The 68,555-nt window shown below is 38.9% G+C and overlaps 1 protein-coding gene across 1 annotated transcript; it reads left to right on the top strand.

Moving 5' to 3' along the window:
* Positions 1–37,196: 37,196 nt before the first annotated feature.
* Positions 37,197–67,648, top strand: LOC120539514. Its single transcript, XM_039769645.1, has 3 exons — positions 37,197–37,275; positions 43,558–43,629; positions 63,863–67,648. Exon 3 carries the CDS (start codon positions 63,905–63,907, stop codon positions 65,090–65,092), a length of 1,188 nt encoding a protein of 395 aa, XP_039625579.1. The 5' UTR covers positions 37,197–37,275; positions 43,558–43,629; positions 63,863–63,904; the 3' UTR covers positions 65,093–67,648.
* Positions 67,649–68,555: the final 907 nt, after the last annotated feature.

Raw genomic sequence — 68,555 nt, 5'->3', positions numbered from 1 at the left:
TTGGAGGATTTCTGCATTTACCTGACTTGGCAATTAACATGTTTGACAATATTGGTTGCTAAACAGCAGATCTTTACTCATTAATGGTTGGTAACAATACATTTTGTTAACTCGTGTTTTTATTATTTGTTAAACCCAGGAAATTTAGCTGTGCCACTTGTTTAATCTGGTTGTCCAGAACTGATAATTGCAGGGACTGAAGGAGATTTAAGCTCTGGCCAGGAGAAGGCAAGAGGAGGGGACGGTCCACTGAGAACGCTGCCAAGACACCGGACAGAGCAAAGGGGCTCGCAGGCTGACAAGTGCGTGGCTGGCAAGACGTGAGGCACAAGGGCGGCAATACTCCCAGGGAGGAAGAGACAGCTCTACAAGGAGGCGCGGTTGTGGGTCCAGCGAGAGGAAGCGCATGAAAGGACCGAGCAAAGCTGGCAGACAAGAAATAAGGCGTGCCTTAGGTCACAGCAACACAAGGAGCCCAGCGAGGAAAAAAGGAACAGCAAAGAGACGCCAACAGGGATTCCACGATTCTCTTGGAAACGAGTGTCCGGTGAACAGAGTGCATCTGTGGACAGTTGAGCAATTAAGTGTTGGGGTAACACTGAGAACAAACAGGACTTTGCACCACTACAGGTTGTATCATCCAATTCATGTTTTTAATGGACTTTTAGAGTGTGGACTATGGGCTTTCCTTTCTAAGATAAGAAATTTTCTTCATGATACTGTTAGATTTGGTTTATGTTCATTTACCTTTTTCATGCACTTATTATTGTTTAGTGTAATAGAAGTTACTGTTACTTCCTGAAATTGCAGTTGTGTCTTTCATTGTGTGTTTACTCACCGCCCAATTTAAAGAAACCTGTGTGCTATAATTGGTAAATTTCAGGAGTTCCCAGTCTCTTAATAAAACTGGGTGGCGTAGTCGGATATTTAGATGGTGTCTAGTTAGATTACCTGAAAGTGTGACCAGACACCTGTTACATAATTTTGGCAGTAGTCGGCAGGATTGGGCTTGTGAGTAACACACTTGGAAGTACTAGGCATTTTTTTAAAATAATTTTTATTTAGTTATTGATTTTGTGGGGTAGTTTTACTGTATTTTTATTATCATCATGATGATGCCTATTTTTGCCGGTGCACCTTGGATTGCCAAGTTTAGTGGGGAAAAAGGTGATTTGAAATATGATGAGTGGAAAGAACAGATGCAGGGGTTATTAGAAGCAGCTGAATATGGGGAGTCTCAAAAGGTCAGTATTGTGATGGGAGCATTGACTGGGGATGCCAAACGAGAACTCAGTGTTTTGAGTGTGGAAGAAAGAGATAGGGTTACAAAGATTTTTCTTTTTCTAGATGGATTATATGGTGACCAAGTCCGTTAGCTACTCTGATGTCCCAATTTTACATTTGTACACAAAGAACTAACGAACCTTTCAGGGCTTTTGTGCTTAGATTGAGGGAACTTCATTGCAGGTTACAACGGCGTAGCCCAGCCCAAGCCCCTCCGATATACAGCTGCGAGATCAGCTGTTGTTGGGCCTCCACGACACGGACTGCGACAAGCACTACGGACATTTGTGCGCCATAATCCAGATAAAACTTTTGGGGAAGTGCATCAAGAGGCCCTGCTGCTGGAAGGGAATGTAATTATGTGGGACACAGGGAAGCAATTTGCGGAGCTATTGGTGAGTTCTCTGCAACTAACTCTCATTCACAGGCAGACTGGAGACTAGCATTCAAGGAAGAGATTCTAGGTGACCTGAAAACACAGATGATGGAATGGACTCAGGAGCTGCTGAAGGAACTGAGGCCAGCAGTTCCACAGGTTGATGCTGCCCAGCCACTAATACACTCTCAGCCAGATAGGAGGCCTGCACTAACAGCCGTTATGCCTGGGATTCACAAGGTAGGCCCATTTGTAATCAGTGCCAACAAGCAGGTCATTTGGCGGAACTGTCCATCCTCTAGTGGGCGCCCTACTTTTGAACTTGTGAACCCTGCAGCTGTGGGCCAGATAGCAGGGTTGAACAGTGAAACACGAAAGGCCATATCCCCTCTTATTGGTGAGTGTCCGTGGTACACGTCACCATCGAAGGCAAAACATTAAATGGACTGTTAGACACTGGATCCCAGGTAACACTGATGAAAGAGAGTATTTTCAAGCAGCATTTTACAGATACGATTGAAGTTGGGCAGGCACCGTTTCTTCTAAACCTGAAAGCTGCCAATGGGTTGGATATCCCCTATACAGGCTACGCCACAATGGATTTTGAGGTGGCTACAGTGAAGTTACCTGCTAGAGGGGTTGTGATTGTACCAGATGAAGTCCAAACGAGCCCATTGCTGATTGGAATGAATGTGATCTCTGCTTGTTGGCATGCTGTTTTTCAGGCTTCAGATTCACCAGTTGTACTGTGTCAGGCAGCCCCCAGTATGCAGGAAGCAGGGTCTAACAGCTCTGCTGTGTGTCGCGTGCTGAGCCACACCGGAAAATGATGGATTCAGCCGATATGTACAACCAGCCTTCTGCCATAGTGTGAAGGTCCCTGCCAGAGGGGGTACCAGGGAAGAATGGGTGAAGGGACATCAGCAGAAGCTATCAAATACAGGTCAAACTGCTAAGGGGAGGATGGATAAGGCAGCACGACATAATAAAGCTCAGCATAAGGAAGCTCAGGCTATTCCATTGCTTCCTGGAGAAAGGGTATGGCTGAGAAATAGAGGTAGACAAGGACAAGGGAAGCAGACAGGTTGGTGGAACCAAGAACCCTATGTGGTGCTGGGCCAGGTAGGGATTCTGGGGTGGTGTATAAGGTGAGGCCAGAAGGGGGAGGTAGAGAGAAAAATGTGCACCGTAATGCTTTAAAGCCTTGTTGTTTGTCTCCACAAAGTGCTTCAGCTACCCCAACAGCCGAACCATCTCCACCTGGACTTCCCATATATGGGTTTTGGACAATGAGAGACCCAGCCTCTCGAGAAAATGGTGATGTCTCAGAGGGGGGAGCTGTGGAGTTGCGCCGATCGAGGAGGGAAAATTTGGGGAGACCCCCAGCCCGTTTTAGAGAATAAGAATATTAAGCTGATTGTCCGGGACTGACAATGGTTAAGTCTGGGGGGATGTCAGAAGGGGACCTTGTTTTTTTTCAATTTCCTGGATAATCCAGTTACTCATTGTGACATGGCTGTCTGCAGGATGTAAGTATTTGCTGTCTTGCAAAGGAGTTGCTATTTTGAAGTTTATGGCTGGTTGAGATTTACAAACAATACCACATGTGATAACAGAACTGTCTCCTTCCTTGGAGGATTTCTGCATTTACCTGACTTGGCAATTAACATGTTTGACAATATTGGTTGCTAAACAGCAGATCTTTACTCATTAATGGTTGGTAACAATACATTTTGTTAACTCGTGTTTTTATTATTTGTTAAACCCAGGAAATTTAGCTGTGCCACTTGTTTAATCTGGTTGTCCAGAACTGATAATTGCAGGGACTGAAGGAGATTTAAGCTCTGGCCAGGAGAAGGCAAGAGGAGGGGACGGTCCACTGAGAACGCTGCCAAGACACCCGGACAGAGCAAAGGGGCTCGCAGGCTGACAAGGGTACGTGGCTGGCAAGACGTGAGGCACAAGGACGGCAATACTCCCAGGGAGGAAGAGACAGCTCTACAAGGAGACGCCGGTTGTGGGTCCAGCGAGAGAGGGAAGCCGCATGAAAGGACCGAGCAAAGCTGGCAGACAAGAAATAAGGCGTGCCTTAGGTCACAGCAACACAAGGAGCCCAGCGAGGAAAAAAGGAACAGCAAAGAGACGCCAACAGGGATTCCACGATTCTCTTGGAAACGAGTGTCCGGTGAACAGAGTGCATCTGTGGACAGTTGAGCAATTAAGTGTTGGGGTAACACTGAGAACAAACAGGACTTTGCACCACTACAGGTTGTATCATCCAATTCATGTTTTTAATGGACTTTTAGAGTGTGGACTATGGGCTTTCCTTTCTAAGATAAGAAATTTTCTTCATGATACTGTTAGATTTGGTTTATGTTCATTTACCTTTTTCATGCACTTATTATTGTTTAGTGTAATAGAAGTTACTGTTACTTCCTGAAATTGCAGTTGTGTCTTTCATTGTGTGTTTACTCACCGCCCAATTTAAAGAAACCTGTGTGCTATCATTGGTAAATTTCAGGAGTTCCCAGTCTCTTAATAAAACTGGGTGGCGTAGTCGGATATTTGGATGGTGTCTAGTTAGATTACCTGAAAGTGTGACCAGACACCTGTTACACTGGTATTTGTATAAAAAACTAACTAAAGATAAATAAAGAAAGCACATAGCTTTGAGGAAGAATAAGAGACAGTCAATCAGAATAAAAATACAAACATGCAAAAACTACAAAAAAATACCCTGAACACATAACATAATTTATGATATAAACACAAATCATTCTGAGCATCTGGACAAAGAGGATAAACTGAAAGAAGGGTCAGAAAGTCAGGGTAAGTTAAACGCCTTCCTGAACAAATGAGTTTTAAGTTGTTTTTTAAAAGAATGAATTGAGTCATTTGGTCTCATTAATTCAGGGAGGCCATTGCAAGGTATTGTGCTATAGAGCTGAAGGCCCTGACACAGAAAAACACAAATTAGTCTGAGGCAGAACAAGTTTGGCAGAATCATTGGACCTTAGTGGGAGGACAGGAACAGAGTGATGGAGTCTAGTGCAAGTTTTATAGGTCAGTAATAGAATATTTTATTAAATCCTGTAAGACACAGGGAGCCAATAAAGGAAAGCAGGATGGGTGTTACTGTCTCGCTGTCATGGGTTTGTTTAAGAACTCATGCAGAAGAAACCAACTGGATCTGTGATAACAGATTAGAAGGTGAACCTGCCAAGTAGGACGTTACAGTGCTCGATGCTGGATGTAATAAATGCGCTGACAAGTTTCTCAGTGTCAGAAAAGGCAAAGAATGAGAGAACATGGGATATATTATTCAGAATTAAAAAAAAGAAAGCTTCTTAATGTGGCTTATGGAGGTAGAATAAAAAAGGAAGGAATCATAAAGGGCAACAATATTTCTAGCAAAAGTAGAAGGTGTGATGATATCATCTCCAAAAGTGACTGAAAAGGAGCTAATTTTCTTAAACTGAGCTGTAGTGCTGATTAGAATGACTTTGGTTTGGTTGCAGTTTGATTTTAAAGAGTTTTATTCCATCTTGGTTTTAATTTCACTGAGGCAAGTTGTGAGCTGAGAAAATGCTGATGAACTTTCACTTTTAACACGGAAATAGGTCTGAGTATCATCTGCATAAGAATTATACCCAAGTCCAAAGTTACACATAATATGGCCATTTTAACATGGATGGTTTTAAAAATTAGCCAATGCTTGTCAGATGGGAGTTTTTCAAATTTCAAACGTTTGTACAACATACTCTACCTGGGAGATTTCACCAGAAGTGAACCAATTTCTTGAAAAAATAATTGTAGCAAACATTTCAACAAACTTACAGTGGTCCATTGGGAGCCAAGATGCTTCATCTTGACAGACACAAAACAATAATACTGTACATCCTTTCATCTTTTTTGCACAGTGCGTATCTTTGTAGTTTAACAGAACAAGATGCAGAGGACAGAAAGTGATGGAAAAACATGATCAGCTGTGGCCACCCCTAATGGGAGCAGCCGAAAGAAGAAGAAGAAGAAGAAGGGTATCTTTGTAGTCAGTAGTATCTCCAGTTAGTGTAGAATTCCAAGCCAGCAGAGAATGTGGATACAGTATAGCAGGCATTGAGTGAACTGCAGTGCCTTTACTGAAACGTCAAGTGACAAACTCAGCTTAAACTAAGTGACTGTAACATGTGTGTTATATTTAAATCCAGGGAAAAAAAAGCGCTGCTCCAGGGCAAAAAAGAAAACCTTTCCAAAAGACACAGTGATTCATATTCTGCTCCCTCTTCTGACTTGACTAATAGAGGTGATTTTGTTTACACTGCTAATATATATATATATATATATATATATATATATATATATATATATATATATATATATATATATAACCGAGGTGTGGCAGAAAAGTAATGAGACTGATTTTTTATTTACCAAAGTTTTTCTTTTTTTCAAACATCAATGTTATCCCCTTCAAAGTAGTTCCCTTGGGCAGCTACACACTGATGGAGATGTTGTTCCCACTGTTGGTAGCAGCGCTGGAAGTCTTCAACCGGTATGGTCTTCAGCATGTCCGTTACACTCTTTTGGGTGTTTTCTAAAGTCCCGAAATGACGTCCTTTGAGGACATTTTTCAGTTTAGCAAAAAGGAAAAAGTCACACGGACTGAGGTCAGGTGAATAAGGGGGCTGGGGAACCACAGGAATGCCTTTTGAGGTCAAAAAAAATTCTGTTATGGAGAGGGCAGTTTTTCGGCACCATTTTGGCACAGACCTTTCGCATGTGCAAATGTTCAGTAAAAATTTGATGAACGGTAAATCTGTTCAAATTTAATTGTTCACTCAACATTCTTAATGTTAAACGACGGTCTGATCTCACAAGAGTGTTCACACGTTCGATGTTTTCATTGGTTTTCGAAACTGAAGTCCTCCCTGAATGGTGTTCATCTTCAACGTGTTTTCTGCCTTCCAAAAATGATTTGTGCCAGCGAAAAACTTGAGCTCGGGATAAACAATGTTCCCCATGGGCCTGTTTTAACTTTTCAAACGTCACACTTGCCGTTTAATGGCACAACGTTGCTCCAAATTCCGCTGTTCCATTTTGTGTGACGCACAACCAAAAATACAACTTCGCTAACAGCAGTCACAAAAATCACGTAGTTAACGGAAAGAGTTGAAACTCGCACTGAGCTATGGGAGGGTACTGATACACGTGCTCTATCAAGGACAACAGCGCAGCGTTGCCAGATCGCTTGCAGTGTTGCCAGTCTCATTACTTTTCTGCCACACTCCTACTATATTCCCTTGCAATGTACTTGCATCATACAGCTTGTGAATTTACCTAACATTGCTTTATTCAGCTTTTTACTTAGCATGTAGCTCCCATACATATTTCCCTTAAAAAATATGCAAGCTTATTGTTGTTATTTAGTGTCTTTATGCAAGATACATTCTCGTAACACTGAGACACTAGTATTTTTTTGTAAACTATAAACAATACTTTGAAAAAGAAGGGGACCTTTCTATTTCTGCCTGCAACAACATGACATGCTGCTCTCCCATTTACAGTAAATGAGCCCTAATATGTAAGAGTGTGTATATATAATGTGAAAGACAGTTCAAAATATCACTTTGATCAGCTCTTCTAAACAGCATCATATAACTAACATTCAACACTGCCTAAATCACCTAATGCAGACACACTTCTGAAAGCTCATGCAAAACAGATGATCAGACACTTAGAAACTGGTCAAAATAGCTTGGCACTAGCCACAAAAGAAATACACCTCGAAACTTTCAAAATACCAAAAATGAGCTTCACACAATTACACCAGTATTAACCCTTTTAAAACTATATACTGTATATATGCTGCTCAAAAAAATTAAAGGAACACTTTGAAAACACATCAGATCTCAATGGGAAAAAGAAATCCTCCTGGATATCTATACTGATATAGACTGGGTAATGTGTTAGGAACGAAAGGATGCCACATCGTTTGATGGAAATGAAAATGATCAACCTACAGAGCCCTGAATTCAAAGACGCCCCAAAAATCAGAGTGAAAAAATGATGTGGCAGGCTAGTAATTTTGCCAAAATTTAATTGCAGCAACTCAAAATTGTACACAGCACTTTGTATGGCCCCTGTGTTCTTGTATACATGCCTGACAACATCGGTGCATGCTTCTAATGAGATGACAGATGGTGTTGTGGGGGATCTCCTCCCAGATCTGGACCAGGGCATCACTGAGCTCCTGGACAGTCTGAGGTGCAACCTGGTGGCATTGGATGGACCAAAACATAATGTCCCAGAGGTGTTCTATTGGATTTAGGTCAGGAAAGTGTGGTGGCCAGTCAATGGTATCAATTCCTTCATCCTCCAGGAACTGCCTGCATACTCTCACCACATGAGGCCAGGAATTGTCGTGCACCAGGAGCCACTGTACCAGCATAGGGTCTGACAATGGGTCCAAGGATTTCATCCTGATACCTAATGGCAGCCAAGGTGCCTTTGTCAAGCCTTTAGCGGACTGTGTGACCCTCCATGGATATGCCTCCCCAGACAATCATTAACCCACCACCAAACTGCTCATGCTGAATGATGTTACAGGCAGCATAATGTTCTCCATGGCTTCTCCAGACCCTTTCACTTCTGTCACGTGCTCAGGGTGAACCTGCTCTCATCTGTAAAAAGCACAGGGCACCAGTGGTGCATCTGCCAATTCTGGTATTCTATGGCGAATGCCAATCGAGCTGCATGCTGCTGGGCAGTGAGCTCAGGGCCCATTAGAGGACATGGGACCCTTGGGTCACCCTCATGAAGTCTTTCTGGTTGTTTGGTCAGAGACATTCACACCAGTGGCCTGCTGGAGGTCATTTTGTAGGGCTTTGGCAGTGCTCATCCTGTTCCTCCTTGCCCAAAGGAGCAGATACTGGTCCTGCTGATGGGTTATGGACCTTCTATGGCCCTCTCCAGCTCTCCTGGAGTAACTGCTTGTCTCCTAGAATCTCCTCCATGCCCTTGAGACTGTGCAGGGAGACACAGCAAACCTTCTGGCAATGACACGTATTGATGTGCTATCCTGGAGAAGTTGGACTACCTGTGCAACCTCTGTAGGGTCCAGGTGTCGCCTCATGCTACCAGTAGTGACACTGACTGTAGCCAAATGCAAAACTAGTGAAGAAACTCAGAAAAGATGAGGAGGGAAAAATGTCAGTGGCCTCCACCTGTTAAACCATTCCTGTTTTGGGGGTCATCTCATTGTTGCCCCTCTAGTGCATCTGTTGCTAATTTCATTAACACCACAGCAGCTGAAACTGATTAACAACCCCCTCTGCTACTTAACTGACCAGATTAAAATCCCATAACTTTCATTGACTTTATGCTATACTCTGATTAAAAAGTGTTCCTTTAATTCTTTTGAGCAGTATATATATATATATATATATATATATATATATATATATATATATATATATATATATATATTGTTTTAAAAGGGTTAATACTGGTGTAATTGTGTGAAGCTCATTTTTGGTATTTTCAAAGTCAGAGAAGGGAAGGTTTTTGTTCACAGTCTCCTTCTTAATTTTTAGATCTGATTAGCTAACCAGAAAAATTAGAGATAGGCGATAAGCATGTGATTATATGCTACTGTTGTAGCTTGAATGAGCTATGCTGTGAAAAAGTTGGCTTCTGTGCTATAGACAGTCTCCTACTTTTGCTGTGCTGCATCTTCTGTTTCTGAAGACAGACTACAACTATTGAAGATGCTGAACTAATCAAGGTAAACTCAGATTACTTTTATTCTCTTTGAGTTTCACCTAACAATGAATTGAAGATTGTGAGTAACATGAAGTCTGAAATATCTCAAGTATTACAGAACTCACACAGTACACTAACACAAAAGTATTAACACAGTGTAATCACAGAGCACATCAATACAAATGGCTTACAAAGTTAGTAAGAATTAAATTAGAAGAAGGGCAAATATATTTTTTTTTCAAAATATTATAAATAACAAACAAGCAAACTCTAAAGAGTCTGCATATAAAAACACAATTGATACCACATGGGAAAGGATTAACAGTACAAGTTGATGATATAGCAAAAAGATTTCAACCACATGATAAGTCAAATCAACTTTCATTCATCAAGTGCTAAGCTTGCATTCATTCAATGCTGTAAAACTGTTTTTGAATAAAATAGCTTATGCCATTATTAAACTTCTAGATCACAGTGCAGGTAGAAATCAGGTTACTCCTAAAGCACCTTTTTACAAATTAATACATTTAAAAACTGAGGTGCTAGGTCTTTCTCATGTATACATGTGATTTAGGTACTTCTAGCTACTGTTACACACGTGCGAGTAGGAGGCAGTTAAATGGCCTGAGTAATTGTAATAAAACACCCAACCAGGGGGCGGCGGAATGCTCTGACTGTCTTTCTCAGTTCCCTACAGACCTTTCCTGGGAAATCCTGCAAGGTTCTGGCGCCTCAGAAGACATCACTTCCGGCCTCTTTGGTGACACCACTTTCAGTCCAGAAGACATCTTTGTCTCTTGTGATCAGTTCTGTTTTGGACTCTGTTCAATGCACATCGTGCTACTTTATTTCAACTTTTGCAGCTAGGAAAACAATATATGGGTGGCTGCCCCAAATCTTTATGATGTCTTTGACTCATTATTATCACCAGCAAATGTGAAATGCCAGGCACAACAGCCGTAATGTTACACCATTGAAACAGACTGATGTGAGTGTCGGAGACATGGAACACATTTTCAGGGTATTCCTGTAATACCAGACAATGGTTCAAAGTAAACTGTTTGGAAATGTTATGTTGGAATGTTGTTTTTAATTATTATGTTTAAGTTATTATTCACTATGCTCAAGCTGTGTCTTATAGTATTTTTCTTGGTATCGACAACGTCATTGCTGATGAAGGGAGATGTGAAGTTCAACCTGTTTTTCTCTTTTATTTGTGCCATTCCACAACTAGTTGTTACATGATAAGGTAAGTATGATGTGCAGAATAAAGTAAAAGATAACTGGATTATAACACAGCATTATGCAGAGTATATCTTTAATGTTAGCCATGAATGTTTATCCTTTGAGTCCTAAAATTCTTAAACAACAGCATTTAATTGTTTATTTTTGTTACATTTTAAGCAAGAAGCATCCTCTTAAACTACAATGAAATCAATAACATTACCATCTGATGCTGCAGTGGAAAACTGCCCCTATAAACCAAAGAAATGCAAATGTGGAGAAACATCATCAATAAAGAAAAAGTGAAGCAAAAAAAAAAACAATCTTAAACTTCATAAAGACTAAATAAAGAAAACATATCTTTAAATTATCTTATTCTGTGGGGCTATGAGTGGAAATATTGTTTTACTATAATTAATTAAAGTCATTATTTTAGTAGAACCCATAATTGATCAGCATTTTCAAGAATTTGTGCCAAGTTATTAGAAGTACAACATACATAGAAACTGAGCAGTTTGAAATGGTTAAGTGTATAATGCAGAATATGCGAACATAAATATTATCTGAATTTATTAGTGGTTGTTTTAACATTTTGCATCTGTTAGCTTATTTTAATAATTCATGTGATCTATGTGGGTGAGGAATGGTGTAAAACAAAGCATTGTGGTTAAAATTAAAATCTGAAATTCATACTTTGAATTTGTCCACCTTATTTGCCCAGGAAGACACCATCTTACATCATCCTTATTAATGTTTATAGTCCTTCCTCTGCAAATGGGGACTCAACAATGGAAATGATTAACTCTGACCCTGCAGACATAGCACTTACATTTGTTTTACAATGGACTAAGAAGATTGCATTTTCTGTGAATATGAATAACTGCATAAAATAATTTGTATCATACTTTGATATTTAAATTGGTAAGAGTTTAAAAAGAGGAGAGAAATATTTGCATTGGTGACATAATTTGGGTCTGAGAAGGGTGACTGCTAAATTTGTCTTTCTAATGTCAACTAAGAAACTCCAAAACTACAATAAAAAAATATGACAGTGATCATATAGATTAAAAAACTAAAAAAAGCCATAAACCATAAAATTCATGTTTATACATTGTTATTTATGTACAACCAAAGACACAAAGATCCAAACTGATAAAGAAAATTGCTGCTTATCTGTAATGGATCAGCATCCCAGCTAGGGTTGGCTTCCACCCCATGCTTAAAACTGCCAGGATAGGCTGTGACCCTCATGACACTGAACTGGTTTGTGAGGACTTGAGAATATTATGTGATGTAATTCCTGCAGTTGATTGGCACTCTTTTGTGGTATTGCTCCTAACTTGTGACAGATGCTTGCTGGGATACACTCCAACTTACCTATGACCCTGCCATGGATAAGGGGGTTAAAAAATGAATGTTAGGTAGGTAGTGTTTATTTTCCAATCACAAATATTGACACTATATAAGTATAATGTTGTTCAAAGACTAATGACTAATGGGAACTGGCTTTTAAAGCCTAGAACACTTAAATAACTGAAGTGTAGCACCACTGGCTGAAGCTGAAATTATTATCAATGATAGGGGCTGGCTCCAACGTCCACCACAGACCAAGGGTTGAAAACCACAGATGCTCTGTGTACCTGTTTTATTAATTTTATTCAGCATAAGCGGTTAACCTGAATGCTTCAAGTGCTTGTGAATTAGTAGGTAATGGTAGCATTAGATTTATTTTTTCCATCTGAGCTTTGTTATTCTCTTTTCTTTGCAATAGCTAGATGAAACATGATGATATATTTCTTTGCTAAAATTACATACTTGCTGTTACATTTTAAAAATCATTGAAAATGATTAATACAACAGAGACCATCAAAACATGTAAGAGATTATAGAAAAGAACAACTAGAATAAATGAGAGTGAATAGATGTGTGACAGATGGAATTGGTGAATAGATATGTGACAAATGAATTGGATTGTGCAGTATTGACATTTATGGTCCCCAGCGGGCGCTGCAGCTCCCTAAAATCCTGACACAACAGGTTCAGACACAAGTACCAATGAAACAACAAAGTTTTTATTATGTGAAACACTTACAATAAAAGTTTCCCACACCACAGCCACAACTCTGTTTCTTCCAATCCCTGCAACTCTTCCTCTGCTTTTCTCAGCAAGCTTTGTCCTCCTGCTTCCGACTCTGGCTCCTCAATCCTTTCCCGCCTCACATCACCCCTTTTCTTTCCATCACGGAAGGTTGTTCCTCATGAACATGAAAATAATGAGGTGTTTATTGTTTGAAACTCTTACAATAAAAAAGTTTCCACATTATTATTATTATTATTATTATTATTATTATTATTATTATTATTATTATTATTATTTATCCATCCATCCCTCATCTAAACTTGCTGTTTCATGAACAGGGTCAGGGAACGGTGCAGCCCATGGTGCTAGGCAGTAAGAATCACTGGACATGGCATCAGTCCATCACAGGGTGAACACACAGACACACACACACACACATATATTATTATTATTGTTAATATTATTATTTCAGTGCCATTTCTGTTATGAAAATTCTGATGGAGCCAAACAGACCTGGAGGAGTAACTCAACGGGAAGAGGCAAAGCCACTCTGAGAAGTATGTCGACCAGACAAAGGGGGTGTATATGGGTGTGTGTTTGCATGAGTGAACGATAGAGAGAGTTGTTGAATCAGTTAGAGCTGCTCTGCTGTTTAAATCCATTAGCCTGGGTATTTGGCTGCCACTAATCTCAAAAAGAGAAAAGATCATCATAGAAGAAAAAATAATCATGACAGCTGTGAGAAATGGAATCTCCGGAGAGCAGTTGATCAATGATACAACCATCAAACCCTGCTGAGAGAGTGAGGGAGAGACACCATGTCTCAGAATATACTGTACAGCATAAGGCTACCAGTATCAGTGCTGTTAAGTTACAACAACAATATTTATCTATATAGCACATTTTCATACAAATAATGTAGCTCAAAGTGCTTTACATGATGAAGAAAGAGATAAAAGTCAATAAATAAGAATTAAAATAAGGGAACACTACTTAACATAGAATAAAAGTAAGGTCTGATCACCAGGGAGGACAGAAAAACAAAAAAAAAAACTCCAGACGGCTGGAGAAAAAAAAAAAAATCTGCAGGGGTTCCAGGCCACGAGACCGCTCAGCCCCTTCTAGGCATTCTACCTAACATAAATGAGTACAGTTGAATAATGCCATAACAAAATCAAACAAATAAATCAGTACACCCAATAAAACACAGTATTAAAAGATATCTCAACATCAGTATCAAAAAGTTAATACCAAGTAAGAAACGCAAATTAACATTTTTTAATTTCTCATTTTTATTCAGTAGGCAAAGTCTTAACTTATATTATAACTAAGTAAGCAACAAGGTAATGACAACTTCTCCAAAAGAGTAAAATTTACAAGTTCACAGAAGCTTTTAATTCAGGCTGCCCCTGCACACAAAGATAAAAGGTTTTATGGGCACAGTGCAGCATTGAAAGTCTGATCAAGTTACCCAGACACAAGCAAGCGTCACCAGGCAGAAAGGAAATGTCACCTATTTAAAAAAATATATATCTTGCTAGATAAGGAGTTATATTTAGCATATCAAGGGTTCCTGGAAAAATGTGATCATGATGGCTGCATTGAGTTTGTTTTAATCATTTACAGTAATCCCTCCTCGATCGCGGTGGTTGCGTTCCAGAACCCCCCGCGATAGATGAAAATCTGCCAAGTAGAAACCATATGTTTGTATGATTATTTTTATATATTTTAAACCCTTATAAACTCTCCCACACTGTTAACATTATTAGAGCCCTCTAGATATGAAATAACACCCTTTAGTCAAAAGTTTAAACTGTGCTCCATGATAAGACAGAGATGACAGTTCTTTCTCACAATTAAAAAAATGCAAACATATCTTCCTCTTCAAAGAATGCATGTCAGGAGCAGAGAATGTCAGAGAGAGAGCGCGAGAGAAAAGCAAACAATCAAAAAATCAATACGTGCTTTTGAGCTATTAAGTATGTCGAAGCCCCCCGATAGAGCGTCCGTATCCACTAGGCAAACAGCTTCTGTGCAAACAGCCCCTCTGCTCACACCCCCTCTGTCAGGCGCAGAGAATGTCAGAGAGAGTGAGAGAGACAAAGAAAAGCAAACAATCAAGCACCACGCGGGAAGCATATCGTATATCATTGAGGAATTTTATTTAATATGTAATACATGCTCTGATTGGGTAGCTTCTAAGCCATCCGCCAATAGCGTCCCTTGTATGAAATCAACTGGGCAAACAAACTAAGGAAGCATGTACCATAAATTAAAAGACCCATTGTCCGCAGAAATCCGCGAACCAGCGAAAAATCCTTGATATATATTTAGATATGCTTACATTTAAAATCCGCGATGGAGTGAAGCCGCGAAAGTCGAAGCGTGATATAGCGAGGGATCACTGTACTGTAAATATAATATTAAATTATGGAGGCAAGTTTACTACTTATTTAATTTCTGTGAAACAGAACCATCTGTGTAAGATGTGGGGGCAGTGTTCCACTTCCCCTTAAAAAAATAAACTGTTGTTATTAGTAAACCACATTGGTATTGGAAGTGTAACAAAACAGACTTTTATAAATATCAGAGGCTTAGCTTAGTTTACATGTTAAAATTGAAGTCTTGACATAGAATCTGTATTGAATACACATTAGTCATAACTTGGCACACTGGCTAGCAGTAATTCCTTATGGCTCAAAGATCTGACTTTGAAAATATGAGCTAGTAACAGTCTGTCCATAGCCTCATTGTTCATATAAGGTTCTACAAGTATAGCAGTTTCCTCAAGCTAAGCTCAAGATGGTTAAGTGTGTGAGTGTGCATGTTTGCTCTGTTATGGACAGACATTTCTTTTGAGGCTTTTTCCTGCCTTACGTCTGATTCTGCAGGGATTGGCTCTGGGTCCTGCTGAAGTAGGAAGCAATTGCAATGCAATGTTTGTTTAAATATCATTAAAGATCTATGTATTTAAAATCATAAAGTTCAGTACTGGATTTTAATTGTATTGCTTCCTACCCGATAATTCAAATTAAATTATTCCTCCATGTCAAGCAGCTCATCAGTCCAATCTGAAGTCTGATCAAGCAATCTATGGTCAGTTCTTATGATTTTGGATTGACAATGCAAGATAAAGGAGTAACATTTACAAACAAAAAACAAGAAGAAAAATCTGATTCCAGAAAGCACCAACAATCTCTCTTTATTACTTTTTCAATCACATTTTATATATAAATTATACAGACATTTCGGCACTGAGCTGTTAAGCTGTTAACTCTTTAATTTTGTTTGAGTTCATTTTATTCAGTTAGATATATCCTTATATCAGTAGCCATGATACACTGTAACCTAATTGTGGTAATACTTGCGGTGATACACTGCAACTTAATAGAAAAATGTTTTTTATTCTGTTTGTATAAGTTCACTAAGCCCAGTTTCTTTCTCCTCTTGGCATCCAGGGAGATACTTGATTTGTCTTGGAATAAATTAAAGTTTAAGACTCTCACCTTAGCACTGACTTTCCTGCTGGAGCGAATAAATGCTGTAATACTGGAAAACTGGAGTACCTGGAGTACCTGGAGTACACAGAGATAAAAAGAATGAAAGAAAGAATATTCTTGGTTAAAAGAGGGCACTGTTGTAGCTGAGGCATAGCCAATAAATTGTACAAATAATATACAAAATGTATGTAAATGTTTTATTTCCTTAAGTTATTCACCTCCTGAGGATAGTGATTTAATGAAATGTAAAATCTCTCTCTCCTCCTCTGACATCAGTGGTACTAATTAGGGTTGCTTATAGGTGTCAAGTTTTATAACACGTTAGGTTATGTGTTAGTTAACACACAAGATGGAAAATGAAAAATTGCTCTACTTTCCCATTTTATTCTAAATTATAGAAACTCCACTAATAAATTATTTTGCATCATCAGATGATCTTTATTCTTTTTAAGAACAAGGTTCGAGGGGCCTGTATGATTTTTAAAAACAGACAGATGGCAAAAGATGGCAAAGAAGAGCTCAGTACATTGAGAAAAAGACTAAGAAACCAATTGTTAAAACCAAGTACTCAAAGTTCGGAGAATCTTGAAAAACAAAACAAATCCCTAACACTAAAGACTTCTTGGAAGCAGCTTTCAACTTAATCTATTGCTAAGAAGAATTGTAAAGATTTGATGTAAGGCAAGTGTAAGCCACTGTATTTCATAGTGGTGTCATAATGGCCACACATGTCATGCTGCCACTAATGACATGGTAGCAACAGGATACTATTGTCAAAACCAACATGGCCATGGCCATTAAAGGCAACCCAAAATGTCCCCATAATGTAATCACCAGAAATAATGTTAAAAAATCCAAATCCAAAATAACAATAATAAATTAACTAAATGCATGTGAACACAGTAGTCACAACAGTTACAGTCAATCATTAAATTTCCGAGATGGCCATATCATGATTATTCCCTTCTACTATTCTATTATAACAAGGCAATCTCTCAAATAAAATATGGGATGGAGCCTATCTTGGTCCTTCTTGATATGTGTGAATCCATCTTCTGAATCATTAAATTTCAGCCATCTTTAATGAGTCAACATTCCACTGTGAAAATAGCCAGTAATGAACAATATGTACCAAGAATTTCACCTGCCGCTGACATCACTATTTCTTTAGGATCATAAGTTCATGAATGTAATTGTCTTTGGGTAATTACTAAGATCACTAAGAAAAGAATAGACACGTGCATGAGTTCCCAGATAATGATTGATCAGACTAAGTATTATTAGTTATTTGCTTGTTTTAACTTAGCATGAAATGAACGGAGTAGCATATTGTCAAACATTTATTTCATTCTCATGCATTCCAAATATTAATATAGTGAAGGAATGAAAGAAGCAATGGGAAATTTTAAAAAATTTCTTGTAAATGCCAAGAGTAAAATTCTTATTTGTTACAGTTTTGCCAGGGCTTTATACCTAGGTTTAGTTTTTTTTTAACATTCCATTTTGTTATTGAATATGTTTTTGTTTTTTTAAATTGTATTGCTATATTTATTGTGTATTTTATCTAAAATCAGTTTTGTTTTGAAGTTTGAGCCAATGAGGTGGGATTCCCTAATGTGGTAGAGTCTGTTTATTTAATAAGCTTTCATAAATAGCCATCTTCCATCCATTATCCAACCTGCTATATCCTAACTACAGGGTCACGGGGGTCTGCTGGAGCCATTCCCAGCCAACGCAGGGCGCAAGGCAGGAAACAAACCCCAGGCAGGGTGCCAGCCCACTGCAGGGCACACACACAAGAGAAAATTTAGAATCGCCAATGCACCTAACCTGCCTGTCTTTGGACTATGCGAGGAAACTCACGCAGACACAGGGAGAACATGCAAACTCCATGCAGGGAGGACCTGGGAACTGAACCCGGGTCTCCTAACCGTGAGGCAGCAGTGCTACCCACTGCGCCACTGTGCCGTCCAATAGCCATCTTATGAAATATTATTCTTTCATATATAATAGATTTTTCTATTTAGTATTATTAATATTATCATAATTGTGTTACATTATTTGTTTTTCATTGTTGATTCTGTGCATGAAAAATTAATTCTTGACTTCTGCCAGGAGAAACTCTGAAAAAATTCTTTGTTTCAAGATATTTCTTGCAAGGGGTTCAACCGATTGCACCAAACCAATACTATCTTATAGTTATAAAAAGTGTTATCATACTCGCCACTGAACCCAGTCCCCACTTCTTAATTTCCACACTTCAGCAGCCCAATCAAGAAAGACTGTTATGAACAGCCAGTATTTAATGAGAGACCCTGGCCACTTCCCCATCTACAGATTTCATTGCTACTCAGCAACCTCTGACTTTGCTTAGTACTCTGTAATACACAGGAATTATTCAGGCAAGACTGACTTCCTCTTTTCAGTTAACAAAACAATTCAATGTGTAATTATTTATTATTTTTGTGTTCCGCTACTTGTTGGAGTTTCCGGGTTTATATTCTTTAGCTAACAATGAACTAACTATGACATTAAAATTGACCTTTTTGATGTTATTCTGTATTCCTTTAATGGCACTGTTGTTGACACTACTCTTTGAATTACAGGTCAAAATACTTTATCTTTTATTATTAAACAAAATATCTGAACTAAGATGTTGTTCATGGATGGCCAAGTGGCATAGGAAGAACTTTTGTTCAATTCCAGATCCAGCCTCAGTATGTAAGCTGTACCCATGTGGGTTTTCTCCTGGTAGTCTAGTTACCTTTCAAATCCCTCGTGTGTCCACATTAAATTAACTGGAATCCCTGTATCTGTCCAGTATGACAGAGACTGGTGCCGGTTTTACTGTGGTTTAAGATATGGTGTTGTTTCTAGTCCTTTTTATCCTGTGCTTAATTGTACTGGAATCAGTTATTGTTTCCTATTAACTTGCAATAGAAAAATCTGCTTCATAATATAAGTGGCTGCATCCTTACATTTGATATTCACTTAATCTCAGGGAAGCCACTCTCACATAAGTATGTTGCAATAATATTCTTGTTTTGGTTGCTAAAATCAAATTGTGACATTTATAGATAAAACAGCATTGCCATTTTATTTTGGTATTGACCAATAATACTTCTCAAAATACTTCATCCTATTTTCTACTTGATACCTCCATACTTGTTGCGAGTGCCACCCAGCAAAAATGCCATCAAACGTGAAGACATGCACTGTGCATATAATTTTTTCTGATTATGATGTGAACAACAAATTTTGGAAAGAGGCTGGTGGCAGAAATTAGGCTATATAGGCACCTGTATGATTCCTCTTTCTGAGGCTGCAAGATGCTTAAATGTTGACAAATTCATGGAAATAAATTGCAAATAGCAATGAACAAAAGGAAACGGTATGTAGCAGTGCTACTTAAATTAACTACAAATCCCAGCAGCTCTAGAGGTACTTAACCAATGGTCAGATTCAGATGTTGCCACTGGGGTTAAGGGGGAAAATAAGGTGTGGCATGGACTTTAAAGGTACGTCAGAAGAAGTCAGCAAAAAAGTGCAATTGTCAATCTTTTGTGTTTCCACTCTTCAACCCACCTCTGGATTTCAAATCACCGATTATATTATAGTTTCTTTCTGGATTTACGTGCTTGTCCTGTGCATGCTTGCTGTGTGATTCGTCTTAGTTGGTAAACGTCTTCATCTAAGGATGCGATCCCAAGTTTCTACTGATTTTCACGTAACAACTAAAACACAGGAGGATAAAACTTTTATAATATTTAGAAACTGTTTACTTGGCATCTCAATTAATTTTTACCATCATCACTTCTATAAAGCCAGACTGTTTGTGGACTGTATTGTGAGTGTTTATTGCTAGCTATTTGTACTCAGTGCTTTGTTGGATGTTATTTGTATAGTATCTGTTAAAAAATTATTGCTGTGGTCTGAATGTGGATCCCAGTGCTCTGTTGAAATGATGGGGACACTGTGCTGTAAAAATGGTGCCGTTTTAGAATGAGACTTAATAATGAGGTCCTGACATTTTGTTGTCATAAAAGATCCCTAGTCATCCTTTGTAAAGAACAGAGTGTATCCTGATATACAAGCTAAATTGCCTACCATGACCTAGGAATTCTGCCCCCCTAATCATCCCCTGTCTCTAATTGGCTATCTTTCTCGCCCCTTCACTAACTAAGAGCTAATGTGTGGTGAGCCTGCTGGTGCAAAAATGGCCGCCATCACATTATCCAGATGAATGTTGCACATTAGTGGAGGCTGAAGTGGTTCCTCACTCATTATGAAAATTGCTTTGAGTAATAAGAAAAGAGTCTCTATACATGTAAAGAATCATCATCATCATCATTATTATTATAGTTATTATTATTTTTAATTTGCTTCCTTTCATCTGTAATTGACGGTTTTACTGGTAAATTCAGATTTCAGCAATAGAGCAATTTACTCAAGCACCATTCAACGTATGTGTGCAGCACCCTTAGGTGCAATCCTCTGCACTTCATTATATGATGGATGGTCTGGCTCTGTCAATCAACAGGCAGGTTTTCACTTTCTTGTTATGTGCACCATATCAGGACGATTAGCTAGGATGGTTCTATCAATAACTATTGGAGCATCCCACATGATGCTGATATTGTTAATGTTTACAACTTTTTCTGGTTGATATTAATAGAATGCATCTGGTAATTGTACCCCCAGATGCTTGCACATAGTCCTGTGAACATAACTGGCTACTTTATTGTGTCTGTCAGTGCACACAGATGGTGCAAGTGTAGTGCAGCCTGCAGCAATATGACTTATATGCTCATCTGCCTTGTTACATAGTCTGCATCCACTATCTACTCTTTGTTTTAAGATATTATTCTGGTGGTATCTGGCGATGAGTGCTTGGTCCTGATCTGCTATGATTAAACTTTCTGTCTCTCCCTAAAGACCAGAAGTACAAAGCCATTTCATAGATGCCTGAGTCTCAAAAGAATTGTCCATGCAATGGTTTGCTCTTCAGTTGTTGTAATTTGTCATTATTATTATTATTATTATTATTATTATTCCTTTTTCTAGGTACTGCCAAGTGGCAATATATTCCTTAATTATAACATAGAACTGGAGAGACTGGAAATAAGGTTTGACAATTTGTGTGATTGCTTCTGGAGCTTGAAAAAATGAAAGGATATCCAGGGCTCCTCATGGGTCACTGACCCAAACGTATTGGTTACATCTAAAATACCACCCGCAACTCTTTGTTTCCTCTTTTAGCCTTTTGTATTTGGTCCCAGATGATGATTGTCTTTTCTTAACATCCTGAGAATCCCAGTGTTCATTAAAATTACTTTAACATCTGAGGTTCCCTTAATATTGGTGGACAAGTTAATAAATAAATTATCAGCCATGATTTACATGTACACCCACAATACTTACCTTTCTAACATTTATTCATCACTCATTCTCATCACATACAGCAATGGCCAAGACTGGCTACCTCAGCTTCAATAGTTTAGCAAGGGCCTGAAGTCCCTCTGCTTCAGGACCCAAATCACTGCTCCTGAAAGGACTATATTTTCAGCCTGCCTTAGCAAAGGCCAAGAGCCACTTCAAAAGCTGCACTCCTCCTGTGACACCTATATTCTTCAGCCCTCAGATAACTAACTTTGAAAGGGCTGCACAAATAAATTTCCAACTGGAGTGCCTACAGTATATCTTTTGTGTTCCAGAATGACTCCCTCTAAAACAGTTGAACAAACAACAAATCACCGACATTACTCAGGGAAGGTGATATCAATAAACAAGGCAAGTTTCAGGGAGATAATATTCAAACTTTAATTTTAATTTTAAAACATGGACAATATAAATCAAGTCCATTCAGCTAAAAGAGGGATGTCCTTGTAAATTAAAGAGTGGATTTTTTCATCCCATTTCTTTAAAAGTATGTACCACCATGGCACAGCCTTTCACCTGTTCTCAGCTGGGATGCTTTTAAATTTTATAGGTGACACTGTACTTTCATCTTCTGACATCATGATGTTGTGGTGTGGCTTCATCTGTTGGCACTCTGCAAGGATGATGTTTATCTCCTTTTTTATTTATGTTGTGTAAAAATGACTGCAGGAGTTTATACAAGGATGGACATATCCTGAAATCTACCACTGTGAGTCTTTTACAAGATAAGCAACGGAGCCATGGACCTGTTGTCAATGAGTGTGATTACTCTAATTTATGACTTAATATTTCTAAGGCAAAATATATGGTTGTAGATTTAAGGCCCTCTGCACCATCCACTGTCTCAACTTTAATTAAAGGGGAGACAGTGGAGATGGCAGAACAATATAAATATCTAGGAACAATCATTGATAACAAACATAATTTTGATCGTAACACAGCGCAAATCTGTAAAAAAGGGCATTCAAGACTTTTCTTTCATAGGAATCTCAACTATTTTAAAGTGGACAAAATCATAATGGCACTTTTATAATCCTTTGTTACATTTGCATTTATCTGTTGGTTTGGCAGCCTCAGCAATAAAAATATAAATTATTTTAACAACATTATAAAAATTAGCAGTAAACTTATTGGTTAACTGAACACTGAAATGTATTACATACAGGTTAGAGAGAAAGCCAATTCAATTCTTTTAGACAGTAGCCATCCTCTTTGCTCTAAATTCCAGCTGTTGCTATCAGGCTGCAGATTTAGGTTTCCAAAAGCAAAGAGCAACACGTTTAAGAAATCTTTTACTACTAGAACTATAAGCATTTTAAATTGTTAAATGTTTAAAATTTTTAAATGTTACTTGTAGGGATGCTGCTAACTGTTAAATTCTGCATTATTATTTTGTGCACTGCTGAATGTAATTATTATTCTTTGTATTGATCTTGAGCATGTGTTTATGCAAAAGCATTAGTTGTCAAATGTTGTGTTTATAGAAATTTGATTTTTATTAATAATTTCAATAAATTAAATGATTTATTAGATTTTTATATAATTATTTGTGGATTATAGGAAATGTTCTTTTAAATATTTGAAAAGATATTTTAAGATTAATAATCTATCATTGATTTATATCTTTATGTGTAGGGAGGTGGGGGTAGGGGTTGGTAAATAAAAACTTTATTCACGGGGTGTGTATACCTGTGCATTTGTCCATTGTGGATGCTTATCCTTCACACAACCTACCCTAACCTAACCTACTGTATATACTATATATGTTGCATTTCCATAATATTTTTTTTTATTTGTATTTCAGTTAAGATTGTTATCTAGGTTAGCTCCTAAGTACTTATATGCAGTCATTATTTCTACCTCCTCCACCTGAACAATAATTGGTGAACATACAGATTTCTGTTTCTTAAAATCAAATATATCTTTCATCTTTGTTACATTCAGAGTGAGATCATTTTTATTGTATCAGTTTACCATACAATCCACTTGCTTTAGATCTTGGGTTTCATCATCCCTTGATACACATCCTATGAGCATGGTGTCATCAGCATACTTGACAATGGATCAGTGGTCATTGCTCTGTCTCAGTTTACTGGTGTGCAGAGTAAATACTAATCATGATAAGATACACGCCTATAGTCTTCCTGTGTTTGAAAGAATTGCTTTTGCTTTCAGATTTTGGAATGAAAGGAATCAGTGTCCAGTAGATTACAAATCTTAATCAAACAATAGCAAACAACAGTCTTTAACACACTTTCCTGAGCTCTAGATCTTTTTGTTTACTTCCCTCTTGTACATCACACAGCCTTCATTCTTTATCTCCATCTAGTGGTGTAAGTACAAAACACAACATATTCTCCCATTCAAAAGAATATTGCTGTCATAATGCAGGTTATAGTCAAGCAGCACTGTAACTAAAAATTCATACATGTCATTTAAATTGCAAACTCTCCATTCCAAATACTGAATTATGCAGTATATAACCAGTGAAGCAATCTAAGTACTGAATTATAGGTAAGACATTATAATAATGATGATGATATAATATTACATTATGCATAAAATGTTTTAGGAAACCTAATATTTCACTTATACTATATAGTCCTTAAGCCAAGAAGGGAAACATCTCATATCTCAGGTGTAGTTGGCAACGAAGACTGGACAGGTAAATCCACTGGAGCATTTTTATAAGAATCTATTATTAAAAATTATCTGACTTTGATAAGTGGAAAGAATGACACTTTTCCCATCTGCCAGAATAAATGGAATAATTATATGTTTTAATTTTCAAAGGTCATGCTATTTAAACATGTAGTACCAGATTATCAATACTCACTTTATCCCCTTTTTGGAAGTGAGGGGTACATGTTCTTCATGTGGCAACATTTTTTTCTTAATAGGAGGAAACTCTCCTACAAAGAGCATCACCATCAGTCTGGCAGGGAAGAGGAAAAGGAAACACATTGAGTGGCTTCTGCAGTTTGAAAGGGTGCCTCCTGTGATAGAATGTGTGCTGCATAGTAAATATGAAGAAAGTCTGAGACAGTAGGATTCCATGGTTTTGCTTGTGGTTTAGCGATTGAATACTACAGTGGAACCTCGGTTCACGACCATAATTCGTTCCAAAACTCTGGTCGTAAACCAATTTGGTAGTGAACCGAAGTAATTTCCCCCATAGGATTGTATGTAAATACAATTAGTCCATTCCAGACCGTACAAACTGTATGTATAGTAAATATATTTTTTTAAAGATTTTTAAGCACAAATATAGTTAATTACAGGTGCCGGTCATAAAATTAGAATATCATGACAAAGTTGATTTATTTCAGTAATTCCATTCAAAAAGTGAAACTTGTATATTAGATTCATACATTACACACAGACTGATGTATTTCAAAAGTTTATTTCTTTTAATTTTGATGATTATAACTGACAACTAATGAAAGTCCCAAATTCAGTATCTCGGAAAATTAGAATATTGTGAAATGGTTCAATATTGAAGACACCTGGTGCCACACTCTAATCAGCTAATTAACTCAAAAAACCTGCAAAAGCCTTTAAATGGTCTCTCAGTCTACAACAACAACAAACAACATTTATTTATATAGCACATTTTCATACAAAAAGTAGCTCAAAGTGCTTTACATAATGGTCGACAATGTCAGCCATGTTGAACTTTCTTATTTATGGCCCCATCTTCACGAAATTTGGTAGGCGGCTTCCCTGCGCTAACCGAAACCAATGTACGTACTTATTTTGGTGGTATGACGGCCCTCACTGACTGACTGACTGACTGACTGACTGACTGACTCACTCACCAAGTCACACCTGAAAATTCTATGTCATCAGAGTTCTAACACAGCAATACTTGGAATTAACTTCAATACAAGTGTGACAGGTGTCTGGTCACACTTACAGGTAATCTAGCCTAGACACCGTTAAAATATCTGACTATGCCACCCAGTTTTATTAAGAGACTGGGAACTCCTGAAATTTACCAATAATAGCACACAGGTTTCGTTAAATTGGGCGGTGAGTAAACACACAATGAAAGACACAACAGTAATTTCAGGAAAAGCAACAGTAACTTGTATTACACCAGACAATAATAAGTACATTAAAAAGATAATTGAACATAAACCAAATCTAACAGTATCAGGAAGAAAATTCCTTTTTTAGAAAGGAAAGCACACAGTCCACACTCTCAAAGTCCATTAAAAACAAGAATTGGAGGATAGAACCTTTAGTGGTGCAGAGTCCAGTTTGTTCTCTGTGTTACCCCAACACTTAATTGCTCAATTGTCCACGGATGCACTCTGTTCACCGGACACTCGTTTCCCAACATAAGTTGTGTGAAGTCATTGAATCCCTGTCAGCGTCTCTTCGTCGTTCCTTTTTTTCCCACTCTGGGCTCCTTGTGTTGCTGTCACCTGGGCACGCCTCATTTTTCGTCTATAAGCTTTGCTTGGTCCTTTCATGCGGATTCCCTCTCTTGCTGGACCCACAACCGGAGTCTCCTTGTGGAGCTGTCTCTTTCTCCCTGGAAGTAAGTGTTGCCGTCCTTGTGCCTCACGTCGTGCCAGCCAGGTACCCTCGTCTGCCTATGAGCCCCTGTGCTCTGTCCGAGTGTCTTGGCAGCATTCTCAGTGGACCGTCCCTTTTTCCTTGCCTTCTGCTGCCCAGAAACTTAAATCTCCTTCAGTCCCTTCAATTATCAATTCTGAACAATCAGATTAAACAATGGCACATCTACATTTCTTGGGTTTAACAATTAATGAAAACACAAATTAACAAAATGTATTGTTACCAATCATGTATAAGTACAGATATGCTGATTAGAAACCAATAGCGTCAGACATGTAATACTCAAGTCAGGTAAATACACACATCCTCCAAGGGAGGAGCAGGTCTATTATCACAACTTTGTATTGTTTGTATACTCAACCAGCCAGACTTCAAACCGGTGACTCCTTTGCCAGACAGCAATACCTACATCTTGCAGACAACCCTGACACAATCAGTAACTGGATTATCCAGGAAATCGAAAAACAAGGTCCCCTTCTGACATAAGAAATACTTTATTCACTTTCAGACAGCAATGAAGGGTAAAGATTTGAGTTGAAAAAGGCAAGGGAAAATCTGATTACAATCAAAATGGAATAGCCATAAGTAGAGTCCAGGAAATTGGAGCACAGTGTGGAATACAAGCAGGAAATACCAGCAACATAACTCCCTGAGAGACAGCAGTGCTATCGCTCCACCACCGTGTTAGCCCATGTGTGTAATTATTCCCCCCATTTGTGTAATTATTAACAGTAATCACTATTTAAATGAAATTATAAGTAAAATGTAACATACACACTTTAATGCATTTCATCATGAAAGTGATATCTATACTAATAAAAGGCAAAGCTCTCATTAACTGACTGACTGACTGACTGACTGACTGACTGACTGACTGACTCACTCACTCACTCACTCACTCACACACTCATCACTTATTCTCCAACTTTCCATGTAGGTAGAAGGCTGTAATTTGGCAGGCTTATTCCTTACAGCTTACTTACAAAAGTTAAGCAGGTTTCATTTCAAAATTCTACATGTAACGGTCATAACGGTCGACAACGGTGCAGTGAGAGAGACAGAGACACACACACACAGACGCGTGTGCGCGTGAGAGGGAGACACACGCGTGAGAGAGAGAGAGAGTGAGAGAGAGACGGCTGGACGCATAAGGCTTGTTTTTAAAGAGACAGATCCGAGCATTGTTTTAATGAAGACTTTTTCTAATGGACTTTAACCTCCACTTCTGTTTACAGTGAGCGGTTCGTAGCATGCATTGTTGCAATGGTTTATTAAATTAAGGATTTTTCAAATGTTCATTTTTTTCCCTATGCTTAAAACTCATTTTAAAAAAAGTTTGTAATGCTAGGTAGGTTTTCTCAGTGTTATTCAATGTTTTTACATTTAGTTTACTATTACGCTGTGCATTCTATGGTATACAGGTGCCGGTCATAAAATTAGAATATCATGACAAAGTTGATTTATTTTAGTAATTCCATTCAAAAAGTGAAACTTGTACTGTATATTCAATTCATTCTTGCTTGATGTACAACTTCAGTTGCTCAACAGTCCGGGGTCTCCGTTGTCGTATTTTGCACTTCATAATGCGCCACACATTTTCAGTGGGAGACAGGTCTGGACTGCAGGCAGGCCAGTCTAGTACCCGCACTCTTTTACTATGAAGCTATGCTGTTGTAACACATGCAGAATGTGGCTTCGCATTGTCCTGCTGAAATAAGAAGGGACGTCCCTGAAAAAGACGTTTGGATGGCAGCATATGTTGCTCCAAAAACCTGTATGTACCTTTCAGCATTAATGGTGCCTTCACAGATGTGCAAGTTACCCATGCCATTGGAACTAACACACCCCCATACCATCACAGATGCTGGCTTTTCTGTGGCTCATCTCAGATGAGCTCGGGCCCAGAGAAGCCGGCGGCGTTTCTGGGTGTTGTTGATATATGGCTTTCACTCTGCATGGTAGAGTTTTAACTTGCACTTGTAGATGTAGCAACGATCTGTTTTAACTGACAATGATTTTCTGAAGTATTCCTGAGCCCACGTGGTAATGTTCTTTACAGAATGATGTCGGTTTTTAATGAAGTGCCGCCTGAGGGATCAATGGTCACGGGCATCCAGTGTTGGTATTCGGCCTTGCCACTTACATACAGAGATTTCTCCAGATTCTCTGAATCTTTTGATGATATTATGAACAGTAGATGATGAAATCCCTAGATTCCTTGCAATTGTACGTTGAGAAAGGTTGTTCTTAAACTGCCGGACTATTTGCCCATGCAGTTGTTCACAAAGTGGTGAACCTCGCCCCATCCTTGCTTGTGAACGACTGAGCCTTTTGGGGATGCTCCTTTTATACCCATTCATGACAAACACCTATTTCCAATTAACCTGTTCACCTGTGGAATGTTCAAAACAGGTGTTTTTTGAACATTCCTGAACTTTCCAGGTCTTTTGCTGCCCCTGTCCCAGCTTTTTTGGAACGTGTTGCAGGCATCAAATTCAAAATGAGTGATTTGCAAAAAAAACAATAAAGTTTATCAGTTTGAACATTTGATATCTTGTCTTTGTAGTGCATTCAATTGAATATTGGTTGAAAATGATTTGCAAATCATTGTATTCTGTTTTTATTTACATTTTACACAACGTCCCAACTTCATTGGAATTGGGGTTGTATATCATCACCCCATTGACTTACTTGACTTCCTTTGTGTCTAGTTCTGCCTATTCTTCCATCATCAATTGCACCATTTTCCTGCTTGACTCCCTCAACATATTTACCCCAAATATCCTCTTTACCTTTTCTGTTTAGCTAATTTTCATTATCTCTCAGTAGCACCACATCTTAAAGCTTTTCAGCTGCTTAATAGTTGCTTTCCCATATGTATATGTATCGGTACCATAGCCAAACACAGAGAAGATGCCTGTTCTCAGTGGTTTTTTTTTTTTCTTTTAATTCTCAGATTCCTTCTTAGGAATTCTTTGCTGCCTTGGAAACTCTTTTTTGCTGTACCTATTCTTCTTTTAATCTCTATCAAGTAATCCTCTTGCACTGTAATCCTGCTACCAAGGGTATTTACGTTACTTCACCAACTCTATTTGTGAACCTTCTACTTTTATATTTATCAGTGATGTTCCCTTTTTGCTAATCACCATTACTTTAGTCTTCTTTGCTTTTATTTCCATTCCAAACTCCCTACACACTTAGTACATCCATTCTATCATCTTCTGCAAATCCTTGCAAGCAGTACAGTATTATCTACATAACATATATTTGGAATCACTTCTCCATTCATCTTTATCCCCTTCTTCTCTTATATTGCCTCTTTTATCACAAATTCACTAATACTGTATGTTAAACAGTAATAGGTGATAGTATGCATGCTTGTCTACCTGTTCTTTTAATTTCCACTTCCTCTGTTTCTCCTAAATTTGTCTTCATCTTTGATTTTTATTTCCAGCACAAACTGGCTTTAATTCTTTTTCCTTTTCTCTTATTTTTAAAAGTTAGCATAATAACTTTAAAAGTTGTTGAAGACATATTAAACTCTATTTGAAGGGCATCACTGCGGTGGGCTGGCGCCCTGCCCAAGGATTTGTTCCTGACTTTATTTGGGTTGATGTGTCCTCCAGTATTGCAAAAAAAAAAATACTTTCCATTTTACTCTGAACTTAACAGTTAATAAATAGAAGATGTTTTCAGATTTTTTTGTCTTCACTGAAAGAACTGCAAAAATCTGAGGACATACTGTTTAAGGGAACAGCATGTGTATTGTCACAGTAGTGAATGGCATTGTCATATTTATACATGGCTATAAGCTTTGATTTTTTCATGTTGTCTTAAGTAGAAATGGATGCATCTGGACAAACAGGTATATGCAGTACAATAAAAACATACTGAAGATTTAAAGTATATTTAGGAAAAACATTTATTGCCACTACTTAAGTCAGTTCATGCCAGAAAATCTGCATGGGCCCTATGGAGTATATTGTGCAGACTGTGCAAAGTACAAGGGCCTACGAGCTTGGGGGGCCCACTCTGTGCCATATCGATTTTTTTTTTATTTCAAATAATTTAACTAAAACAACTTTTTCACAGTCTTGATGCAGTGGCTTCTACATTCAATGCCTTGTTACCATTAAGTCTAACCTCGCTGGCTGACGACGAATTGTATGGTGCTGACGATCTTCTCGTTGAACGCTATTGAACTGTCACCGGCATTTTCGACTCAATTGTTATCATTTCGTGCATGTTTTCAATCCATCCTGTCAACCAAGTCGACTGTTTTTGAAGTAGCTGAACTGTTGCTGATAGATCACTGTACACTGTCGTCTACTTTCAGTAATGTTTGGACGGCTTACATGTTAACGCTGATCATACCAGTGGCAGTTGCTGCGTGTGAATGATTGTTCTCCAAGTTAAAACTCATCAAAAATGACCTCAGAAGCGCCATGTTGCAAGACAGACTTAGTGGCTTGGATGTACTCTCAATCAAAAACGAGCATACCAGATAACTTAACGTGTCAAACATTGTTGAGACTTTTGTGCGACAAAAGGCATGGAAGCAAGTATTTCTAAGTACGAGTGATATTATAAGTAATATGATTTGTGACTTCTGCGGTGGGTTGGCACCCTGCCCAGGATTGGTTCCTGCCTTGTGCCCTGTGTTGGCTGGGATTGGCTCCAGCAGACCCCCGTGACCCTGTATTCGGATTCAGCGGGTTGGGAATGGATGGATGGATGGATTTGTGAATTGTTCCATTTTTGTAAGCTTTAACAGTTTAACATATCTGCAATCTGTTTTATTGTATATCTTAGTACGGCTTATCGTGCATTAGTGTCACTACTGTGAGGATTTGTGAGCGTGACCACTTTATGACGTCCATTTTCTTAGAAATTGTGTAAACAGATTGATTGTGTAGTAGTATCCTGTCAGCCACTGTTGTCATTTTAATTTGTTACAAATTGAAATTGCTTCATTTTATAGCACAGAACAGTTTCTACTTCATAGCTTACATTACATTTTAATCATCTTCCTTCACAAAGTTGTCTTGGAAAATTAAGTGGGTCCATATTTTACATATACTTATATACTAATACTACTACCCACACCTCCCACATTTCATTCCCACAATTTATATTATTTTTGCTAACTTACAGCAGCTGTAATAAAGCGTAGTGCAAAAAAGTTATTACAAATTCCATTTATGGAGGTGTTTTGTTTGTCACCAGCACCATTGCCATCCCTTGGTGACAACAGCTCAATTCTGACCAGTCTCTCAGTCTCTGCTTCTGTGAAGTTCCCCCATAGCATGATTCTGTCACAGCCATCCTTTTCCATAGGGAGAGTATTAGGACGGTGATAATCATTTCTTTTCTTTGCCAGACATAGTGCTTGAAATTTTGACCAAAGAGTTCAATTTTTGTCTCATCAGATCAGAGAATCTTTAAATGCCATTTGGCAGTCCCTAAATAGGCTGTAATTATGCCTTGTACTCAAGAGTGGCTTCTGTCTAGCCATTCTAACAAAAACAACTGATTGTGATATGGGAGACATGTCCCCTTCCACCCGAGGACATCTGAAGCACTGTTAGAGTGACTGTTGGTTCCTTTGTAACTTGCCTGACCAAGGCACTTTTTGTCTGAGTACTCAGTTAGGCCAGACAGCCAATGCTAGGAAAAATTTCTGGCAGATCCAAACTTCTTCTGTTTCATAATTATTGAGGCCACCGTGATGCTGTACATATTGCTTTATACCTTTGCCCTGTTCTATGCTTCACTACAATTTGGTTGTGGTGGTCTATAGAGAGTTCCTTGGACTTCATGGCTGGGTTTTTGTCCTGACATACAGTGTGAATTGTGGGACCTCATATACACAGACATGTGCCTTTCTAAATAATCCAATTTGCCACACGTTTACTCTAGTAAAGCAAACATGATGCACCTGACCACAAATGTATAAATGTGAGGTTTGAGTTTTTGATTTTTAATAAATTTGCTAACTTTCCTGAAAATATGTTTTCACTTTGTCATTATGGGTAATTGAGTGTATATTAAGGACACAACTGTTGTAAGTGAGCTTTAAAAGTTATTCAGAATTACAAAGTACTTCAGTTATAAAGGCAGGCATTTAAGGTATTCCAATACTCACTTTTGACTGTTACAAGCATTCATGCTTTCAAAATTGTATTATCCAGACATGCCATTCATGCTCAGTTTGTGCAGCATACAATCATAATTTGCTACTATCTGTCACATTTACAGAGCTATTCTTTTGATTAAGCAGTTAAGGATTTTAATTATATAGGATACATAACCTTTTCAACAAATCAAAAGTCAATTATACCAACACTGTGTGTAATTCCATGTATATCCACTACAGACTATACTGTGTGGTGAACAGCTAAAAGTAAGCTTCAAATCATTTTCTTACCAGTTCACTGGTGGGTTTATTTGCTAAAGTTACTCCGCAGTAAGAATGTCTGAGTTTTGTGGAAGTTGTATTTGCAGAATCATTTAATACCCACAGTGGTCAATGTAGATCATTTTATATATTTTCTCCCATGTTCATGTTGTCATGGTTTAGCATGGGTTCTGCTTATGGCTATTCCGTTTTGATTGTAATCAGATGTTCCCCTTCCTTTTTCAACTCAAATCTTTACTCTTCATTGTTGTTTCTGAAAGTACATAAAGTATTTTTTATATTGTAGTTAATTCCAAGTATTATATAATTCTTTTATTTTTTCATTTAAGGCTATAGTATAAAGAATTACATTTTCCTTGACTATTAATTGTAAGTTGTGTTTAACTGAATGATCTTGAAAGGTTATTATTGACTCGCAATTATGACTAATTCATTAATTAATTTATTTAATTATTTAAGTTTTAAGAAGGTTAGTTTTTAATTTTCTATAAAGAAAATAGTTTTTTTTTCACTGAAATCTATAACTTTATTAACTTTTTGTATGCCTTAAGGTAATATAATAATCACATTTTGCCATTTATAACCTTGATTTAGCAAACTTGTTGCTACTTGTACATTATACCTTGAAACACTTACAGATTAGAAATACTCATAGGAGGTCTTGTTAGAGCTGGACCATGTCAAGCATACAAAACCTTACACTATAAATTGAAACCTGCATGGCGCCTTTTCCCAGCTTGTGGTTCACACTGTAGAATTCCGACCCTGAGCCATAATACTTTTCATAATATGTGCCGAATTGTATGAATTTTATGCATGCATAAAATCAGAACCCAACTTATATCCCCATTCAAAAATATGACACAAAATTTTTTTTTTTACATCTTTTTGCTTCCTCCAATCTTGCACCAGTTTCTCAGGCACATCAAATTAGTTACCAATTTCTTTCACCACTTCAATGACTTTTAATTTAAAACCAGCTTCAATTTTTCTTCTTATTGAAACCTCCATTGTAGATAAGGGATATTCTTACGGTAAAGGTGTAAGAGAGTGTGAGATACAAAAAAACACAAAACGGTGAAACGCCACTTCGGAATAGTTCAAGTAGTACCATGTGGTCACGTAGGTACGATAAATAGAAAAAAAGGTAGCGTGCTCCTTGGTTACTCTCTCAGTTGGGCATTAGCATATTGTAAACTCTTGGACCAATAGCGTGAGTTTTCCGCATTCGACTTATACGACCGACATTATAAAACACTGGAAATTATACAGTAAAATCAAGCTTTCACTTATACGTGGGAGAACTTAAACGCAAGTATATACGGTACTCATCTCTAAAACCTGGTGGATGACAACATAATGTGGCTGTCACATTTCAGTGATTCAATCAAACATGCCAATATATTTGCCTCTTCTCTGTGTTATTTATTCATTTATGTTTTGTAATAAAAATATAACTCTGCTCATCCACGTATTACTCCTGCTTCCCAGCCTGGGTGAATCAAGGCCAAAATTATAGGTTGTCACACACGTGCACATGGGAGGCAGGTAAAGGGCTCAGGTAAGGACAGTTCTGAGACATACCAGGATGTGGCAGAGTGCACTGACTCTTTTTCTTCCTTGCCTGCAGGATTCTGCCTGGCTCTCCTGACGTCACTTCCGGGACTGAGCCTATCCAGCCCCTGTGATGTCACGTCCGGGCTCGAACCAATGGCTGAAGACCTCAATGAGCCCGATCCCTATGATCTCACTTCCTGTCTTCCCCTTTGAAAACCTCCTCCTTTTCCCTATGCCCTCAGTTCTGTATTGGACTCAGTTTTGTGCACAGCAGTGCTATCATTTGAAAAGACAATTTGCAGCCAGGAAAACAAATTATACGAGTGGCTTCCCCAAACCTTGCTTTGTCTCATTGTGGCTTTTGTGACAAGGTTAAAAACCTGACTTATAGTAGAAGTACCTGTATGACAAATTTTCATTTTGTGCTTAATGAATAAACAGAAATCTTTACAGATACAGTTCCTTTCTATTTTGGTTGTATGGAGTGCTCTGTAGAGGTCACGATGTAGAGCAACAAGCGAAACTAAAAGTATTCAGTATAAGGGTCTATCATGAACACTAGCTTTTTATTTTGGTTTGGTTTGTTTGTTTTTACCGTGAAACAAAGAAAGAAAAAAGCAAGTTGAAAGCTTGACTATAACATCTAAAATGTTTTATTGTGAAACAAAGCAGTACAAACAAAATGTTCAGCCATAGAAACAAGAAATGTGTACTTCATTGCCTTACTAAGAACAACAACATTTATTTATATAGTACATTTTAATACAAAAAATGTAGCTCAAAGTACTTTACATAATGAAGAATAGAAAAATAAAAGACATAGTAAGAAATTAAAATAAGTCAACATTAATTAACATAGAATAAGAGTAAGGTCCGATGGCCAGGGAGGACAGAAGAAACAAAAAAATAAAAACTCCAGACGGCTGGAGAAAAAAATAACATCTGCAGGGATTCCAGACCATGAGACAGCCCAGTCCCCTCTGGGCACAATGGGTAAAGAACAATGGGTGTTTCTGACAATATGAAACTGTAGTGGAAAAAAATCCATTTAAGTGAATGAAATGATCCTCCAACAATAAAGCAACAACTCCACATAACTTTAGACATCATCCCCAAAGTCTTAATATTGTAAAACTACTTATCACTGCCAAGATAAAGTAGAACTCTAAATACCAGTAAACAGCCAGCCTATGTGTTATACATCTATCTAGTCTGTCTGCTTGTAGTCTTATATGTCAACATCGGTATGCAGTGTTCATATTTCTATAATCCTTGTGTGTATAAATAGATTGTATTATTCTGTTTCTTAAAACAAATGTGTATCAGTTACCTTGATATGAAGTGTAAAGGATGGAAAGCTGCCTCCTACAGAGAAAGGTAAGTTAAATAAAGTAACGCCACTGCCCAGCTTTTGTATGTAGCTTTAGGTATTAGAGATTATGCTATGAATAAGACAACCGTGTCTTTCCAGAAGTGTTTAGCATTCAATAAATAATTATGCATAAGATTGAGCGTGTGTCTACCCGGCACAGAGAGGCGTGGGTAAGCCGTTGAACCCCATTCGGGCTGCAAACCATGGAATTCCCACTAAGTGCGACTCATACGCTCCCACTGGTTACGTCCCTACCCTTTGTACACACCCCCCTCCCACCTCGCTACTACTGTGGTTGGGTGTCTTGGTGGATTATATATAGAAAAGCAGCCAAAACCACACAGAGCAATGAAACGTCTGCATGAGTCACAGGTGCATCTGGACTGTGTAAAGACGACAACTAAAGTGACAAGTTGGAGGTGGGCACATGAGCGGGCAGTGCATACTGAATGAGAAATCAGCAGACTAGCATGACGGAGGGAGCTGAATGGACGTCCTTCTCCTCTCCTCCCGTTCCACACTCCGCGACTAAGCGCCGTGCACCCCCATCCCTTTGTCTGGCAGGAGAATGCGCGATGGCGGTCAGCCAGTTTTCAGTCACGGACGATTGTGTGTTGGTTCATTCCGTGCATTGTTACAATGTTGCTTTTCTTGCTGATTTATTACATTACCGATTTTTCAAATGTTAATTTTCTCCCTGTGCTTATAAATCATTAAAAAAACCAACCTGATTATGTGGCGTATGGTACACCGCGGGTTGGCTAGTATGAACAAATTATCTATGGAAGGGTATGCAATAATATTTTATAACTGTATAGGCATCATGTATGTACTTTAAAGTTATACTTAGCCATGCAAAATAGTAATACACACAAGCAGCCCTATTATTATTTAACTTCTTTGTTATTAAAAACGAGATTGACCCTGTGGGAACGGAGGAAGTTAATTCCATGCCAGACATAAAAGAGATTTCCTCAAGCTTTAATTACTTAGCATATCACCAGATCAAAGAGCTTGACGTGTTTTTCTGCTATTACCCCTAGCAATCACCAAGACAGAGTATATTTCTGATGTGGTAAAAGTGATTGGAAACCATGGCCTTAACTTTACAGAGTACAAAGCTGAAGTTGTCTGTACTCTACAAGACAAGGCTCTTTAGCATGGTAACTTCTGGCTCCAACATTTACATAAGTGTATTGAAAAGAACAAGAGACAGCTGATTTAGGAGTTGTATGTCTCTTCTTTTTTGCCAGTTACCATACCAAGGAGTGAAGGTTGAATGGTCTGTATCACGTCACTCCACCCCTGCTCTTAGGGCATTAGTTAACAATCACTTTTTGTGTGTTTATGACTTTGCTAAAGCAATGTTTCTGTTTCCTTCAAGTTTTCAATTCCTTTACAATTGACAGATAAATAGGAAGATGAAACAGAAAGTATTCTCCGCAATGAACACACCCTTTTCCCTAAAGGCATTAGTTAACAATCACTTTATACATGTTCATGCCTTCTGCACCAATCTAGTTGCTTCATTCAAGTTCTCATTTCCTTGAAAACAAATGCAGAAAGTCAAACCTGAAAGTATTCTCTGCAGTGGACACACCCTTGTATGTTATTATAAAACAGGCAGGACTGTGATAGGAACTACTCACTGCAACTGTAAAGACAGATACCTCTTGCCAGGTAAGCAATACTTATCTTATATTTGTCATAATAGCATCTATTATAATTCACACTAGTCATAGTTTACAATTTCAGCAGTATCTTTTTTTCTACACTGAATAATAAAACAACATCAAACCAGCCTGATGCTTCAAAAACAAAGTCACACATTTTAAGTGTGTAGGAGAAGTGTCTTTATAATGATCTCCCCAACTCTTTGACATTATCGTGAGATTACTCAATGGCCCTTGAGACTACAATCCTGCCATTAAGTAATTTACTGGGCTCAACTAAATGGGGATTAGACTCAGAGTTACTTATTGGGTCAAGCACCAAAACAGGGGTGCATTTCCTAAAAATTATCAATCTTAGTGAATAATGAACCAGATAACGAATGACATGGGTAAAGAACAAGTGGGTTTTACAAGTTTTTCCTGAAGCCTTTCCTTATTTGACATTTAACAAATAAGTTCAAAGTACTTCTTTGTTGGGGTCCTCCCCAGCGTCCTAGTTTCAAACATATTTTATATTGTCAAACTAGACATGGGTACTTTTAAAAACAATGGTTCTTTATTGGCACTTTATGTTTTTTTTACCAGTATGTGTGGCTCCTTGTAGAAATATTGATTAACAAAGAAACATTTTATCCTGGGAATGGTTCTTTACATATAAAGTTTTTCCTTTGTGCTTTGAAAACATTCTAAAATGTACAACAAAAATGAAATCTTTAATGTATGAATGGCTGCCTAGCGGGACACTAAAAGATTAAGAAAACATGAAATCAGCCTGTTTTACTGTAGGTATGCAGCAAAAGTTATTTTAATTACAACCCATAGGTATTTCACACATCTGTTATAATCTATTCATTGTTATTTACCGTATGGAGTCTGCTAAATATTTAAAGAAATGGAACCTTTATGTGGATAAATCTTTTGGGAACCAAAAATGGTTCTGCTATGGCATCACTCCGAAGAACCACTCTGGCACCTTTGTTTGTAAGAATGTGCAAATATAAAAAGAAAAAATGAATTTAATCTATTAGTTTAAAATCTATTAAAAGGGCTTAAAACATGACATGATTTCTTTGCAAAAAAGAAAAATGGGGAGCAGTGGTTGGAGATAAAAGCAACACTTCACAAACAGACGTGTTAAAACAACTTATATAGGAGGTGGTAAAAAATTAAGAATTGTTGTTTTCCAAGGCTTGTGTAAGCCCCTGGGGACTTGAGCAGGCACCACCTTTCTGGAGCTCATTATGAAACAGTTTATGTGGTTTGGTGTGCCATGATATAGCTATCCCCAGCCACATTTTGCAGATTCAACACTTGAGTTGGTAGGTAATCACGAAAATGATACCCATTGTCTCCAAATAACCAACCACTAGCAAATGCACCATCCCTTGCCATCTGACACACTCCAGAGTTGGACCAAATATAAATATACTCCCAGGTCACTAGACTTAAATGTCTATAAAAAGCCCCAAATGGTTGGCTGCTGTGAAATGACACAAACTGATACCACAAATAGGTTTGGGGCAGCCATCCCATATACTGTACTTTAAAATTGGCTAAAAAAGGCAAAAATAGGAAAACAGGTCTTTACAAGTTTTAGTTCAAGACAGAACTGACTGAGCAGACAAAAAATGGTGGTTTTAAAGCCAGGCAGAGAGAAGTCACATCATTGGGACAGGAACTGAAAGTAGTCATCGGGCCCAGAACCAGAAGTAATGACGTCAGACCCAGAACTAGAAGTTATATCATCGGGACCAGAGCCAGAAGTGACTTCATCGGGCCCAGGCAGAATTTCCTTTGGTTTGTCTGCAGAGGAAAAAGAGAAAGGATCAGGAATCACCCTATTTTAAGCATTTTAAGTGCCTCCCATGCATGCGTATGTGACACAGCACCCTCCTCAGCCCATACCTGTTGGGTCGGGCGTTATTGACCTAGAGGTCATGAACTCGAGAAAGAGCATTGGCATTGACCTGAAGAGAGCGATAAATTATCATAAATTTGTAGCAACCGCCAGATACGGGAACACAATTCCTACACTTCACAACCCAAGGGGGAAGTGGACGATATTTGATGAATAAAATAGTATTACCATATTCGGTCCTCGTCCCTCTTGTCCCCTATGCACGCCCTTAAATAACTGGTAAAAAATCACACGCAAAAGAAAGTGGAACTGATAAATATATTGACATTTGCTGTTTACATTTACTTGCCCGGTGCCTGAGTGCTCATTAGTGAACCCTTTCCCCAGACGCCCTCCACAGCGGGCAAATCCTAACCCCTGGTTTGACACAGACAATAAAAAAAAACAGTCCTCAGAGAAAGCAAAAAAAGATTTAACATAGTCCACATATAAGGAGAAAAACCCTGCAGTTCAGTTCCTACCATATGGCATGAGGAAACACAACAGTCCTCTGGTGAAACGGCTTCTCCCCTGACTATCACGATCAAATGCACTCATGAATCCGACTCACCAGACGGGAGCCTGATTATTTCTTCGGGATGGCCACCCACAAATACCAGACATACTGTAGATAGTTGCCTCCTTACCTTCAGCCTTTTCCTTCCTTTTTTCTATCTCTTCCTTGATCCGCCATTCCCCTTAAAAAGAAAAAGTTTCCTGCCGAAACATCCTTTCCCCTCTCGGTCGTTATGGAAACATGACGCCAGCAACAGGCAGCTGGAATATTTACCGGGCGGGATCCTCCCAGCACTGGGTCGTCATCAAACATGCCGGAAGGGCTATTTACAGACATCCTTCCAGCCACATTATAAAGTGACGGACAGTCCAGCAGGACAACCCGACTGTCAAGTTATGTAGCCTTGCTACAAACTTGTAGGGCTGCAGGTCTAAAAACAACCTCTTAACACGCAGATTCGATTCCTTGCGCAAGGCCATCCACTGTAAAGGTGCATGATCTGTAACCAAGGTGAAATCAGGCCCAAGAGATAATACCTCAGCTGAATAATCGACCATTTGATCACCAAGACTTCCTCTTCCACTGCCAACTGATTTCCCGCTCCAGCAGTTTCCAGATCAGGAACATGATGGGGTGTTTAAGGAAAAGTCAGGAGCTTTCAAAATCAATGCTGACATAAGGGCCTGTTTTAAATCACTAAATGCAGTTTCCCTGTTAACATCCCATACCAAATTGTTCGAGGCCTTCTTCTCTGTAAGGTTAGTCAATGGCACCACCCACTCTAAAAATCAAAAAAACTGGCAGTAGTAGCCCGCTAAGGTAAGAAAGGCTTGGACTTGCCTTTACGTCTTCAGACAGGGCCAATTTATTATGGCATCTACTTTGGAACACTGTGGCCGTACAGTTCCCCGGTCCACTAGGTAGCCTAAATATTTGGTTTCGTCTAACCCAAAGAAATATTTCTTAGTACTAATACGAAGACTAACTTCCCCTAATGCCCACAATACTGTTTGGACCTGCTGTAGGTGTTCCTTTCATGTGCTGGAATAGATGACCATGTCATCCAGGTAGGCAGCACTATATTAGTTATGAGGCTAGAGCACTTTATCCACCAGAAGTTGAAAGGTCACGGTTGCCTATGCAACCCAAATGGAAGGACACAATACTGCCAGTGATTACTAGGGGTGTTAAACACAGTCTTAGCCTTTGCAGAGTCCATTAAAGGAACCTGCCAGTACCATTTTGTCAGGTCACGTGTGGTCAAGAACTTAGCCTTTCCTAGCCACTCAAGGAGGTCATCCACTCATGGCATTGGGTAGGCATCGAATTGGGAGACTTGATTAAGCCGCCGGAAGTCATTGCAAAACCTCCATCTCCCATCAGGCCTAGAGACCAAGACAATAGGGCTGAACCAGGAGCTGTGACTCTCCTCTATCACTAGTTCTAGCATAGGCTTAATCTCCAGCTCCACTTCCACTCTTTTTGCCTCAGGAAGTCAATACAGACGTTCACGGACAATCACCCTGGGCTTTGTCACAATGTCATGAGCAATCAGGGAGGTCCGTAAAGGTTTTTCGCTCACTACATCCAGGAGAGACAGCATAACTGCTTCCAGCTCACATCACTGGTTGGCAGTCAAATTAGGGCAGAAGTTAAGGTCTATATTTTGAGCATAAAGCGATGGAGTCTGGCTGGAAGAGCGGTCAGGTTCATTGTACTTCCATGGTTTCAGCAGGTTCACATGATATACCCGTTTGCTCGGTGTCAACGATTGGGTTTTTTCACCAAATAATCAACGAGCCCCTTTCGCTCCTTAACTTCATACGGGCCTTGCTAATGGGCCAGTAATTTGGAGTGGGAGGTAGGAACTAGGACCACGACCTGATTTCCCATGCGGAACTCCTGCAGAGATATGCCATGGTCATAACAGCGGACCTGAGCTGCTTGAGCCTTTTCAATGTGAGCTTTAGAATGGGTCAAATCTTTGAGAATCTATTGCGTAACTATATTCTAATATATTTGTGGAGGAGAGTGCCTCCTCCTAACGTTCTTTTAGAATATCCAATAATCCCCAGGGTTCTTGTCCATGCAATAATTTGAATGGTGAAAACCCTGTACAGGCTTGTGGGACTTCCCGATATGCAAAAAGTATGAGAGGGAGGAGCTGATCCCAGTTCCTTCCATCCTCACTGACCACCTTACATAATTGTTACCTGGCCATTAACTAGAACTACTGCATTTTTTGCAAATCTAAGGGAAGCATCATTTCACTGTTCCCTTTTAAAAGAAGCTGGAGTTTACTTAAACTGAAAGTGCAGCTTCGAGAGAAGGTCGGCATCAACCTCAAGTTGCGTGGTTTCATCCCAGCACTTGATGATGATGTTTCATTGTGTGCCATCTCGGAAATCACAACAGCACTGTGTGCGATCATGCCTCCTCTCTCAGTCAGCTGTGTACACAGCATGGAGGCAGCTGGGGGTGCATTTTTGGTGTCCATTACTAGGCCCAAGTTGTGTTTAGGAGTGGTTAGTATTAAACAACGTTTATTATCAGACCAATCTCGCGTGTTTCAGAGGACTGCTACCATTAATTTTTTCAGAGTCCCCTCGTAACTGATGAAGCAGAAGGTTGACCTGTACTGACGACTGTCTCTGTGAATGCAGGTTAGACTGGTATTAACTTTTAGTCATTGTTGTGGCAACACAAGGCGACAAGAAACAAGGGAGATGTTGCTGCCCAAATCCATTAGGGCCGATACATTATGCCCATTTAAAATTACCACTGCTGTACAAGGAAATGATAAGGGATTAAACAGAGCACAACACCTTTCATATCTTATTTTTGTGTTTTCGAGAACCATCTCACGAACCCACCATCTACACATTATTTAATTGAAACCAATGGGTTGTAGTTGATACCCATTTAGACCCTCAGACTCTTGTAGCCTTGTGACCATAAAGATTCTCTGCATTGAATGTTCAGTTGATTTTGCAGTCACTAAGTTTTTTTTTAAGGATACTGTAGCAATATCCTAAGGGACCAATTCAGCTAATGGGTGTCGGCGGGTATCTCCTTTGGGTTCAGTTTGTTGACAACTGTAAATAACCCTCAGGGCCTAACAATATGATGCAATACAATACAGCTAGTCAACAAAATTTCCACCAGGATGTCGAAGTGTCCTAAAAAGAGCAAAAAAATTTGTGATTTGCAGGCTTATTGTCTTCAGTGTATAATTTACATCTATCAGTTTATCTTAAGTCACTTATGCAGTACAGGGTCACATAACAGCTGGAGCCTATCCCAGGAATCATTGGGCTCAAGGCAGGAACAACACTTAGAAATGGTGCCAGTCGAACACAGGGTGAACACACAAACTTACGCAATATGGCCAATTTAACAATGCTAATTCACCTAACCTGAGTGTCTTTGGACAGCAGAAAGAAACCAGGGCACCTGGAGAAAAATTGAGGCAAGAGAGAAAACACTAATTCCATGCAGGGAACACCTGGGTATTCTTGTGTCATCTCACTACTTTTCTTGCTGTTGGAAAGTGTGTTGCATGCCATAGTAAACGATAACACTCTGCTGTTATATAAAAAAAACAGCTATTTATGTATTTATTTATTTACAGAAAAATGAAATTTTCTTGAATGGCGTGTTTCCAACATTTTTTAATTTATTTCAGAAACAATACATATTCGATTTTGTGATTGTTTATATGCTTTGTCATATTACGTTTTTAAATTTTGATGTTATGATTACTTTATTTTACTCTTCAGAACTTGTTTTCGTTCTACAGGAGGATTAATATTTACTTTATAATTAAAGTACTGTCGATCAATTGCTTTTCAATCAACTTCTTGTTCTTTTCTTAGGTTTTCAGTCTGGTAAAGTGGTTGCTTAAGAAGGACTTAAGGAAACAAACGGCAAAGTAGCTCATACTTTAAGTAAGTGCATCTTAAAGTTACTCATTAATCTCTAAGGTAACTCATCATTTTCAAGAAATGCACCCTGGCCAAGACGCTAACCGAAAATCAAAATGACATGCTGTTGCTAAGTCTTGCCCTAAAGTTCTCACAAATGCTCTTGTGTGATTAGTTTATTTTTTAACATTTCCAACCAAATTTATAAAGGTTATGAGTATTTTGCAAAACTGTAGCCCAAATGCAACAAAATATCCTTTTAACATCCATCCATCATCCAACCCAATATATCCAAACTACAGGGTCATGGGGGTCTGCTGGAGCCAATCCCAGCCAACACAGGACGCAAGGCAGGAAAGAAACCCCAGGCAGGGTGCCAGCCCACCGCAGGGTGCGCACACACACACACACACCAAGCGACAATTTAGAATCACCAATGCACCTAACCTGCATGTCTTTGGACTGTGGGAGGAAACCCACGCAGACACGGGCAAACCCAGGCAGCAGCGCTACCACTGCCACCGTGCCGCCCTCAATGGTATTGCATATTTTAAAAAAGCATTTATTCTAATCATTCTATGTTATTTCTTAGCTGCAAGTAACAGATTCACTTCAACAATTTAATATGAAAATGATGAGCACATGGAAATTGGCTCCAGCAGACCCCCGTGATCCTGTAGTTAGGATATAGCGGGTTGGATAATGGACGGATGGATGGATGGAATTGCATGAAATTGCTTGAAATGCATAAGTACAATCAATTTGATTTTAGGGTAGTGGTATATCATATGATCATACCACACAAAAAGTCTATAAAAACAAACTGTTTTATTTAAGATGTTTGTATTAAGTTAGTTAAGACTCCAGATGCCCTCATTGCCTTTTCTTGTGTCCTTACCTGCTGGGATAAACTCTGCTGGATATTTCAGATTATTATGTGTACAAAAAATAAAACACTGAGATCACAGTTTAGGCACATTTCAAATGGAAATATACATCCAAGAATGTATTTTAAAAAATTAATGCTTCATATTTTAAATATTTTGAACAGGGGAAAAATGTCTGGCTGGCACTGCTACTTCACACATAGTATGGGCTTTCATAAATGGTTATGACCACTTGTACAATTGTGTGGATTGTACATATCCTGTGCAGATTTGGTCCCTGTCATATTATACTTGCTATTACTGGACTTGGCAGCTTTTAAGGGGAAACTGCTGTTCAGAAAGTGCAATGCTGCATGTTACAATCTGCAATAAAATACATAGCACTTTAGAAAATATAGATTGCAAGTTTTCCAGGATTTCCATTCATCCTTTATGAAACCCTCAAGTTCATGTTTGCAAAGCCATCACAGAAGCATCAGGTAAGGCAGAAACTAAAACATGCAGGGAGTGAGTAGAGAGTTCATCAAAGTACATGCTTAACTAGCAAAATACCCGTGCTTCGCAGCGGAGAAGTAGTGTGTTAAAGAAGCAATGAAAAAGAAAAGGGAACATTTTAAAAATAACGTAACATGACTGTCAATATACAGTAATTGTTTTGTGAGTTTTACTGAGTGTTGCTGTCATCAAGGATTTGATTATCATTATTTCTTTCAATCAGGTTCGTATTTGTAGGATGTGTTGTGTTCAAGTTACATTCCGTGTTTGTCAATCGTTGTAAAGATGACAGGTTTCATTCATCGATTCGTTTCTTACTGCATCAATAAACAGCTCATCTTCTTCTTTATCTGAGACCCGACACACTGCATTCACGGGTTTTTTTTTTTACACTGTCTTCCTTTAGCGGGACATTGACTTTTTCCAACGTGTGCTTTGTTTCCGCAGTAGCTGCATTTATGAATATGCTTGTATGTATCAGACGCTTCATATTTTTTTGCTGCCTTTTCAATTATGTAATTCGTTTTTTGTTAAGCGCTCTTTGGAACTGTTGCTTTTTGTCTGTGCACTGCGTCAGTTCACGTGAGCCGCTCGGTGTACATGCATCGAAGTTTCCCAGCTGTGCTGGTGCCATGTCGTGCTATGTCCATGGCTGTATTTAATGTTACCTTAGTCCTGGCACTTAAAACTTTCTCTCACAGTTTCGCTGAGTTTGTGCCAAACACCACCCTGACCATCTCATCTTCCTCTGTATAAGCACAGTCCTTAACCCGTGAATATTTAGTGGGAGTTTGCTATTGGATTGCCGCTGACGGACGGCCTTATATGGGCAGGCACTAAATTACAAACGCCAGCGGCAACCTGTCTATGAACTTAATTTAAAGTTTAGGTTTACATCGTGCTTTGTTTCCGAAGTAGCAGAACTCATGAATATGGTTGTATATGTCACTCGCTCGCTTCTTATTGTTTCGCTGCCTTCTCAATTATATAATGCATGTTTTCTTCAGCGCTTTTTGGGCCTCTTCCTGGTTTTCTACGTACTGTGTGATTACGTGGAAGGCGTGATGATGTCACACGAAACTCCGCCCCCACGGGTTTCAAGCTCATCTCCATTATAGTAAATGGAGAAAAACAGCTTCCAGTTATGACCATTACGCATAGAATTTCGATATGAAACCTGCCCAACTTTTGTAAGGAAGCTGTAAGGAAAGAAACCTGCCAAATTTCAGCCTTCCACCCAAACGGGAAGTTGGAGAATTAGTGATAAGTCAGTGAGTGAGTGAGTGAGTCAGTGAGGGCTTTGCCGTTTATTAGTATAGATGTGCACGGGCACACTTGCTAGAAGGCCGCAACTTTTATGCTATTCTGACATGTACGTCTTTGTCATAAGGAAAGAAAATTACAGTATCCAAGCATAAAGCAGACATTGAAGAATACAGATAATGGGACTGCCTTTTTTCTCAGCACTCTGGGAGCGGTTGCAAATAGGCCCTGTAAAAGTGAGTGTAGATGCATACTCTAGTGTGCACCATGATGGACTGGAGCTTCCTCCATAGATTCCCCAGCAGAGTGATTACACAAAGAACAGGAAAGACCCATTATCAGGCCATGTGCAACTGTGCACCTCTGATCATGTAATGTTCATTTAAGTTGTGTGTGATGAGTAGGCAAAATAGCTACCAAGGGTCAAAGGGCAATCATCTAACAACTAAACTTAGACACGAGTAAATAACACCATTAGATAGTGCTCACCAAAATAAGCAGGCATGAACATGAGGGAATAACAGCACCATTACATTAGATGGTTCCAGAATTAATGCATTTAAATGAAATTATTTACCTTGCTTGGCCAAATAAGGTAGTATGCCTATCAGATGTATAAAAATCCAGTTTTTCCTGTTTATGCTAGTTTGGCTGTTTTGTCAACACCTTTTCTTTCATGGCAGCACAAATAGTAGAAATCAATCTTCAGGTATGTCACATTTATTTTTAATGCCCATTTACAATAATTTCCTAAAGATACCATGGAATATTCAAACAAATTTACTGATGTCATAAGCTATACAAGCCTTTGGAAGACAAAGAAAAAGACACAATAAATCACCTGGAAGGTATTAGGTAGGCAGGGGTGGCTAACTGGGCTTGACCACTATCCTCCGTACTGACCAACTGGAATATGATTAATTATGTCCAGAAAGGGCATTCCTCTTCTTAGCCTTGACCTACTTTCAAATTTGTGGTCCTCTGAGCTTTTCCATCATTTTACAATTACAATCTTACATTGTAATATATTATTCATAAGTGATAGTAAAAAAAAACCATTCAATTATTCTTTGAAACAGATCTAAAAATATATTGATAGCAAACATTTAAATATGAAGATAGAATGTTTATTTTTGATGAAATGCCAGTTCATTATTAAGACTTGCTTGCTCACAGTGGGCACCTTTATGTCATTATCTTGCAAGGAAACCAGAAACTTGAAAAAAAACACCCTTACAAATGCGTATTATATAGAATTATCTTAAAAGAAAGCAACAAAAAAACAAAACACTACAAGAAAACATTAATAAAAGTCAAAAAGAATGTAGTTGTGTATTTGTGCTTGTACATCTGTATCTTGGCATTTGTGCTTTGTTGAATTTTGTAAGCATTTAATAACAGCAATATATATATATATATAATGAAAAAAATGGGCTTTGGGCTGCTTATAAAGGACGTCTTCGAGTATTGACATTACATATTGGGACCTTTTCAGAGCTTTTTTCAATGCAGATTCTGATTTTCCCAGCTTTTTTTTACTATGACCATGTTGCTTATCCATTCTGTGAGGTGAGTCACTGGGGCTAGATGGCTATCACGTATGTGTTTGTCCAGTTGGGCTTTGACAGCTGTCCTGAGGGCAACTGGAACATTGTGTGGATCATTGTACTGGTGTGACAGTCCGATCCAGGTCAAAATGTACTTACCCAGAGAGATTCGATGGAATTACTGAATACATCCCGGTATTTGGTGGTAAGTCCGTGTTCGGTCAGCGTCTCTGTGATATGGCCTTCTAAATTATAAAGTTCTTCCGGCATCGTGATGTGCATCAGTCCCAAACATGTTCAACCTGATAAGAGTGGATTTTGATTTTCTTCAACTATTTCAAATTCTAGCTTGTGGCTATGTCCCTTTACCAGACATTCAGTGTTGAAAAGGCTCACTGACTTCATTGCCATAACCCAATCCAATATAGTTTTAGTCTCATCTGGCTAGGAATTAGCTTTATTTTAGGTACTAGCTTACATTTATTTCATAGACTCATGACATTGCACGTTGCTCCCGAATCCAGCTGGCAACGTTGTTGGGTGCTATGGAACTGTAGGATGGCTAACCAATTTTTTGCCTTGCTGGGCGTCATTGTCCTCCTCCTGTTCAAGATCTGCTTGGGTGTCTACTGTATGCAGCTGACACTGGTCTCGTTTCGTTTTAAGGCACACCATTGCAAAGTGGTTGAGAGTTCCGTGGAGTCTGCAAACTTTGCCAAAAGCTGGGCATGTGGCTCTTCCCTGGTTGTGTGTGCTGCCACAGTACTTACACTTTTCACTGCTCCTGGGGTTGCTCGGAAGTCATGACTTGGTGGACTTGAGTGTGCTTTGTTGTGCTGGCTTTTGGACATCCACGGTGTTAATTATGTTGTCTACTTTAGCCTGCGTTAGTGCCTTCATTCGCAACTCTGTTTGCTCCGCAGCTTGGCAGATGTCGATAGCAGATTCCAAAGTAAGTTCCAGTTCTCTTAGCAAGCAGTGTTGCGTGTCTTCATCAGCAATACCTATCACCTGCCTGTCTCTAATCAGTTCATCTTTCCACTGTCCATAGTTACACGTTACAGCTTTCTCCCTTAGTTTAGTTACATATACGTCTCTTGTCTCACCTTCCTCTTGTTTAAGGGATCCGAAGAGAAATCGCTTGAATATGACATTTTTTGTTGTCTTGAAATGCCTCTCAAGGGCAGGCAAGATCACGGAGGTGTCATTTTGTTGTTCCTCCGTCAAGTGCAGATTGTGTCCTGAAATTCCGATTTAAAGATCTTCCATTGCGTAGCCAAGTCACTGGAGGTGGTATGGAATTGGTGTAAATGGTTTCTTGGTTAAAAAATATTTTTCAAATGGCTTTTCAACTGAATATGTAGTTGATTTGTTTTAAAATTGGGCACAGTTGCAATTCACACTCCTGACACCATGTTTACGTATATAGACCAAGTGGAGCCATTTTCCACAAGCCTAATCTGACTGCTTCATTCAATATGTCTGTGTCAAACAGTCAATTACCAACAGGACTTACTGGCTGTTTATATAGTGCCTGCCACTAGGTGGCAGCATAAACCCTTAACAAACATATTCACATTATTTTGTTTATTAGTATTTAATATTGGGTTTTGTGTGTACAATACTGGTGTCATTCTTATGAACTGTATTGGTTTGTGCCTGTATATATTCATTTTGCCTTTGAAATTGTTTTACACTTGTATATCACTGGTTCTGGCACATTTGTTATTGGGGTCTGTTTACTTGATGTATCTAATTTAAATACTTAAATTTAAAATGATTACTTCTGATATTACGTTGCTTTTTATAGTTATGTTGACATAATTCACTTACATTACACATTAACCAAAATCATTTGATGTTGAAACAAAACCATTAAATTATTTTCTTTTTACAAATGTGTAATCCGCATCAGGGATTGTTGGCATTACTTACCTAGTTTATGGTAATACTGAAAATGAACAAATTTTTAAACAATTTGTGGCATTCCCATTTTTTAAGTTAAACAGTTGAATTAACTAATTTAACTTAAAATAAATTAATTTTATGTATCCCATTTTTGCAATACTTTGGTATTCTAAATACATCAAGATTAATGTAGCCCATCCATTTACTATTGATAAAGCTATACAGCATTGCACCTCTCGCTTTGAAACATCAGATAAAGACTAAACGTAAATGTGTAGTCAGCTCGGTTGATAACATTGACTGCATGCTACGCATCTGCTTATTCTGTCACTACAAAGCTACCTCCTACAAACACGTAATATCTGTAATATGAAATTCTTACCTTCTTTGGCGTATAAAGATAACATTATTTCCTGTAAAAATACTGACTGAATTTGAAGCATGTGGGTGGCTATTTGACCTTGGCTTTAATTTTCATATTATTTAGCTGAATTTTCCAAAGAACATGTAGCAGGTTTTCATTTAAGTGCTTTTTCATTGAAGTCTAGTGAAAGTTTCCTACCATTCTCTGATAACAAGGCATCCTATCACTGTCAGTCATTTGTGGCCAATGAAATCCACAGAATAAGTTATTAACAAGTGATGAGGCTTTGGCATTCACTGTCAGTTTCAGAAGGGAATGAACAATTAAATCTGCAGATTCAAATGCCAGCGGCGAGGAGTAATGCTCGTTCCCAGCCAAATTTATGACTAAGACATTTTAAATAATATTTAATAAATATACTGGCAACTGCACACTTGCATGTACAATATGTGCAAAGACTAGTGTGTTAAAAATCAAAATTAAAATACAAAAACTAGTTTTGTTTTCATTTTTATTTTCTCATTTTTATTTAGTTCTAGTATTCAAATATTTTCATTATCATTTTTATTATAGTTTTAGTTAACAAATATTTTTTCTGTTAACAACATACTGTATATTTCTTCCATTTTTCCCTACAAGGTTTTTTTTGGTAGTTTTTCCTTGTCTTCTTAGAGAGTCAAGGCTGGGGGGCTGTCAAGAGGCAGGGCCTGTTAAAGCCCATTGCGGCACTTCTTGTGTGATTTTGGGCTATATAAAAATAAACTGTATTGTATTGTATTGTATATTTTAATTATTTTAGTTTTCGTTAATGGGAATAACACTGGTCAAATCCAAACCTTTATGTTTTTTGAGTCGTGAAAGATTTTAAAGGGTTGCTTTCAGCGACACAGGACACAGGGCACAAGGCAGATGTCAATCAAACAGGCGAAAGCCTTGTGCCAGCTCCAGGGGGAATCATTCAACCAGACGAAAATGTTGAGACCCCAATCCTGATTTTTGGGAGTTTATTAAATCTGACCCCCTAGTCACAAGGGTCATGTACAGAGGTGGTTTTCGATTTGATCCCTGACATTATGGGGTAAGGTCCAGAGAGTATTTTTCATGGATATTTCGAATTATTTCTGTGCAATGAAACAGAGAAGCTGATTTTTACACACTGATATAAGAATTTATGAAAAATTAAATTTTTACGTACATAAATATATATTCAAGTCACAATAATAATAATAATAAACTCTCACAGTAAAAAGCCTAGTGAGGTACTCAGTCACATTCAGAGCTGAAGAAGTCACAAAACCAATCAGAGAAGGTTTGAACCCATACATACTCAAATCAAGACAACTTTATGGCTGTATAATTTGAAATATTATGGGCAAATTCCTCTTTAGGCAAGGTATCTTTCCAGTTGGCTTGACAGGAATCAACAATTCAATGGAGAACAATTCTGGTCCCTGCTGACTCTTTCAGTAAGTACAGTTCACTCCAACTGATAACAACTTAATGTCACACCCCAATATATTACAAAAAAAAACCCCACTGCAATTGGACAATCTCTTCAGTAAAAATGTCTGCCAACTCATGAACAGTGAGTTTTTTTTTCTATGGGACAAAGTGCATATATTTTGAAAAACATCCACAATTATTAAAATAATAGATAGATAGATAGATAGATAGATAGATAGATACTTTATTAATTCACATAAATTCACATAATCCAGCAGCAGTATACTGATACAAAGAAAAAGCAAAAACAAAAAACAAAAAAAGCAGACAATAATAGAGATAAAAAGGTAAAAAGATAAAGTCAATATATGACAATTATGAGAAAGCGAAATTCTGTAACAAAGTCCATAGATATTGCATTCTATTGGACAACAAGGAAATGGGATAGGGTACAACAGGCCAATGGGGGAGACCCTGAGATGTTATAGCTCTATAACAAGTTTCACAGGGAAGAACATAATCACAAACTTCTTTATATATTGCATCCTGTAAGAAATTTCTTTTTAGTAATTCTAAAGTTTATGTGATACCTGGATATTTGAACATTCCTGAAGAGAGAGCACATTGTAAAACTTTGCTTTATAAACCTGGAGGGATATGATATTCTATGTCCCGGACTTTTTAATGGTTGGGCATTAATAATTGTGGTAGCTAAGAACTGTAAGAACATTTTTTTTTATTTTTTGGTTGTAGAATAGATGACTTCAACCAGATCAGTTAATCAGGATACAGCATTGACTTTGACTAAAAACAGAGTCAACCTGGCCTGTCAAGCATTTAACCATTTATCACTCTTTAAATACATGACATTTTTATGGTCAGTTGAAAATGATAAATGGAAACTTATCACCCTCTAGCCCAAGTCACACCTTACAAAGCTAGTTTAATGGCCAAAATGTCCCTATCACTCACATCAAACATTTGCTTGGCAGGTGTTAATAAGCACAAGGATTATATCAGTATGAAGACATTTGTAAGATAGAATAACACCCACACCAACACTAGATGCATTCACTTCAACAGTAAATTGTAAAGAGATGTCTTGATGTCTCAGTATGGGTGCCAAATCAAACAAGAAATTAATTGATGATTTTTTTTTCTAAAAAAAAATGTATCATCAATTTACAGTACATTAAGAAAAAGTCCAAAATATCAAGAAAGATATCATTTACAAACCACTCAAAGACTGTCAGTTCATTATTCAATCCATATTGCATGGTTTAATATTCATAGTACCCATCTGTACTGTTCACTAATCTTTTTTAATGCAAATTAAAATATTAGTGCTGCATGAGTTCAATTTTGTAAACACTATTGACCTAGTTACTTTATTTAATAAGCAGCAAATGGGGTGGTAATTATTTTTTACTCTGTTTCTCCTTTTTTTTGCTGCTTCCGCTAGGGGTTGCCACAGTGGATCATCTTTTTCCATAGGTAAATATTTTTACTATAATCTTGTTAATTCCAAGTAATCAATACTCAAACATCACATAGAATCCTTTTTCTTGATGAAACAAAGTGAGTTTAAAGAACTTATTTGATGGGCTGATATGTCAACGTCAGAAAAGAAGACTGTCAATAACAGAAACATTGATCCCATGTATTTGAATCATTGATTATGTTATGTTGTTACACCAGACATGAACAAATATCCATCCATCCATCCAGTATCCAACCTGCTATATCCTAACTACAGGGTCACGGGGGTCTGCTGGAGCCAATCCAAGCCAGCACAGGGCACAAAGCAGGAAACAAACCCTGGGCAGGGTGTCAGTCCACCACAGGGCGTGCGCACACACACACACACACACCAAGCACACACTAGGGACAATTTAGAATCGCCATTGCACCTAACCTGCATATCTGTGGACTGTGGGAGGAAACCCATGCAGACACGGGGAGAACATGCAAAAAACTCCACACAGGGAGGACCCGGGAAGCAAACCCAGGTCTCCTAACTGCGAGGCAGCAGCACTACCACTGTGCCACTGTGCCGCCAGTGAACAAATATAAAAATAAATAAATACAAATTTCAACTAACAGGCAAAATTAATATAATGTATTAGTCAAAAGTCTATTAAAGGGCTCAGAATGTCAGGTGGATTCCTTGCAAAAGAGAACTCTGGCAATAAGAAATAACAAAAGAAAACAACACTTCACAAAAGAGGAGTTAAAACAACTTATGGAGGAGTTGGCAAAAAATAAAGAAAAATTTTTCCAAGGCTTTTGGATGCCCCTGAGGATTTGTGCACTCACAGTAAACTCATCTTGCACACACCCAGGGTGCATTCTGCAATAGGCTCTTCAGCCACAGTTTGCAGGCTTCAAACCAGGAGTTAGCAGGTATTCATGAAGAGGACACCCACTGACTCCTACTAAGCTGTCACCAGTAAACACACTATCTCTTGCTGCCTGACACACTCCAAAGTTGAAATGTTCACAGAAAATCCATGTTGAAAGATTTTATATCACCTGGACAATTGATGCTGAGAACCCTTTTCAACCAGTGTAGGCAGATTTCAAAAGGCTGGGAGTGTTAATAGGGAATAAGTGTTTCATTCACTGCACCTACAATACCAGGAAAGCCTGTAATGGCATGAAGACCCATTTTAGTGTAATTGTACTATTATTTATTTGGTTGATGCCTTTATTCAAGGCAACAAACAACTTTTGTTACAATTCTTTTATTTTTCCAATTGGATCACATGCAGGTGAAGTGACTTGATCATGCTCACACAGTGTCAGTAGCAAGATTTAAACCTATAACCTCATGGTTTGTTGTGCACATGGTATTATAGAAATCTACTCACTGCATGGCCAGATTTTGACACAGCAGCCTTGCTCAGGCCATGTGTATCACCAACGGTCTGCTGAAATCCACTGGTTGCATAGAAATGCAGAGTTGTGAGAAGCTGCACAGTGGGTTTGAAGGAATCATTCCAACAAGTTCCTCTTTCCAATTCATCCTGCACCAGACCAAGGAGTGTTATTTCATCTCTGTGCCACCTGTCTTTCTCTATTAATTATTGGTTACTGAGATAAGAATAACCAAGGGGTTCATCCAATCAAAAAAAGCATACAGACCTGTAATTTGCTTTCTTGGATGGTGCCATTTCAAAAGGAGACTAAGTTTAAGTTGCACAATTCTCTGAATAGCTGCCTTTATCACTGCTGTTGTTAAGGGATGATTCACATTTTCAATTTAAAGGATGTGACTGACGTCATAATAATAATGAAACTCGCTATGCATGCAAATTGGTGTTAAAGCTACAAACAGCCACTTTTACATTAATCTGTAGTCTACATTATCCATCCATCCCTTTTCTAAACATAATTATTCATTGTAAAGTTCAACTACAAAACAGCTTGTACCACTGCACAATTATAATTTGTGCTGCCATCCTAGAGCCAATCTGGGGTACGAGTGACCAACACTACTTCCCTACTACACCATCCCAACTACAGAAACACACCAGTGAAGGCAGAGTTAAGTTAAAAAAGAATTATTATAAGAAATTACACACACTTAACGAAACTCCTATATACATATTATCATGCTACAACACTTCCCAGTCTACACAAATCATGGAACAAAACACTCAACTACATACACCACTAAAACATAAATATGAGAAAGAGAAAAGAAAAATTTAATACATCCAGAGTCCTTTAAATATTCACCATTAGGGATTACCATCTACAGTCTGTGGTAGGGAATGATGCGACGAAACATACCTCCTCTTCAGGGAAACATACTGCTAAACAGTCTCTTGTGCTGGCCTGTCAGGTCCTCTCCCAAATGCCTTCACCTCATTCACCAGAAAAAGAAAATAGTTTGTCCAGAAATGAACCCGGTTTCACCAGACTTTTTCCATGTGGGGTGAATAGCTTTCCATCTTGCCTTTTCTTTTTATGGCATCTGCTTCTCCTTTGGATGTGCACACTCTTCTTTCTCCTCACCTTTTTCCCACCACACATTTACATAAGGTTGGCTCCTCCCCGTACAGTCTGTTTGACCCTCCAAGCCGGATGCTCCCCTCCCCATGTACCATTGGCCGACCTTACAAATTCATCCATTCCACCATTATCAGGAATGTGGAAAGGTGCAAACTGACAGTGACACACACACATATTCAAGACAATTGTTACTCATTTAAAAAATGAGTCTGTAGGTTCACTCATTAATTTACAAATGATATTAAATACTACTTTAGTTATGAAGGGTTTTAGGAAACACTTGTTAATTAACAAACAATATTAAGTACAAGATAATGAAGTACTTAGCATTGAAAAGCTTTTGGGAAATGCATTCCAGAATGAGCTATGGCTTGATCATTCACTAAAGACCATATCAGAAAGTTTAAAAGAATTTGAAAGATTATGGGGGTACTTTTGGACACAACAAGAAACAGAACTCTGAACAAAACTGAGGGCAGGAAGATTGGCAACTAATTATAGAGGAATAGATAGTCTCAAAATCAGAACAAACTATTGCCACAAACAAAAGTCAAAAACTTGAAAAAAACAATTGCTAGAGAAATGTTCTCTTACTAAAGAAACATTCTACAAAAAGGTGTTTGCCCTTAGCATAACAATATGCAGACAATTACTGAACACGAAGCTACACAATAAGAAGATGTCAGCCAAAAACCATTTGACAATACTCTAGTGACATTACATACACTTGCCGTTTTGGATTTTTAGTTGGTATTATGCCACATCCAGGGTTGTGGAACAGGGCCCATAAAACATGTGACATCAAGGTAACTTAAATTGGAAAATGACAGATTATTGGACATTGCTCAAATGGTAAAAAAAAAAAGAAGTTAATATAATAAGATCAAAACGTTATGATCTTTTCTTAAACTTAGACATTAACTTCAGAGAAGAGTAGCCAACAACCCAACCTATCTCCATTTCTGTCCAAGACAAACAACCAAATGCAAAAGAATAAAGAGCTCAAACATTTAACACTAAGTGACCTAGAAAAAGATGGTTCCTGCTGTTGCAAGCAGAATTTAGATAAATAAACGCACATGTTCATGGATCCATCCTGACAGCTGTCAACAATGCATTCTACTGATGTAATTGTTTTCATTGCAGTCATTGTGTGAGCTGACGTAACCAGAACAAGAGTTTGATACACAGTGTATTTGAATAATGTTGATCTGGTGAATTATTTCATGGCAGCAACATACCCATTTGCAAATAGTGTTTTTGAGCAGAATAATGTTCCATACAATTGAGATTGGAAATTCCTGGAGTGCTGGAAGACAAATGACAGTGTATTAAGCTTACTGGAGTAATTTATATACAGTCCCCACATTTCACTGATCATTTATATGTTGAGTTGGAACAATCCAAACCAGCTAATATACAAAAATGAAGTTGTCAAGGGCCAGCATTCTCATCTCACCCTTTCAAAGCCATTATGCAACAAAATCTGATTGTTAATAGCACAAATGTGGTGACAGCTTGCTGTTAAGTTGTTGTCTCTACATAAAATGGCCAGTCAATGTAGTATCACTTTAAATACATTTTTTAAAAGTATTATTGTTAAATACCATTGTAAGATTTAACCTTGTTCCATATTCATGAGTTAAACCAAGTGGCTACTCTTCAAGCAGGCAGGACGTAGATTCAGTTGTCCCAGTGAAGAGACTATGCTGGGGATGTTTTGGAAAAGGTAAATGACCCAAGTATTTATTAGTACCTGTGATAGTGCGGGTCAGCTCCACGCTCCCACTTCTGTTTTGGGAAACTCTTAAACCTGACACCATCAATAATATAAACAGATGAGCCAGACAGATGAAGACACACACAACACATAGCAAGGGTAGGTGCAAAGGTGCTCAGTGCTTTTATTAAAAATTGTCAAAACCATATTGAAAGTGTAGTGCAAAATCCATAATAAACAAATATTTCAATTAAATGAAGTGCTCATAGTGGGGGTTTAAACCAATAAATAGATCCATAGAACAAAGATAAATGAAATACAGGCTTGAAATTGTCCTTTAGGCCCTGTCCACACCGATATCTGAACTGTGCGTTTTTCAGCAGTCTGTAGTGTCAGGTGAGCGTGGATCGTACGCAAAGCATTTTTATAGTTATTGCAGCAAATCAGAACGTCCACATGGGTTTTCATCACTTGTGTTTGGTTGGCATAAAAAAAAGTCACATGCAGCTTTATTTTTTGCCAACAATTTGTGCCAAAATCCAGATGACCGCACAGAAAACATCTTTACTGTTTTTACATGTCGCTCATTTATTGTTCTGGAGGACCAGATATCTAGGGCTCCAACACAGTAGGAACGAGGATCTCAGGCGGAATCCTTCAGCAATGTCACAGTCCATAGCTGGACTGTTGGCTCTGGCATGTCAAAAGGCTAGAGACATTCCCATAGCAAACGTCATGTTTCTGAATGGTGGACGTTCCCAGTAGGAACTGGAAATTTAAGGAAGAAAAGGATTACCCAGTTGCCAAAAACCTTAAGGAAAAAAACCAGGGAATATATATATACACACACACATTTACACACATTAACAAAATAATGGTAATAACGGAAAATTCGAAAAAGTTTGGTTTGTGCTAATGACATGACTTTTGCTACTATGGATTATTAATGCTGGTGGGTAACAGCATATTCAAATGTAACTTTAATGCCTAGGTCACTCAGAGCACATTCATTTAACCAAGATTTGAACACCCATGTGGACAGGGCCTAAACGTCATAGCCCTGGTGCACCTTTATAACTGACATCTCCTTGACTTGCCCTTTTCAAACCTTGCAGTCCAAGGTTTAGAGGCATAGACAACCTTTTGTTCTGTCCCCGCTGCCAATTCCACAGCATTCCATGGGGAACCCCCGAGCCCAGCTCTGCACCCACCGCTGCCCAATGGTTCCACCTGGCCAAAGCGCCTGACTGACTGCCTGCCTACCCTCTGTGTCCTTTCACTTCCCTTTAATGCACTGGAGAGAGTTTTAGGTGCGATCGCCTGATTTCTGCCCTGGGTTGATAACGAGACAATCAGACAACTTGAATGTACTGGCAAGGCAGTACATTGTCAGCTGACTGCCTCTCACCAACCCAGAGATAAGCTCTTTTCTAAGTTAATCGCTTGCATCTGCTTCTTTCCCCAGAACAGGTGCATCCATTATTTATTTATTTAAAATACGCCAGCAAGTCATAGACTTCTCTTGCCACTGTGCCAAGAGTTGTCAACAAATGTATGGATGGTTTTTACAGAGCCATTACTGAAATGAGCATCACTGAATCTCACAGAAATTTGAAAGGTGCAGATAAGATAATAAAATCCTTGAACCTTGAAAAAATGGAAATAAAATATGACATTTAACCATTACTTCATCTTTTTTGATGTTACTTTATCTTATCTGCAGCACCACTGAATGAACTCTGCTTCTCAAATCCTCTAGAAGCCCTGTAGCCTCTGGCATACTCTTGACATAATCACGAGACATGTTGAAAATGGACTTAGCAGTACACAGTTAAGCTTACTTATAAAACTGTCACACCTTATTATGCATGAACAAAATGCAAACAATTTATTAAAAATGAAATATTTTATTGATTTACAGTCTTCCAAAACATTTTTTTTACAGTTTGTGACCACCAGGGGGTGTTGTAGCACCCGAAACACCCAACACAACGGCACGGACACAAGGTCTAGTGTGTTGCAAAGGTTTTAATTCTTTTACACAGGGCTTCAAAACACAGAATTTAACCAAGCAGCACTTCAGTCATCACTCGTGCCCTGTTTCAGCAAGGTTTGTATTCCTCCTCCTGACTCTCATTCTTCATACTAAAGCAGGCTTCTACTTTTAATTAAAGACCCGGAGTACTTCTGTTGTCTTCGGTCTGTGGCTCAGGAGTACTTCCGGGAATACCTGAAGCCCAAAAAGTAGGATTCTAGTCCCTTCAGCGTCCCCAGGCGGCACCCAAGGAAGCCTCAGGGCTGTCCCAAAGAACTACATTTCCCATTATGCCCTATGGGTATCTGTAGCAGTACTGTAACCCAGAGAGGCTGCCATCTAGTGTGCGTGGGAGGGACAATGACCTGAATAGTTTGTCTTCCCCCATCCTTCTGTCACACTGTCCCCCTGGCTGGGTAAAGATCCCGCTTTCAGGGTGACGATGCTCACAGGTTATAAAATGTGGATGATACACAATAGCAGTGTTCAATTCAAGTGTTGCAAAATCATACTCTTGGCTGTCAGTGGCTGTTATTCTTTCATGGATGCACAAGTAGCAGAAATCAATCTTCAGATATGCCACATTTTTAACATTAACATTCATAATAATTCCTTAACATCCCAGTTGACTGCATATATCACAGGACGTTGTCCCACAAACTAAATGATGTTATAAACTAATGAAGCTTGTGGAAGGCAAGTGAAAAAAATATAATATATTCTGCAGATTGTCGATGTTGTGTAAAGTATTTGGTGGACAGAGACAGCAAACTGGGATTGACCTGTATCCTCTGGTGTTACTGATTGGAAGCAATGTGCAAAATCATTCCCCACTACCATGTGCCACCACTAAATCTCAGCTGTACTTTGGTTCTGTAGAATTTTTTTAAATATATGTACATCAAATGACAAATGGTTGGCAAAGGTAATGTTGATTGGGCTATTTCTGGCACGGGCATTCTAAAGAATGAAACAATCAGTTCCAAGAGACAGTTTCTGTAGCCGAAGATCAGACTGCCAAGGTCCCCGCCTTCGGCCACCACCCAACTCACACTGCACCCAACCTCCTTGGCCCCTCCCATAGGTGGTGAGCCCATGGGAAGGAGGACCCACATTACCTCTTCGGGCTGTGCCCGGCCGAGCCCCCATGGGTGCAGGCCCGGCTCTTGGGACGTGGAATGTCACCTCTCTGAAGGGGAAGGAGTCTGAGCTAGTGCGCGAGGTCGAGAGGTTCCGGCTAGATATAGTCGGATTCACTTCGATGCACAGCTTGGACCCTGGAACCAATCTCCTTGAGAGGGGCTGGATTCTCTACCACTCTGGAGTTGCCCCCGGTGAGAGGCGCCGAGCAGGTGTGGGCATACTTATTGCCCCCGACTTGGAGCCTGTGCATTGGGGTTTACCCCAGTGGACAAGAGAGTGGCCTCCCTCCGCCTTCGGGTGGGGAGAAGGGTCCTGACTGTTGTTTGTGCATATGCGCCGAACAGCAGTTTGGAGTATCCACACTTTTTGGAGTCTCTGGAGGGGGTGCTAGAAGGCATTCCTTCTGGGGACTCCCTCGTTCTGCTGGGAGACTTCAATGCTCACGTGGGCAATGACAGTGAGACCTGGAAGGACGTGATTGGGAGGAATGGCCCCCCCGATCTGAACCCGAGTGGTGTTTTGTTATTGGACTTCTGTGCTCGTCACGGATTGTCCATAACGAACACCATGTTCAAGCATAGGGGTGTTCATATGTGCACTTGGCACCAGGACACCCTAGGCCTCAGTTTGATGATCGACTTTGTGGTCGTGTCATAGGACTTGCGCCCACATGTCTTGGACACTCGAGCGAAGAGAGGGGCGGAGCTGTCAACTGATCACCACCTGGTGGTGAGTTGGCTTCGATGGTGGGTGAAGATGCTGGTCAGGCCTGGTAGGCCCAAACATGTTGTGAAGGTCTGCTGGGAACAGAGTCCACCTTCGGCAGAACTTTGACCACATTCCGAGGGAGGTGGGGGACATTGAGTGCGAATGGGCCATGTTCTGTGCCTCTATTGTTGAGGCGGCTGACCGGAGCTGTGGCCGTAAGGTGGTCGGTGCCTGTCGTGGCGGCAATGCCCGAACCCTTTGGTGGACACCGGCGGTGAGGGATGCCGTCAAGCTGAAGAAGGAGTCCTATAGGACCTTTTTGTCCTATGGGTCTTTGGAAGCAGCTGATAGGTACCGGCAGGCCAAGCGGAATGCAGCTTCGGTGGTTGCTGAGGCACAAACTCGGGCATGGGAGGAGTTTGGGGAGGCCATGGAGAACGACTTTCGGACGGCTTCGAGGAGATTCTGGTCCACCGTCCGGCGTCTCAGGAGGGGGATGCAGTGCAGTGTCAACACCGTATATGGTGGGGATGGTGCACTGCTAACCTCGACTTCGGGACGTTGTGGGTCGGTGGGGAGTACCAAGACCTCCTCAATCCCACTAACATGCCTTCCAATGAGGAAGCAGAGCCTGGGGACTCTGAGGTGGGCTCTCCCATCTCTGGGACTGAAGTCACCGAGGTGGTCAAAAAACTCCTTGGTGGCAGGGCCCCGGGGGTGAATGAGATACGCCTGGAGTTCCTCAAGGCTCTGGATTTTGTAGGACTGTCTTGGTTGACACGTCTCTGCAACATTGCATGGACATCGGGGACAGTGCCTCTAGATTGGCAGACAGGGGTGGTGGTCCCCCTCTTTAAAAAGGGGGACTGGAGGGTGTGTTCCAACTACTATTCGGGGGCTCTGGAGAGGAGGGTCCGTCGGAGAGTCGAACCTTGGATTCAGGAGGAACAGTGGACCAGCTCTACACCCTTAGCAGAGTCCTGGAGGGTGTATGGACGTTTGCCCAACCAGTCTACATGTGTTTTGTGGACTTGGAAAAGGCGTTCGACCATGTCCCTCGGGGAATCCTGTGGGGGGTGCTCCGGGAGTATGGGGTACCGGACCCCCTGATAAGAGCTGTTCGGTCCCTGTACAACCGGTGTCAGAGCTTGGTCCGCATTGCCGGCAGTAAGTCGAGCCCGTTTCCAGTGAGAGTTGGACTCCACCAGGGCTGCCCTTTGTCACCGACTGTTCATAACTTTTATGGACAGAATTTCTAGGCGCAGCCAGGGTGTTGAAGGGTCGGTTTGGTGGACTCAGGATTGGGTCACTGCTTTTTGCAGATGATGTTGTCCTGTTTGCTTCATCAGGCCGTGATCTTCAGCTCTCTCTGGATCGGTTCGCAGCTGAGTGTGAAGCGGCTGTGATGAGAATCAGCACCTCCAACTCTGAGACCATGGTCCTTAGCCGGAAAAGGGTGGAGTGCCCTCTCAGGGTTGGGGGAGAGATCCTGCCCCAAGTGGAGGAGTGCAAGTATCTCGGGGTCTTGTTCACAAGTGAGGGAAGAATGGACCGTGAGATCGACAGGCGGATGTGTGCGGTATCCGCAGTGATGTGAGCTCTGCATCGGTCTGTCGTGGTGAAAAAAGAGCTGAGCCGTAAGGCAAAGCTCTCAATTTACCAGTCGATCTACGTTCCTACCCTCACCTATGGTCATGAGCTATGGGTAGTGACCGAAAGAACGAGATTGCGAATACAAGCGGCTGAAATGAGTTTCCTCCGCAGGGTGTTTGGGCTTTCCCTTAAAGATAGGGTGAGAAGCTCAGTCATCCGGGAGGGGCTCAGAATAGAGCCGTTACTCCTATGCATCGAGAGGAGTCAGATGAGGTGGCTCGGGCATCTGATCAGGAAGCCTCCTGGACGCCTCCAGGGTGAGGTGTTCCGGGCACGTCCAACCAGAAGGAGGCCCCGGGGAAGACCCAGGACATGCTGGAGGGACTATGTCTCCCAGCTGGCCTGGGAACGCCTTGGGATTCTCCCAGAAGAGATGGAAGAAGTGGCCGGGGAGAGGGAAGTCTGTGCCTCTCTGCTCAAGCTGCTGCCCCCGCGACCCAACCCCGGATAAGCGGAAGAGAATGGATGGATGAAACATAATCATGACAATTATAGTAGGATAGCAGGATTCTGAAATAAATAGCCAAAGTCATGCAAAGCTTTCATGTTGCAAAGTTACCTTACACTTGAACACCCTCCTAAGATTTAGTGAACTGGAGAAACAAGAGCAACTAAAGATGAGCTTGGGGATGGCAACATACATTTTTTGATATCCTGTGTTTTGAAGATCTTACAGTACATATTTTATATTGTTCCAGTTGTAAGAGTGGTAATAGATGCAGTTATAATTTATTAACATACATGCAAACAAAACATACAATCCAGATTTTTTTAATTGAGATGATGATAAGTATAACACTGCATAATTAATTTACATAATTATATAAGGAGCCTTTAAAATGGGCATTTTCAATATTAAAAAATGGCTTTGAAAATATTAGATTTTTAGCTCCTGTGTTCTACTATATAAAACAGCAGACTCTTTTTCAAACATAAAGACAGTTTAATGTATGGGAGTGAAAACAGACTAGAAACTTATATACATTATATGACAGAGAGCAAAAAGTGACACATAAGTAAATTAATTAAAATATGTTGCACAGATTAATTATAATATTATATATTATATTTCAGATATTTTTCTATAAAAGCAACTGGATCTCTGAATCACAGGCCATGGATACAAATATGTCACACTCTCTATATAGCAATGAATGCAAAAAAGCACTGGATATGGAGACAAGTGTGTCACATACTGTACCAAGCAAGGAATGCAAAGAAGAAATGGATATGGAAACATGTGTGTCACACACTGTTCCTAGCCAGGAATGTGGAGAAGAAATGGATATGGAGAAAAGTGTGTCAAATGCTAATAGCAAAGAATGCAACGAAGCACTGGATTTGAAGACAAGGTTGTCACACACTACTGATAGCAAAGAATTCAAAAAAGAGGAGGTTATACAGCTGATAAACCGTGGATGTGAAGAATCCTTCTTTCCTGAAAAGCATAAGCCAATTAAGGAACTGAGAGATGTGGAATCACTTCATCACATGAGGCAGTTTTATTTTATAAGAAATCCTCTTCTCCCAAAAGTCAAGTTAAATATTTCCAAACTTCTCCATGCCACAACCAGTGTAGGACTGACGGGCATTCTTCAAAAAGAAGGATTTAAAGGAGAACTGTTCAATGTAAATCTCAAATATGGTCCTTTTTCTTTTTGGACAGGGGCTGCAGATCCTCAAGACACACAGAATCAAATAGATATTTGGCTTCAAAAGAACCAAAAACACCTGCAGACCATGCCTAAAGAAACATTCAATACTTCCCCAGCTTTTTCCGAATCATCTCTCTACGGTAATTACAAGTTCACACTGGAATTTGCAGATGTCTTGGAGGCCTATAAATCTCAGTGTTGTGAGGGGAAAGATCCTGTTTTTCGGGTATTTGGAACTTCCTGTTTTAAGGCAGAAATTATGTATACAGTGATTGTTCATAGCCCTGATGAGAATCAGTTTAACAACTTCCCATGTCTTACAAATGATGATGATAGCATTTGCACACAGGATAGCAATGTTGTTTTTTGGCGCCCTGAGTCAATGAGTTCAGTTAACATATTTCACCAGGATGGAAATCCTGAATACTTACGTTATTTTGTATGGGATCACTTGGTATTTGCATTTCATATTAAAGATTATCTCAAATTTCCAAGACAATACCTTTTAGAACACCTTTCAGGTTGTAGTCTGCATCCAGTACATGTTTGCAGAGAGCTGAATTATTCTATGGATGATGTGAACAGATACGTAAATCACCTGAAAGGTGAACAAGAAATAAAAAAAGAAGATAGTAAAGAGAATCCATGAACGCAGAAATGTTGAACAGACTGGCAACAGCTGGTCTAGGTTATACTGAAATTATTATTTTTCTTTTGTGGTTGAGATATATTTAAGCACAAAATACTAGGATTAAGGTTTCATTAGTAAATAAAAATGTAAACTGTTGCTTTGATTTATATTTTATGAGCAATCATTTTCGCTATCAGAAGCTCTTCATCGGCAAAGCATATGCATAGGGAAAATCAAAAAGTAAAGGCAACATACCCTTTAACACTGATAACTATGAGCAGATGAACATAAAAAGTATATCACTTCTCCATATAGTCTCCCTGCAGGTCAATGAACTATTATTCCACTAATTTCTTCATTTCTTGGGAGAAGAAGCTTTTTGGCTGCTTCCCAATCCAGGTCTGCGCCACTTCCTTAACCTAGGGGGTCATGTGTAACACCTTGAGTAGAATTCACACTAAAGCATGGCATATAGACAAAACTAGAAATGTTTGTACACACAAAAAAATAAAATGCATAAAACTGTGCATAAGCGAAGTTCTATGCACTTTCACTTTATAAATCTGTGTCGGGTCGGGCGCAAGTAGGCTCCATTGTTACAACATGTACAGGATTACTTATATTTACTTAATATATTGCCCCCCTCCCCATTATCTAATATTTAAGTGGCTGCTGTCTTAAATATCCTAAGTAGACCAAACCCCAACTTGCTTTATTTTTATATGTGATGTTCATGGCCTGCGGGGGTCTTAATCTGGTCTTGGTGTAACACATTTCCCAGTTGTGTAGGTAATATGGAAGAGTCGATACATTATGCACCCAGCTTTTTCTAATAACCAAATTAATCCAACAGTCATCAAAGCATATAAGATACATAGTCAGAGGAGAGATAATGTTCATAAAAGAATGTCTCATCTTAGCACAAACTTTACAGTACAGTAAAGACGCTATATAATACATATTGTGAAAGATCTCTTATCATATTGTGGTCACTAAAAGTCGGGAAGAACAAAGAAACGGACACCAACATAAAATAAAAAGAAATTTCTTTATTCTTGGTGAGTTAGAGAGACTGCAGCCCCCCAGTTCAGTCAACTGGTTTGGGTTCAGACATACTGCTCACAAAGAAAAAAATCACTCTCTTTTATTACCTAACTTGTTCATTAGCCGAAGAGAGAAAAAAACATAGCAGCTCATTTTGAGGTCATACCTGCTTGCTGTAAGTTACGGCTACATCCTGATTTATTACATACAGGAGCACACCAAAACAAAGAGCCACCAGGCACTTGCATTCCTAAGGAATATGCCCTTCTCAGTATACACACACAAGACCAATTTAAGCAGTTTCTTATAGTTCATTACATTAGTTATAAAGAGATTACATTCTTATAACTTTAATATCTTCATTAGATTATAGTTGTTTGGTTAGATTAATAATCCTTATTTATTAATTCATAAGTAACATGTTTTCTTATAATATTAAACAAGAGTAAAGAAACGATCACATTGATTTATAATATCACACGGTGTTCTATTGGTATCAAGAGGTCATCATTTTCTCATAAAAGAATGTAAGTTAATCATATAATTATGTGCATAAACTTAATTCCTTTTCTACCTAAATGAAGATCAAATCATATAGAAGTAAAAAATCATATAGCTCTCTGCAGCATGATTAATACAAAATACAGTCCTTGAGTTAAATACTTATAATCGTTACAGTTAATAATGTTTTTTCTTCCACAATATCTGTAACACACTATTAAAGATACCCCCACAACATTCCAAAGGACTACAACATGGAAGAAACTGGCAGCATCGTTCAATGTGCAATTTCTGAATCGGTGGCCAAGCAATCCTTTAATCAGGGACTGAAACTCTGCACATTTTTACTAAAGAATAAATGTTTAAATATATTATGATGTGTATTTTTCTATTATATTATGCATCACATGTCTTTTTCTGTAGCATTGAGTAAAATATATTTGAGACAGTTTCACTTTTTAATGGTATATTTGTGCTTTTTCATGTTCAGAACATTCTTTCTGATACGTGTGGAATTCAGTTTGTGACATTACCCACTGTCTTAAGTTTGTTAAATCACAAGGTAGTCTAAGTGAATATTCAACTTTGTTCCCCTTTTTGAATTCCAAGAAGCAGACTGCAACTGCGCTTTGTCTTAGTCTTGATCTACTGCTTGCATGCAGTTATGGGCACACTTCTAACAGTGCTAAACCTGAAAGTTAGTCATATTACTGTAAATACATACTAAGACCAGATCAGCACAAGATCATCTCCAGCTCATAGCACACTGCAATTGGCCCATAATGCTTTTTTTCTCATCGTGTTTAATCCTTGTCCTTCCTTTATTGTTTGACAATAATATTACTGCAACTGTCTTTTGCTGTGAGTAGCAAGGATAATAAAAATAGGCCATTTGGTTTGTTCCATGATCTACCATTGAATCAAATCAACTATAGTGAATGCTACTTAGTAATTTCATATTGTGAATAATTAGTTATCAGTGTGATTTTTTTTAACTAAATTGTGCACTTCATTTATGTATTTATTTTGTTGCGCTTGACATTTTGTGTTTTAATGTCTACTTTGTCTATTGAAAATTATTTTAAAGTTGTGGACTAATAAAAAAGTCTCTGCTCTTACTTGACTCTGACTTCCATTTATTTTGCTGCATTTCAGCAATAGCAATTTGTATCACACTGCTTGCAGGACATAACAAGACATCATATAGTTTTTGAAGTCATTCCACTGTTTTCTTTGAAGACCAAAGTCTATGGGCTGCTCCAAGCAGATAACCATCTATCAAAGAGTGGTCAGTCAAGGTGGGTCTAATGAGAGGTAAGTACAGTTAAACTGAAAAACGTACCACAAGCCCAAAAGAGAAAGCTGACATCCTGTTTTCCACAAGTTTCACTAACACATCCATTTTCACCAACTGTAAGCCTGTAATCTTTCAGTTTTATTTAAAATTTAGTCATTGAAAACTCATATTGAAAACTCATATACAGTATATCCTATATAACATGACATTGCAATTGGATTAGGAGGAAAACAGAGCTACCCAAATAAAAAAAAACCCATGCAGATATTTGACAACATGCAAACTTGAAATAGTGTCTTTGGCAAGAACCCAGGGACAATCCTTTGGACTACACCTCTTTCAGTGAAAAATATATATTAAACTGTAGGAATCTAAAATGGACTGAATCTCAAATTCATTTGTACCATTAGTATAAATGGATGGTGGAGAAGTACACAAAGTACAGACTGGTATGTACAGGCTTTAGCTTGGATGCATGACATGTGGAATGTATTTTGAAATGAGCTGGCATTGCCAGACTATTAGGCATAAGATCTACACTCCATTCCACTACATAAGGACCATTAAAATGTGGTGCCACCTTATGGGATGGAGCCTTCATGTGGATGCCTCAAGTCACAAGCCATGCTTTCTTGTTGT

This window comes from Polypterus senegalus, chromosome 11 (assembly GCF_016835505.1).
Source record: "Polypterus senegalus isolate Bchr_013 chromosome 11, ASM1683550v1, whole genome shotgun sequence".
Lineage (NCBI taxonomy): Eukaryota > Metazoa > Chordata > Cladistia > Polypteriformes > Polypteridae > Polypterus > Polypterus senegalus.
This window is presented reverse-complemented; position numbering and strand designations above follow the sequence as displayed.

Bases quoted from the DNA above. Each gene is read 5' to 3' on its own strand.
- LOC120539514 (XM_039769645.1), top strand. From the start codon at position 63,905: ATGGATACAAATATGTCACACTCTCTATATAGCAATGAATGCAAAAAA.